General features: G+C 34.0%; 3 protein-coding genes across 3 annotated transcripts; all 3 read right to left on the reverse strand.

Annotated features, from left to right (window-relative positions):
- Positions 1–27,225: 27,225 nt before the first annotated feature.
- On the reverse strand, positions 27,226–29,806 carry LOC141717334 (WUSCHEL-related homeobox 4). The gene is made up of 3 exons (XM_074519417.1): positions 29,441–29,806; positions 28,607–28,885; positions 27,226–27,519 (listed from the first exon to the last, which is right to left on the reverse strand). Exons 1-3 carry the CDS (start codon positions 29,699–29,701, stop codon positions 27,343–27,345), a joined length of 717 nt encoding a protein of 238 aa, XP_074375518.1. The 5' UTR covers positions 29,702–29,806; the 3' UTR covers positions 27,226–27,342.
- An 8,794-nt stretch (positions 29,807–38,600) lies between these two features.
- Positions 38,601–47,404, reverse strand: LOC141721758 (DNA topoisomerase 1-like). The gene is made up of 16 exons (XM_074524836.1): positions 47,202–47,404; positions 44,882–46,053; positions 44,533–44,727; positions 44,008–44,088; positions 43,729–43,788; positions 43,034–43,128; positions 42,774–42,930; positions 42,520–42,645; positions 42,141–42,221; positions 41,777–41,867; positions 41,560–41,693; positions 39,916–39,984; positions 39,747–39,836; positions 39,308–39,411; positions 39,062–39,230; positions 38,601–38,954 (listed from the first exon to the last, which is right to left on the reverse strand). Exons 2-16 carry the CDS (start codon positions 46,049–46,051, stop codon positions 38,886–38,888), a joined length of 2,691 nt encoding a protein of 896 aa, XP_074380937.1. The 5' UTR covers positions 46,052–46,053; positions 47,202–47,404; the 3' UTR covers positions 38,601–38,885.
- An 18,529-nt stretch (positions 47,405–65,933) lies between these two features.
- LOC141720143 (ethylene-responsive transcription factor RAP2-1) lies at positions 65,934–66,347 on the reverse strand. Its single transcript, XM_074522498.1, has one exon. The coding sequence runs from the start codon at positions 66,345–66,347 to the stop codon at positions 65,934–65,936; it is 414 nt and encodes a 137-aa protein (XP_074378599.1).
- Positions 66,348–72,089: the final 5,742 nt, after the last annotated feature.

Raw genomic sequence — 72,089 nt, forward strand, 5'->3', positions numbered from 1 at the left:
TGTAGATTTCACAAGAATGTTGGTCATGACACTGATGAGTGCCGACAACTGAAGGATGAAATTGAATTCCTCATACGGAAAGGAAGACTGAGCAAGTATATTGGAGATGGAGGAGATTGGAATAATATTGGAAGAAGGAACTTTGATGATCGTAGGAAGGATCAGATGAGCAGGGGCGAAACCCTCAAACCCAAGGGCCGGTGATAAACACCATCTTTGGGGGACCTCAGCCCCGAAGGCTAGTAATAAACACAATCTTTGGAGGACCAACTGCAACTGGATTATCTAAGAACTCAAGAAAAGCTTATACCGGAGAAGTCATGTACATAGTGGGGGAAGCACCAAAAAGAGCCAGGACCGGAGTAGCGATGGTGTTTGATGATTTTGACTTGGAAGGGGTCAAGTTTCCTCATGAAGATCCCCTAGTCATAACACCCATAATAGGGAACAGTCCTGTGAAAAGAGTCATCATAGACAATGGAGCATCGGTAGACATCTTACTCTATGATACCTTCATAAGGATGGTTTACAATGATTCTCAATTAACCCCAACAGATATGCTAATATATGGTTTCACTGGAGTCGAATGCCCCGTAGAAGGGATAATTAAGTTGCCTTTGACTATGGTCAAGAACCAAGGCAAGCAACACAGATGTTGAACTTTGTGGTAGTAAAAGTTGGATCAACTTATAATGCAGTCATGGGAAGAACGAGAATATAAGCTTTCAAAGTAGTACCCTCTTATTACCATTCAGAGATGAAGTTTCCCACCGAAAATGGGATTAGAGAAGAGAGATGGCAAGGAGTTGTTATGTAGCCTCCCTTAGGGCTGATGGAGTTGGGGGCAAGTTTTGCTTATTGAAGACCTAGATATTCGCGAGAATGACAAGAAAAGTGGGAAGTCAGCAGAAGACTTGATCCCGATCCCTTTGGCTCCCGAGGATCCTGAGAAAGTGACTTACATTGGAGCATCACTGGAGGAGCCCCTTAGAGGGAAGTTGGTGAGGTTTTTACAAGAAAATAGTGATGTATTTGCATGGTCAACAGCTGATATGCCTGGCATAGACCCGGAACTGATCACTCACAAATTGATCATAGATCCAAATCAAAAGACCGTGAAGCAAAAGAAAAGGAGTTTTGCCCTTGAGAGACAGGAGGCAATCAAGCAAGAAGTAGAAAAGCTCTTAGAGGCTGGTTTCATTGAAGAGATATAATTTCCAGAATGGTTAGCAAACCCTATAATGGTAAAGAAGGCTAATGGAAAATGGAGAATGTGCGTGGATTTCACTGATATGAATTACGCATGCCCAAAGGATTGTTTCCCACTGCCAAGGATATATACATTGATAGATGCGACCGCTGGGCACGAGATGCTGAGTTTTACGGATGGATTCAATGGATACAATCAGATCAGGATGCACAAGGATGACATACCAAAGGTATCATTCATTACTGACATTAGTGTTTTTTGTTATCTTGAATGCCGTTTGGTCTTAAGAATGCAGGAGCTACCTATCAAAGGTTGGTGAATAAAATTTTTAAAGATCTTATTGGGAAAACAATGGAAGTATATGTTGATGACATGTTAGTCAAGAGTCTTGTGAAGACTGACCACATAACCCATTTGAGGGAAGCCTTTGAGGTCCCGAGATATCACAAAATGATGTTAAATCCTGCAAAATGTGTTTTCGGAGTGGGATCAGGAAAGTTCTTGGGATTGATGGTCTCAAAAAGGGGAATCGAGGCAAATTCTGATAAGATATAGGCCATTTTGGACATGGAACCTCCAAAGACTATCAAAGATGTTTAAAAGCTCACCGGAAGGGTTGCTGCCTTAGGGCGATTTATCTCCAAATCTGGAGACAAGTGCCTACCATTCTTCAAATCCTTGAAGAAAATAAAAGATTTCATATGGACTGAGGAAAGTTAAGAAGCGTTCGAAGGGTTGAAGAAATACATTGTTCAAGCCCCATTGCTAGCCAAACCAGACCTGAACGAAAGTTTATACTTATATTTGGTCATTTCAATAAAAATGCCTTGAGCACTGTATTGATAAAGGAGGATCTTAAAGTCCAGAAACCTGTATACTATATCAGTAAGATTTTGCATGGGGCTGAGTTGAATTATTCGATTATTGAAAAATTTTCCTTGGCCTTAGTGATGGCCTCCAGGAAGTTACGTCCTTACTTCCAAGCTCATAAGATTGAGGTACTAACGAATCAGCCTTTGAGAAACATCATCCACAGTCCTAAAGCCAATGGAAGGTTGATTAAATGGGTTATTGAGCTGAAAGAATTTGACATAAAGTATAAGCCACGAATGGCGATAAAAGCCCAGGCCTTGGCTGACTTCGTGGTTGAATGTACCATACCCAACCAAGAAGTCGGGGGGCAGGGAGATACTGAACCTCAGGGCATGGAGGAAAAAGAAGATAATGAAGGTAGACAGAATAAGGACAAGAAATTCTGGGTTCTCTATTTTGATGGAGCATCGAAAACAAATCTGAGTGGAACAGGTTTAGTTTTGTAAAGCCCCGATGGGTTCTTGATTGAATATGCTATGAAGTTAGATTTTCCAACCACCAATAATGAAGACGAGTATGAAGCTTTGATTGCTGGCCTTGGCCTAGCAGAAACATTGAGGGTCAAGAACTTGAAAGTCTGTGAAGATTCTAAGCTGGTGGTATCCCAGGTCAAAGGGGAGTTTGAGGCAGAGGATGTAACCATGGCAAAGTTAGTACGCCTAGTGAGGGTCGTAATGACCCAGTTCGATGAATACCATGTTGAACACATTCCAAGGGAAGAAAATGCTAAGTTCGATGCGTTATCCAAGTTTGCATCATTAGAAATAGAAGAAAGCTCTGGGTGCATCTACTTTCGTGTTTTGAAAATATGGAGCATAGACGTCAAGTTAATTGCCCCCATAGGACATGCAGGGTCATGGATAGATCCAATTAAGGCTCATTTACAAACTGGATGGCTTCCTAGTAATATTGTGAAGCAAGAAAGCTTACTATACGAGCCCTAAGATATTCTTTGATTGATGGGATTCTTTATAAAAGGTCTTTTATAGTTCCTTATTTAAGATGTATCAGGCCGGATGAGTCTCGACTTGCTTTAAAGGAAGTGTATGAGTGTATATGTGGCCAACACTTGGGGGGCAGGGCCTTAGCCCACAAAATCACTCGCTTAGGCTTCTATGGGCCAGAAATGATGGCTGACGCTAAAGAATATGTTAAGAAATGTGATCGTTTTTGGAAACATGCCCGTGTAGTAAGGCAACCTCCCGAAATGCTGACTTCCATAAACTCTCCAATCCCATTTGTTATATGGGGAATGGATATTCTCGGGCCTTTCCCAATGGCTACTGCTCAAAGGAAATTCTTTATTGTGGCGATTGACTACTTTACCAAATGGATTGAAGCTAATGGCGAACCGCGATCTTGCTAGGTTGGCAAAGATGAACACTTTTAAAAAAGGTACCGCTATTCAAATACGCTTTCCTTATACTTCTCTCATTTACATGATTAATGCTAGAGGGGATGAATATCCATCTCTTTCTGATTTAGATTCTTACAACCATGGTAATACTTTTCATGAGCTAGATGGTAGGATGGAATCTTACGACACCTTGTACAAACTCCATCCTAACCTTAGGATTACTCCGGCCGCCCCTATGGATAGGACCTGTAACTGGGAGAGGGATACTATTTTTTATTTATCGAGGAGCCTTAACCACAGGCCTTAGGTTTCCCTTCCATGAATTCATTTCGTGTCTCCTTGCAGATGTGCAAATAAACCCTTGTCAATTCCCCTTAATGCATGGAGAAACATTATTTGTTTTATGGTTTTATGTCTTAGGAATGAATTTCCCCTTTCTGTTGCTGTTTTTAGGAAGATATTCCAATTCTATAGTAGTGCTTTAACTCAACCGGGCTGGGTTTTAATACGTCAAAGGCCCAAAATTCCCCACATTTTTTATGGTAACTCCATTGTTGAGAATAACCCAAAATGGAGAGATGAATTTGTTAGGCTGACTTGGGTCGGAGGCAATTGGGCCACTCTTTTTCGTAGGCCATTTTGCAAAGCAGTCGATGGTAGCCCTTCTAGTATTAGATTAACTGATGCAGAGGAGATCGCTTATCAAACCCTCATCAGGGATAACACTCAAACAGACACTTGGACCCTTTTAGAGGAGTTTTCCCTTAAGAAAGTTGGTCTCTCTCAGGCCACTGATAAGGGTAACTTTATCTGTTTTTTTTTATTTCTTTTTCTTTATTGCAATTTAATCATTTGCAAACTTTAATATTTCTCTCTTTTTTTATTTCATCTTGCGAGGCTATTAACAACATCAACAGGCCAAAAGAAGTAGAATCAGGCCGCCAAAAAGGGCCAAACTTAACAGGGACCCAAGGAGTAAGCCCGATGGCCCTTCCTTCCTAAAGCCTCAAATCCCAAAGGTTTCAATGGGGAAGATGTGGATCCTCCACTCAAGGCGCACTCTTTTAGGCCCAACTGGGACATTACAAGAAGTGACATGGTGGTAGGGTCAACCAAACATGCTAAGGATTTGTCCTATCACTCCATAACTCCTCAAGATTTTATTGACATTGTGACAGGGAGTGACATAGAGACCATTGAGCTTCTGGGTTCTCAAGCTCAAGCTTCAATAATATTTCTCTCTCTTCCTTTAATTACAATCTCTTTTTCACTTTAAATTCTTATTAAATCCTCCTTCCTTTGTGCAGAGTAATATCTACTTCCAGGCGGCACTTCACTAAGCTAGGTCTTGGAAGGGGAACTCAGATGAGTTTGAAAGGGAGATGAAAAAATGGAAATAGAGAGTCAGGGTTCTCGAGAAGAAGCTAAGAATAAAGATGAGGAGATGTCTAAGGCCCATGCCGAGCTGGTTAAACTCCGGAGTGATATGGAAACACTCATCGATGAGTACATAGACTCCCAGAAGTTCAGGGATTTGATGAACATTCATGATGAGGGCCTCTTTCCCATCCAGTTTACGCAAGGTTGGGATGCTGTAGTGAAGGTCGTGACTAAGAAGCACCCTGGTTTGATAGAAGCCAAGCACTTTTTTATTCCTGAGCAGCCTAAGACTGAGGACAGCTTCGATGCTCTCTTTAACTCCCCTATGCAAGAAGATCGCATCCTCGATCCTAGCACCACTTCTCCTCCTTCCTCCCCGGCAAAGAATGCAGAGACTTCTGCTAACGCAGAGGAGGGGCACACTGAAGTTGAGAAGGATAAGGATGATCCTGCTATGGATGAGTAGATTTTTATCTATTTTTAGACTTATGTATTACCTTGTTGTATTTCGAACTTATCACCCCTTGGGGTTTATTTATGTCATTTTCCTTGCCTTCTTTAGCTGCTTCCCTTTAATTTTCTAAGTACTTTTGGAGTTTGTACTTTCAAGGAAATAGATTAACAACCCGAACTACACAGTTCTAAGAGTCATGCATTGAATAATGGGAATAAGACTTGGTCTTCAAAAGTCTACAATAACTTTAACTCAAGAATATACTCTGGTTTTTCAAAGTCTAGAATATCTTTTATTCAGAACCATAACTTGGCTTTCAAACCCTTACATAAGATGGGTTTGCCCCTGATAATCACCAACTGAAACGTAAATCCTACTAAAACTGAGATATAAAATCTTATGCAATAAAAGCTTCAAGGTGCTTTTGAACCTTGTTATCACCATAGTAAGTACGAGCTATATGTAGTAAACCTTCAGGATTTGAGCATGCCAAGTCTGAGGTACTTCTTCTCCATCCATGGTCTTCAATTTGTAGGTTCCTCTTCCTTGAATGCTCTTAACCCTGTATGGCCATTCCCAATTTGGGGCGAGCTTTCCTTTTTACCCTACTGCAGAAGCTTCCACCTTCCTTAGGACCAAATCTCACTGCTTGAAGAACCTCTCCTTCACCCTCAGGTTGTAATAAAAAAAAAGTTTTTCCTGATATTCCACAATCTTTGCACGCGCTGCATCTCGTACTTCATCTATCAAGTGCAAGGCTAACCATTTCCCCTCTTCATCCATTCTTCACTTTCGTCCCCGGATAAAATTCACCTTCACTTGTTAGTTTTATAATTTATTTTCTCATTTGATGATAATTGATTCATAAAATTATTATTTATTAATTATTTTAAACATAATGTACCTTAAATCTTAAAATATAAACATATTATGCATTTAAAAATATTAGGCAGTGATAAAAAAAGGAACTAATTCTGCTTTTAAACTAATTTTTATTATTAGGAATCTATTTTTGTATTAACAATTTATAAAATAAAAAAGAGAAATAAAAAATGATTCGTATAAGAATTCATTAATATAAATAAATGAATTTATTAGAAAACTAAATATCAACTTTCTCCATCAAAAAGAAGTCATGTGAATATATATATATATAACCGAAGAAAAAGGCATGATTGCTTGTTCATACATTCATGACATAAATATATAAACATCTTGTTGTAGCTGTATCTCATTCGCTTCCTTTACAGAATATGTTCCATAAGTTTATTCAATAATATATTTAAACTCTAATTTTATTATTCTTTCCAATACATACACTAATTTCTTGGAAAAAAATATTACAAAACAAGAACATTAGAAATGACACGTTAAACAAAATCTATAAACATTCCTAATATTCACCATTAATTTAAAATCGTCTGATTTTCTTTATAGAGCATAATAGTAAAGAAGGATTTTTCATTACTCGTACCATTAAATTCACTGCGATATAGCGGGATATTATTATAGGGTTAGACAATAATTATTTTGTATGGGGTGGATAAGACTTATATAGGCAGTGAGTTTCAAACATTGTTGCGTAATCAAAATTTATAGTTGGATAACTAATACTTAAAAAAATACTTTCCCCGGCTAAGCCTAGGGCAGTCTTCACTAATATCTCTATATATAATTAACCATCACTTATTAGTTTTATCACTCCATGTTGCTTATTTGGTGAAAATTGATTCTTAAAAAATAATATTTTTCATTTATTTGAACTTAATGTAACTAATATCTTAACATTTAATATTGTTGTACAACTATAATATTAGGAAGTGATAAAAAAAGTAACAACATCTTCTTTCTAAGTTACTTTTTTATTATAAAAGATACTTTTTTGTTATTACAATTATAGATAAAAGTAGAGAAAAAAAACTTGATTCTTATGAAAATTCATTCATCCAAAAAGATGAATACTTATTAGAAAACTTAAAATTAATTTTCTTTTTCGAAAAAAAGCCAAATGAATATTATACTTAACCGAACAAAGGATATGATTTACTTGTTTATACATCCATAAATGTATGTACATCATGATTTATAGTTTTATCCAATAGTATACCTGAGCTCCTATTTATAATTTCTTGTAGTGCACACTCTCATTCGTTGAAAGAAAAATAATATTACGCAACTAGAACATTACAAATAAAAATAAAAACAGGTAAAATAGACCTACACACAACCCCAATATTCACCATTAATTTAAAATTGAAAAATCTTCTTAATGGGGCATAATAATAAAGATTTTTATTTTTTTCTAAATTTCATCTAGTATGTGTACAATTTGGCCTCGCAAATCTTGTATTTTGTTACGCCTATGTAAACTTTGTTAATGTCATGTAGTCTCTGCAAATTTTTCCTGAAATAAAGAAAGTTGTGTAAGAGTTCGTGATAAAAAATTATTGAATCATTATAGATATGCAAGTTGTAAGATTCTATAATTTACAACATGAAGGTTGAATAGAGTAATGGAATGTGAAATCACTAGTTTTAAGAAACTTATAAAATAGGTACAGTCCTTAAGACACACTAATTCATATAATAATTAGATAAAAATATGACAAACTACCGAAAACATATTTTCGACAGATGTAATATATCATATAATTCTATTTTGTATGTAATTCCGTGTTCAGTAATGGACAACCACAAGAACTGAACATATAATTCGAATTCTTCCATCATCAATTCATTTAAGTATAAGTATTCATAATCAGAGGAATGTTTATGATACATCATCATATTGAAAAATGTAATATGTATATGATGATGTACCCTAAACATCCTTAAATTATAAAAACTTGAGATATGAACTAATTTTTCATCTATGTTTACAGACCAAAGAAGAGATGTAAAGAAATATATACAAATATGTGTTGTACACACCTGATATATATAGGTAAATCATAAGGGGTTCAATTTCGTAACGTACATCATCTGTGAAAAGATAAGAATATTACTTATCTGAATATCCACAAAAAATAAAACGCCGGATAACATTATCTCTATTTAATCCCAAAAGCATGATATGAATGTAACGTTTGTTAATAAATATTCAGAAAATTTAATCTTACTTCAAAAATAAGAGTAAAAGTTATTTAAGAATAAATTATTAATTAAATTTATAAGAATCTATTAATATATAATAAAGTTTGACAAAGAGAGTGAAATCTGATATCATCTGACGTGAGTATTCAGATTTTGCAAGAAATTGATATGCATCTACGATACAAAATATTGAGAGATCAATGATATTATGGAATTACTAATAAATTTTCAATATTTAGAGTTATGTCTACTTTTGGCATGGATCCTAAACCGGCCTAATGGACTTACATACCAGGCACATACTCTTTAATGGGTCCAAATATCACAACTGGGCTATGAAGACTAATAGGTCTATATTTTTAATGCTTTTAGAATTGAGAGATGGCACACGTAATATAAACTAGCATAATAATTCGTACGAGGCACGGGTCATTTTCTAGAATTATATATTTCGTATTGCAGAGTGTATTATTTTTTAATTTCATTTTGTGCGCGTTTTGTTAGAAAATAAAATATATAATCCTTCATAATTTATTTGAAGTGCACGAAGCAGCTTATACTCAATGATTTTAGACCGTTGAGTGATGAAAAATTATGCAGTATTTACAATTTTTTCTTTTCAGAGTTTGATGATTCTAGTCTTAATAGATATTAAGGGTATATGTGATCTTTGAGTTAAATATATGTCGATACTAATTGTAATTTGTGTAGGTCCACTGTTTATGGGTTAAGGCTAGTTGAAATTTTTTGTACTTGGAATCGACAATGTCTCCGTCCAATATAAGTGGTCTCATATTAAAGCGTCGATACAAGGTTGTTATATTCACGGTAAAGACGTGTAGTTAAAAACATATATATGTCCAATGAGATATATGTATTTTACAATACAAAACAATGAAGGATCTATGATATTATTGAATTATAGATGAATTTCTAATATTTGGTGTTATGCCCACTTTTGGCATGGGTCCTAAACAGGCAAACAGACTTACATAACAGGCCCATATTCTCTAAAAGGGTCCAATGATCACTAATGGACTACGAAGATTAAAGACTGTTTGGTACATATTTATAATACTTTTTGAATTAAGATGACAGGCACAAACATTTAAATTGACAAATCTTGTTTTGTGGCATTTACTCGAGCTGGCACCATTAAATGTTATTTTTTATAAAGTTTAAGCACTTTATGGGTATATTTTATGTAAATCCTTTGAACAACACCCCTCTTATAGAGATCCTCTATGACTTTATCGGGTTAGAATACCTAAAAGCATATGTGATTCTGATGCGTACGATAGTGAGATTGGGATTTTTATTTTATTCTTTTTATTTTTGATTTTTCTCGAGGATGTGTGAAAGATAGGTATATGGGCATTTGATATGTCCATAGTTTTTTAATATTTTTAATAATTTATTTGATGTATATTTTCATAATCTTATTATTAAATTATTTATTTTATTTTGTAGAAAAATAAATAAAATCATATTTCAAGCAGAAAAAAAGTTGAAATAGGCAAGGAGATGGAGAATACTTGAAGCAAAAGAAGATGGAGGAAAAGTTGAATACTTTTTAAGAAAGAAAAAAAAAGAAATATATCTTGGACAAGCTTCGTAATCCAAGACCCAAATCCATCTTATTTTTCCTATATATATGGGCTACTCTCTTGTATCTATGACACCTTGAAAAACACCTGAAACATATAAGTTTTTATTATTTGTTTTGTTTTTCTTACAATAGTTTTGGTTAAATCTCTTTTTCAAGAATGAAGATGAAGTTAATTTGATTACTCTTGATATCGTCTCGTTCCTATTAATTGATTCTTAAGATTTTTATTGGTGCTTAATTGTTCGATTGAAAAAGTGATTTTGATATATTAATGTTCCGAATTTATTTTTCAGAACTTATATTTGCTCCATGAATTTTTGATAGGTTATTGTAAGGTAACAAGTGGCATAGTATATGTTTCTCTCATTAACCAATATATGTTATTTGTGAAGAAAGGGAATTGATTTTAGAGAGAGTTGATATTAATTGTGACTGAATGATGATTTCAGATTCCTAAGTTTGTCATATTATTTATTATTTTCTAATTAGGTTAAACAAATCTAATCTCAATTTTTTTTGTCTAGTTCGCCTTATTTAAATTTTTAATATTTTGAAAATTTATAGTCTCTGTGGATCGCCATGTGATTGCTAAAACTAAAAATTTTGCACTTGCGATTATTTTACACATTAAATACATGAGATAGTTAAATGGTCGGAGGGTGAAGATAAGACAAGCGACCTTACTAAAGCTTGGGATTGCATTACTTCAATGAATGTAGACTAGCGACTGTACTCCACATAGGGGTCGCTTATCACTACCAAGCGAGCCTACCTCACTTCGGGATCGCGTCGTATTTATCTATGCTATTTGAAAATTATAAAATAATTATTGAAGACATGCTAGCATAGTCCTAGAAGGGATCGTCTCGCCATCAACTTATATCATATCTTCTATTAACGTGAAGACCCATGGTCTGGCCTCAAGGGGTGGCATTGGAGGATCTCTATGAGTGTCTAAATTTTCAACAAATCGCACGTGCACTTTACAAGGCCACATCGCATGGCCAGACACCAAGGTTCACAAGTGATGCCCGTAGACGATCTCATTTTTTTTACATGAGATATCTTTTCCTCCTTTTATAACAACCTAGTACAACCTTATTGGGCTTGGAACGTGGTCAACTATGAGATTTCTGACGAAGAGCCTCCACGATCATTGAACATTGGCCTTGATGAACCGGACGAAACCCTAAACTATATAGGTAACTTGTCCTCAAAGAACTACGTGTGACTTTAACCCCAATAAAAGATTACGTACGCCTCTTATTTTTGGTTGAGAAATAGTTTGCAGTAAGAGAGAATTCCTTAAATTTCTCTAGAAATCATATATTTAACAAACAAGATCAACTTAAATTTCGATCACTTTCCATCTCGTGGTCTTCGTGTTTTTAGCGAAATCATTTTATTTTTCTCCATGATTCCAGCAACCTTCCAACAAAATTTTATACCAAATTCTACTCATAACATTTGGTAAATACTCAATCAAGCAGTATCAAATGTTAGACTCGAATCTTTCTACCTAATTTTCTTAAATCGGTATAAATAGTTAAAAAATTATGGTACATCAAATTTTAAAATTAATTTTTGAAAACAGGAGGTGTAATACCATAATTACACATCGACAATTGTGGGCAATTTGTTCAGTATATAAGATGAAGTATTACTACTAATTACACCAACAAATCATAATATTTTTGTTAATTGTGTCAGATTTATAAACGAACCAAGTGTCAAGTTATTACATTTGGACTATTAAATTTTGACTTTTTGGGATTCAAAATCAGGACGTGAACTGAATTTATAGAAAAAAACTTGGAATATAATGAAGATTATCACACATTGTATCGGGGTTAGGCTCTCGAAAGTTTCATTTGTCAAGTTGCCGGAGGTGAGAATGTGAATCCAAAAGTTCGAAGACAAGAACTGAAATCGACGAAATGATATCGACCTATATTATATCACAATGGTTAAAGAGGAACGATTAGGTGTAATGGGGTAACTCATTTATTCATAACAAGAAAATTAAACTGGACTAATTGTAACACATAAATTCCAAACCTGAGTAAAGTGCGAATATTTGTTTGGTATATAAAGTGAAGAAATACTACTTGATAGGGAGAAAAATAAACCCTGATTGCGCAATTAATATCGCACTAATCATGCCCGGATAGGGCTGACAATAAAGCCCATTATAAAGGACCCAAAATCCTGAATATTAATTAATTTCGTAATTAATTAATATGGGATAAATTAGCTGATAATTAAAGTCTAAATGAGGACACAATTCCTTGGAGATTGTCCTCCAAGAAATCTCATGGGATAAGGAATCAATTTCCCGCATTGTAGGACTCCAAAGTCCACTCTAAATCTGAGACCTATCCACAAAGATTCCTAATCCTAACCTATTTCTAAGTCATTCTATGCCTATATAAGGGGTCTCACCCCACAAATCAGAACTACATTTTGACTTGATCCTTAGCATACAGCAAGGTATGTACGCATCTTGTTAAGGCAAATTGAGTCACGAAACACAAGAGCATTCAAATCGAGCCTCGAAGCTCACGAGCCCCAGAAATTAATACGACCTAGTTTTTATCCATAACATTTGGTGACGTCTGTGGGAAAGCATAACAACAACCATGGTGAACATGCGGTGCAGAAACAACGCTCCTGAAGGAACATCGGCTGGAACAACTCAACCAATCTCGTCAATAGTGGAGATACCCCCGCATTTAACCTACGCCTCCACCCAAGGAGGGACTCTGGTAAGAGCAACCGGGCACATCCTCAAGGGAATAATACCCCGAATCTTCAAGAGACGAATCCCCAATTTCAGCAGGTACAAGCACCTTTGAATCCTCGACCCGTTGGGTATTAATATTCAACAATTGTCACCACTAATCCCCCTTATGGTATGCCCCTATATCCTGAGGCTGGAGGGAGTGGGCACTCCAACCAGAGTGAAGCACATGGGCAGACGCCCCAATATATACGCGGTTTGGCTCCCATTCCACAGGATCAAGAATTCTCTAGATCTTATACTGAGAAAGACTCTGAATCAGCATCCCAGGAGCACCTGAGGGACGAATCCCCAAGAAGTACATGAGAGGATCAGGGCTCATGAAGCTGAGATCCAAAAATGATGCGCGACCTGAAGGAGCACCTAACCCCAAGACCCCCACTTCCTCCGAGGCGGAGAGATCCTCCTCAAAATATAGACCTGGACGGTCCAATACCAAGAAGGGTTGTTGCTCCAAGGGCCGATCCAAATGATCTAATGCCCCTAGGAGATCCCGACGATCTAACTCCACCGTTCACTGAAGAGATAATAAACGCCCACATCTCAAGGAAGTTTAAGATGCCCACCATCAAATCTTATGATGGAACTGGTGACCCGGTAAATCATGTCAGAACATTCTCTAATGTACTATTATTGCAGCCCGTGAACGATGCTATTAAGTGTCGGGCTTTCCCCCAAACTCTGTCGGGAATGGCTTAAAGATGGTATAGCCGTTTACCACCAAATTTTATTAGGTCCTTCAGAGATCTGAGTCAAGCTTTCATCAAGCAATTCATCAGTGGAAGAGTGTATGAAAAGAGTTCAGCATCCCTTATGAGCATTGTGCAAGGAGGAAAGGAGGCATTGAGAGATTATCTGAATTATTTCACAAAAGAAGCTTTGAAGGTCCCGGACCTCAATGATAAGGTAGCTATGATAGCACTGCAGCAGGGAACTAGGGATAAATTCTTTAAGATGTCATTAGCCAAAGGCCCCCCTAAAAGCATGTTACAGCTCCAAGATAGGGCCAAAAATTATAAAGGTGGAGGAAAGTATGAGGAAGACGGTGGTGTACAACGAGCCCGCTGGTGGTAAGAAGCGAAAAACTGATCTGGAATATAATGCTAAGGACAAGTATCCTAGAACTTTGATGATCGTAGGAAGGATCAGATGAGCAGGGGCAAAATCCCCAACCCCGAGGGCCGGTGATAAACACGATCTTTGGGGGAACTCAGCCCCGAGGGCTGGTAATAAACACAATCTTTGGAGGACCAACTGCAACTGGATTATCTAATAACTCAAGAAAAGCTTACATCGGAGAAGTCATGTACATAGTGGGGGAAGCTCCAAAAAGAGCCAAGTCTCCTGATGATGATCCCCTAGTCATAACACCCATAATAGGGAACAGTCTTGTGAAAAGAGTCCTCGTAGAAAATGGAGCATCGATAGATATCTTACTCTATAATACCTTCATAAGGATGTGTTACAATGATTCGAAATTAACCCCAACAGATATGCTAATATATGGTTTCACTGGAGTCGAATGCCTCGTAAAAGGGATAATTAAGCTGCCTTTGACTATGGGTCAAGAACCAAGGCAAGCAACACAGATGTTGAACTTTGTGGTAGTAAAGCCTGGATCAACTTATAATGCAGTCATGGGAAGAACGAGAATATATGCTTTCAAAGCAATACCCTCTTATTACCATTCAGTGATGAAGTTTCCCACCGAAAACGGGATTAGAGAAGAGAGATGGCAAGGAGTTGTTATGTAGCCTCCCTTAAGGCTGATGGAGTTGGGGGCAAGTTTTGCCTATTGAAGACCTAGATATTCGCGAGAATGACGAGAAAAGAGGGAAGTTAGCAGAAGACTTGATCCCGATCCCTTTGGCTCCCGAGGATCCTGAGAAAGTGACTTACATTGGAGCATCACTAGAGGAGCCCCTTAGAGGGAAGTTGTTGAGGTTTTTACAAGAAAATAGTGATATATTTGCATGGTCAACAACTGATATGCCTGGCATAGACCTGGAACTGATCACTCACAAATTGAACGTAGATCCGAATCAAAAGACCGTGAAGCAAAAGAAAAGGAGTTTTGCCCCTGAGAGACAGGAGGCAATCAAGCAAGAAGTAGAAAAGCTCTTAGAGGCTGGTTTCATTGAAGAGATATAATTTCCAGAATGTTTGGCAAACCCTATAATGGTAAAGAAGGCTAATGGAAAATAGAGAATGTGCGTGGATTTCACTGATATGAATGACGCATGCCCAAAGGATTGTTTAACACTGCCAAGGATAGATACATTGATAGATGCGACCGCTGGCCACGAGATGCTGAATTTTATGGATGGATTCAGTGGATACAATCATATCAGGATGCATAAGGATGATATTCCAAAGGTATCATTCATCACTGACTTTGGTGTTTTTTGTTATCTTGTTATGGCGTTTGGTCTTAAGAATGCAGGAGTTACCTATCAAAGGTTGGTGAATAAAAATTTTAAAGATCTTATTGGGAAAACAATGGAAGTATAGGTTGATGACATGTTAGTCAAGAGTCTTATGAAGACTGACCACATAACCCATTTGAGGGAAGTCTTTGAGGTCCCGAGATATCACAAAATGATGTTAAATCCCACAAAGTGTGCTTTCGGAGTGGGATCAGAAAAGTTCTTGGGATTGATGGTCTCAAAAAGGGGAATCGAGGAAAATCCTGATAAGATAAAGGCCATTTTGTACATGGAACCTCGAAAGACTATCAAAGATGTTCAAAAGCTCACCGGAAGGGTTGCTGCCTTAGGGCGATTTATCTCCAAATCTGGAGTCAAGTGCCTACCATTCTTCAAATCCTTGAAGAAAATAAAAGATTTCATATGGACTGAGAAAAGTCAAGAAGCGTTCGAAGGGTTGAAGAAATACATTGTTCAAGACCCATTCCTGGCCAAACCAGACCTGAACGAAAGTTTGTACCTATATTTCGTCATTTCAGAAAATGCCTTGAGCACTGTATTGATAAAGGAGGATCTTAAAGTCCAGAAACCCATATACTATGTCAATAAGATTATGCATGGGACTGAGTTGAATTATTTGATTATTGAAAATTTTGCCTTGGCCTTAGTGATGGCCTCAAGGAAATTACGTCCTTACTTCCAAACTCATAAGATTGAGGTACTAACGAATCAGCCTTTGAGAAACATCATCCACAGTCCTAAAGCCAGTGGAAGGTTGATTAAATGGGCTATTGAGCTGGAAGAATTCGAAATAAAGTATAAGCCATGAATGGCGATAAAAGCCTAGGCCTTGGATGACTTCGTGGTTGAATGTACCATACCCAACCAAGAAGTCGGGGGCAGGGAGATACAGAACCTCAGGGCATGGAGGAAAAAGAAGATAATGAAGGTAGACAGAATAAGGACAAGGAATTCTGGGTTCTCTATTTTGATGGAGCATCGAAAACAAATCCGAGTGGAGTAGGTTTAGTTTTGCAAAGCCCCGATGGGTTCTTGATTGAATATGCTATAAAGTTAAATTTTCCAACCACCAATAATGAAGCCGAGTATGAAGCTCTGATAGATGGCCTTGGCCTAGCAGAAACATTGAGGGTCAAGAACTTGAAAGTCTGTGGAGATTCTAAGCTGGTGGCATCCCAGGTCAAGGGGGAGTTTGAGGAAGGGGATGAAACCATGGCAAAGTATGTACGCCTAGTGAAGGTCGTAATGACCCAGTTCGATGAATACCATGTTGAACACATTCCAAGGGAAGAAAATGCTAAGTTCGATGCGTTATCCAAGTTTGCATCATCAGAAATAGAAGAAAGCTCTGGGAGCGTGTACTTTCGTGTTTTGAAAATACGGAGCATAGACGTCAAGTTAATTGCCCCCATAGGACTTGAAGGGTCATGGATAGATCCTATTAAGGCTCATTTGCAAACTGGATGGCTTCCTAGTAATGTTGTGAAGCAAGAAAGTTTACTGTACGAGCCCTAAGATATTCTTTGATTAATGGGATTCTTTATAAAAGGTCTTTTATAGTTCCTTATTTAAGATGTATCAGGCCGGATGAGGCTCGACTTGCTTTAGAGGAAGTGCATGAGGGTATATGTGGCCAACACTTGGGGGACAGGGCCTTAGCCCACAAAATCACTCGCTTAGGCTTCTATGGGCCAGAAATGATGGCTGACGCTAAAGAATATGTTAATAAATGTGATCGTTGTTAGAAACATGTCCCTGTAGTAAGGCAACCTCCCGAAATGCTGACTTCTATAAACTCCCCAATCCCATTTGCTATGTGGGGAATGGATATTCTCGTGCCTTTCCCAATGGCTAATGCTCAAAGGAAATTCTTGATTGTGGCGATTGACTACTTTACCAAATGGATTGAAGCTAATGGCGGACCGCGACCTTGCTAGGTTGGCAAAGATGAACACTTCTAAAAAAGGTACCGCTATTCAAATACGCTTTCCTTATACTTCTCTCATAGACATGATTAATGCTAGAGGGGATGAATATCCATCTCTTTCTGATTTAGATTCTTACAACCATGGTAATACTTTCCATGAGCTAGATGGTAGGATAGAATCTTACGACACCTTGTACAAACTTCATCCTAACCTTAGGATTACTCCCGCCGCCCCTAGGGATAGGACCTATAACTGGGAGAGGGATACTATTTTTTATTTATCGAGGAGCCTTAACCACAGGCCTTAGGTTTCCCTTCCATGAATTCATTTCGTGTCTCCTTGCAGATGTGCAAATAAACCCTTGTCAATTCCCCATAATGCATGAAGAAACATTATTTGTTTTATGGTTTTATGTCTTAGGAATGAATTTCCCCTTTCTGTTGTTGTTTTTAGGAAGATATTCCAATTCTATAATAGTGCTTTAACTCAATCGGGCTGGGTTTTATTACATCAAAGGCCCAAAATTCCCCATATTTTTTATGGTAACTCCATTGTTGAGAATAACCCAAAATGGAGAGATGAATTTGTTAGGCTGACTTGGGCCGGAGGCGATTGGGCCACTCTTTTTCGTATGCCCTTTTGTAAAGTAGTTGATGGTAGCCCTTCTAGTATTAGATTAACTGATGCAGAGGAGATCGCTTATCAAACCCTCATCAGGAATAACGGTCAAACAGACACTTGGACCATTTTAGAGGAGTTTTCCCTTAAGAAAGTTGGTCTTTCTCAGGCCACTGATAAGTGTAACTCTATCTGTTTTTTCTTTATGTCTTTTTCTTTATTGCAATTTAATCATTTGCAAACTTTAATATTTCTCTCTTTTTTTATTTCAGCTTGTGAGGCCATTAACAACATCAACAGGCCTAAAGAAGGAGAATCAGGCCACTAAAAAGGGCCAAACTTAACAGGGACCCAAGGAGTAAGCCCGATGGCCCTTCCTTACTAAAGCCTCATGTCCCAGAGGTTTCCATGGAGGACGATGTGGATCCTCCACTCAAGGGCACTCTTTTAGGCCCAACTGGGGCTTTAGAAGAAGTAACACGGTGGTAGGGTCCACCAAACATGCTAAGGATTGGTCCAATCACCCCATAACTCCTCAAGATTTTATTGACATTGTGACAGTGAGTGACATAGAGACCATTGAGCTTCTGGGTTCTCAAGCTCAAGCTTCGGTAATATTTCTCTCTCTTCCTTTAATTGCAATCTCCTTTTCACTTTAAATCCTTATTAAATCCTCTTTCCTTTGTGCAGAGTAATATCTACTTCCAGGCCGCACTTCACCAAGCTAGGTCTTGGAAGGGGAACTCAGATGAGTTTGAAAGGGAGATGAAAAAATGGAAAGAGAGAGTCGGGGTCCTCGAGAAGAAGTTGAAGAATAAAGATAAGGAGATGTCTAAGGCCCATGCCGAGCTGGTTAAACTCCGGAATGATAAGGAAGCACTCATCAATGAGTATATAGACTCCCAGAAGTTCAGGGATTTGATGAACATTCATGATGAGGGTCTCTTTCCCATCCAGTTTACGTAAGGTTGGGATACTGCAGTGAAGGTCGTGGCTGAGAAGCACCCTGGCTTGATAGAAGCCAAGGACTTTTTTATTCCTGAGCAGCCTAAGACTGAGGACAGCTTGGACGCTCTCTTTAACTCCCCTATGCAAGAAGATCGCATCCTCGATCCTAGCACCACTTCTCCTCATTCCTCCCCGGCAAAGAATGCAGAGACTTCTGCTAACGCAGAGGATGGGAACACTGAAGTTGAGAAGGATAAGGATGATCCTGCTAGGGATGAGTAGATTTTTATCTATTTTAAGACTTATGTATTACCTTGTTGGATTTCGAACTTATCACCCCTCGGGGTTTATTTATGTCATTTTCCTTGCCTTTTTTAGCTGCTTCCCTTTAATTTTATAAGTACTTTTGGAGTTTGTACTTTCAAGGAAATAGATTAACAACCTGAACTACACAGTTCTAAGAGTCATGCATTGAATAATGGTAATAAGACTTGGTCTTCCAAAGTCTACAATAACTTTAACACAAGAATAAACTCTGGTTTTTCAAAGTCTAGAATATCTTTTATTCTGAAACATAACTTGGCTTTCAAACCCTTACATAAGATGGGTTTGCCCCTGATAATCACCAACTGAAACGTAAATCCTACTAAAACTGAGATATAAAATCCTATTCAATAAAAGCTTTAAGGTGCTTTTGAACCTTGTTATCACCATAGTAAGTACGAGCTATATGTTGTAAACCTTCAGGTTTTGAGCATGCCAAGTCCGAGGTACTTCTTCTCCATCCATGGTCTTCAAGTTGTAGGATCCTCTTCCTTGAACGCTCTTAACCCTGTATGGCCCTTCCCAATTTGGGGCGAGCTTTCCTTTCTGCCCTACTCCAGAAGCTTCCACCTTCCTTAGGACCAAATCTCCCTGCTTGAAGAACCTCTCCTTCACCCTCAGGTTGTAATAAAAAGAAGTTTTTTTTCTGATATTCCACAATCTTTGCATGCACCGCATCTCGTACTTCATCTATCAAGTCCAAGGCTAACCATTTCCCCTCTTCGTTTTCTTCAGCATTATATGGTTGGATCCTTAGAGATGAATGAGATATCTCCACTGGAATGACTGCTTCTGCCCCATATGCTAGCATGAATGGTGTTGCTCCTGTAGTAACTCTACATATAGTTCTGTAATCCCAAAGTATTGGCAGTACTTCATCTACCCAATTATTTCTGGATTTTTCAATCCTCTTCTTTAACCCATCTAGAATGATATGATTTACAACCTCTGCTTGCCCATTGGCTTGAGGGTGAGCAGCAGAAGTGAATCTCAAGTCAATTTTGTTCTCTTCACAATACTTTCTGAACTCTTCATTATTGAACTGTGTTCCATTGTCGGTCACCAAGATTCGGGGAATTCCGTATCTACACATAATATTCTCCCACAGGAACTGAGAGACTTGCTTAGTCGTAATCTTTGCCAAGGGAGGCTTGAAACTCAGAAAACGGTTGAAGGTGGTGGAGCTACGATGGCAAATAACGCCGGAAATCTCTTTCCTAAGAGAGGAACTATAGAGAAATTTGAGAGAAATTTGTGAGTGAGAGGTGAAATGAGAAACTCTGCCTCTCACACACTTCTATAGCAGAATTAAGGGAAAGTAAATCGAAAAAAGCCCATTGAAGTATGGCCCAATAAAGGAAAGCCCACTAAAAAGGACATTTCTGGGACAATCTAGAAGGTTGGAAGGAATTTGAAAAGTCTATAATCGACCATAACTCTGGTCAATTAAAAAGTGGCCTTAATCGAAGTTTTATTCGACTAGAGTGGTAAAAAATCACTTAGTTCAACCAGAGTCCTAATCGATTAAAAAATGGACTTGGTCGAAGTTTTATTCAATTAGAGTGGTAAAAATCACTTAGTTCGATCAGAGCTCTGATCGATGAAAAAGGTGACTTTGATCGAATGTTTACTCAACTAGAGTGGTAAAAATAGAGATAAGTCGATCAGGAATCCTGATCGAATCGATCAGGAATCCTGATCGAAATTCAATTAGACCTCAGTGTCAAAAATAGAGATAAGTCGATCAGCATCCTGATTGAATCGATCAGAAATCCTGATCGAAATTCTATTAGACCTCAGTGTCAAAAATAGAGATAAGTCCATCAACATCCTGATCAGATCGATCAGGAATCCTGATCGGAATTCAATTAGACCACAGTGACAAAACTAGAGTTAATTCGACTAGGATCCTGGTCGATTTCGATCAGGAATCCTGATCGAAATCTTATTCGACCAGGATGGCAAATTAGAAGATAATTCGACCAGACTCTTGGTCGATTTCGATCAGGAATCCTGGTCGATCTAGCATGAGTCCTGGTCGAAAATAAGAAAATAAGGGAAAATTCCAGAAAATAAGGAAAAATTCTAGAAAATAAGGAAAATTTCCAAAAAATAAGGAAAAATTCCAGAAATTATGGAAAAATTCCATAATTAAGGGAAAATTCCTAGAAAATACCCGAAAACTCCTAAAAATAGGAATAAGGTAAGAAAAATGATAGGGAGCTTTAAAAAAAATATACCCTGAAGCCACGAACAAGACGAATCGTTGTAAATGTGTAGGTCGCTCTACACTTTAAGTAGAAAACGATACCCTGTAAGGGAATAAATGAACTTAAAAACTGTGAAATCTTGTACGATTTTCCAGAAGTTGGGGGGCAAATGATAGGGAGAAAAATTAACCCTGCTTGCGCAATTAAAATCGCATTAATCATGCCCGAATAGGGCTGACAATAAAGTCCATTATAAAGGACCCAAAACCCTGAATATTAATTAATTTCGTAATTAATTAATATGGGATAAATCAACTGATAATTAAAGTCCAAATAAGGACACAATTCCTTGGAGATTGGCCTCCAAGAAATCTCATGGGATAAGGAATCAATTTCCTGCATTGTAGGACTCTAAAGTCCACTCTAAATCTGAGACTTATCCACCAAGTCTCCTAACCCTAACCTAATTCTAAGGCATTCTATGCCTATATAAGGGGTTTCACCCCACAAATCAGAACTATATTTTGACTTGATCATTAGCATACAGCAAGGTACGTAGACATCTTGTTAAGGCAAATTGAGTCACGAAACACAAGAGCATTCAAATTGAGCCTCGAAGCTCACGAACCCTAGCAATTAATACGACCTAGTTTTTAATCCATAACACTACTAATGCAAAAATAAATAATAATTTTTAAAATATGCGACAGACTTACGAAATATCGAATTTTCATGAATTAATGAATTTTTAGAATATATATTTATATTTATTATTATATTATATATATTATATATATTAGGATATTTCTGGTATTTAGCTTATACTGATTTTCTTTATAAGTTCAGACATGTATTATAAATTCTAAGTTGATTGTAATAAAGTTTTACGTTCGTATTATATCTCTAAAGCTATCATGGTATCAAGAGCTAGGTTTCGAGTGATTTGAGTATCAAATTTAGGGATGATCGTGAAAGTTTAGTTGAATCATTAAATAGATATGTGTTACAACAAAAGTTTCTTGAAAATTCGCAAGAAATTTTCTGCCCAGATCGGCCAACTTGTTTTTACGATTCTCGGAGTTTCAACTGTTGGATTATCCTAAAATTTTAACCACGCCTTATTTGTATCAGTATCTAAATTTTGAATGGTGGAGATCGTATTTGGAGCTCTAGAAATTTATTTTTTGATGATTCCAATAGATTACTGTTTACTTTTAGTTCATTTTTTTCATCATTGTTGATCTTGTAATTTGGGTTATTTGATTGATAGGATTTTGTAGTGCTCGATTATTGGGATGTTACAATTGTAGTAATTGGCTTATCTGCTTGAGATTTGATAATAGTTTTGGATTTGTAATTGAACTTAAAGTTGGTTTTCGATCTACTTTCAGATTTGATTTTGGATTGGAATTGGTTATTTTTAGTTTGGATTTGATTTTGGGTTTAATTTCTTGATTGAATTTGGATACATTTTAAATTTGGTGTTGAATTTGGATTCGACTTTTTTCTGATTTGGTTTGAGTTTAGTTTCAGCAATATCTCGACATATATGTCACATCATCAACAGGTCTTTTGTCAACTGGTACTTCAAGTTTATTTTCATCTCTATGTATTCTGGATTCGGGTGCATCGCATCACATGTCTCCTCATTAGTCGTCTTTCGTTTTGTTTTCTGATGATTCATCTTTATCCATCATGACTGCTGATGGCACTTGTATGCCGTTATGAGGTGTTGGTTCTGTAGTTACTCCAACGGTGTCTCTATTTGATGTTTATTATATTTTGGATCTCAATTTAAATCTTGTTTCGATTAGTCAATTATGTGAATCTGGTTACTTGGTTTCTTTTTCTTCTACTACTTGTTGTGTTATGCATCTGAGATCTCAAAAGGTAATTGGGAAAGGTCGTAACCAGGGAGAACTTTATGTTTTGGATGAACTCGATGTATTTGTTGTGGGAACTCCTAGTGTTGATTTATCATCTTTTCGTTTGAGTGATTTATCTTCTAACTTCTACATATGGTATGCTCGTTTAGGTCATATTTCTCAATCTCATTTACAATTTTTAGTTTCAACTGAAGCCTTGGGACAAATAAAAGCTCATGATATTTATGACTGTAGCGGTTATAAATTAGCAAAATTTGTTGCTTTACCTTTTCATAAGAGTGTTACGTATCTCTTGCTCAATTTAATATTGTGCATTCTAATGTGTGGGGACCTGCTCCAATGGCCACAAAAGGAGGATCTAGATATTATGTTTCATTTATTGATGATTTCATTTGTTATGCATGGATTTATATTATGAAGCGTAGGTCTTATTTTTTGAATATTTTTAAAGATTTTATTTGTTATGCATGGATTTATATTATAAAACTAGCATTAAATGTTTTCGTTGTAATTTGGGAGCTGAATACAGCTCTAATGCTTTTTGTCACTTGCTTGCTTCTGATGGGACTTCACGTCAAATCTCATGTACTGACACTCCTCAACAGATTGGTGTTGCTGGAAGAAAACATCGTCATCTTTTTAAAACAACTCGCTCATTTTTGTTTTCGGCTGATATTCCAAGTGTATTTTGGGATGAAACACTTCTTACTGTTGTTTATGTGATTAACCGAATTCTAACTGCTCAAAATTTTGGTTTGTCACCTTTTGAGAAATTATATGATGAAGTGCATGATTATGCTTCATTGCGTATCTTTATTTATACCTGTTTTGTTCTTAAACTTAGGTTGAGCGTAGTAAATTGTCTGCTAAGTCTGCTTTATGTGTGTCTTTGGGCTACGGTGTTGCCCAGAAAGAATATCGTTGTTTTGACCCGGACAGTGGAAAATTGTATATGTCTCGGCATGTTTACTTTTTGAAGCATATTCCGTCTTTCTCTATTCCTGCTAGTTCGCATTATATGACACAAAAGAGCTTATTCGTATTGATCCTTTTGACACAGACATTGAGGATGCTTCAATACAAATTCTAATACTTCAGTTTCGGAAGCATCTACATCTCAAACTCCCACATCTCCACCGACTTCTACATCTACATCTCAGAATCCGACGTCTCCACCTCCTTCTATAACCAGTCAATCGTCACCAGTGATTTTAGATTCTCCTCCCACTCAATCGTCTACCGAAAGTTTGACTCATCTGCCAGTTCGCCAATCTACTCACATACGTAAGTCCACACAACTGCTTGAGTTTGCTTATTCATCTTATTCCTTTCATTCATTACTTCTGTTTACCATTTGTCTGAGCCTGCATCATATAAAGAGGTTGTTCATGATCCTCTATGGCAGAATGCTACGACCGAGTAACTTACTGCTTTACATCAAACTTATACATGGGATTTAGTCCCATTGCCGCCAGGAAAATATGTAATTGGTTGTCGTTGGTTATATAAAATTAAGACAAAATATGATGGATCCATTGAGCGTTATAAGGATCGACTTGTTGCTAAAGATTACTCTCAAGAGTATGGCTTGGACTATAAAGAGACTTTTGCGCCTGTTACAAAGATGACGACCGTTCGTACTTTGATTGCAGTGGTTTCTGTTCGAAAGTGGAAAATATTTCAGATGGATGTTAAGAATGCATTCTTGAATAATATTTTTTTAAAAATTAAAAAATCAATCTTTGTATATTAAAAAAATTGTGCAAAACATAGTTCTAAGATAGTTTATATAACAAAAGATCTTAATTTTATAACTATAAATATTAGATCGTAATATGTACTTTGCGTTATGGAGTAAATACATAGTTATAAGCGCGGTGTTCAGACTAAAGTATGAGTAAAAAAAATTACGATTTTTTTATTAGATCATATCTGGTAACCTTTCATCACTAAACTCTCAACGGATTGGTGTAAACTGAAGAAACACCATAATGAAGATAAGAAAAATTAATGCAAATAAAATCATGAGTTAAGATACTATTCCGTCCAATTTATAAATTATGGGATCATTTGATGTTTATTTTATGTTTGATGTATTAATATTTATCTTTTTACGTATCATATATTTACTAGTAAATCAGAATTTATATTTATATTTATTTTTTTTACAAATGCAAAAACCTTTCATTAATTTGAATATAGTATAGTCAAGACAAACCCCCAACTGTCGATACAACCAGGTAGCAAAACAAATAATATACTAAAAAACAATTAGATGATTTATTTTCTGATCGTGTAACACCTAGAATTAAAAAATTCTCGAAGCTAAAAACGAAATTAAAGACCTCCCAAGCGATCCAAATTGCACCAAAATCTCTGAAAATAGCAACATCGCAATTGACCATATCTCATAAAAATCATTGTTAGCCTAATGTTCCGACCATATCACATAAAACCCAATGATATTCAATATCTTTGTGTTTTTCAACCATATTTTGAAGAAGATCAGTAATAACCTTCAAATTTTGAAAATTAGTTTGATTCTCATGTCATGTCAACTATACAGTTAGTTGATTTCAAGTGATTAGGAGACGGATTTGATCAAATTCTGAAGGATAAAATTTTACAAGTTGAACTAATTTTAGCTTATTAAAATCAGAAAGAAATATGTGGATTATGAAATGATAGGCATGAAATCAACTTGAGATTAACTCTATCAAAATCAAAACTAATGATGTTAAAGTGGTTCAACTAGAAATGTTATTTCAATATTTATCCCTATCTTTTTTTGTCATCTATTCCTAACTTTTATTTTATTTGTAACTCATAATTTTTTAAATCAAAAAAAGTATAACTTTCATTAATAAAAATTTTGCCCCAATGAAATTTTTTAAATAGGGGCAATCTTTCTTAAAAAAATTAAGGAGATTCATTTCTAATTTTTATATAATTTAAATATATATTTAATTAAATTAAAATTTTAAGAAAATCGGATGACCCCGGTCCCTTTGCCTCTGCTCCCGTCCAGATCAACTATCATATAACATATTTTTAACACCACACGATACATCACATACTCTAGAAAAAATTCCATATGTGGCATCTCAGTGTTTTGTACTCCCTCTGTTCATTTATTTACTGTTTCTTTTTTGGATGTCACATTCAATTTTTTATATTTTAAAACTTACCAAAAATAGTCAATGGATCTCACCGCTTTTTCCATTTTTCCTTCCCCACTATCTTCTTTTTATACATTAAAAATTATTGGGTCCCACCACTTCACCCAATTTTCTTTCTCCTTTTCACTACTTTATACATATTTTTTAATCTCCATGCCTAAACTAAATTTAAATAATTGGCCGAGACGGAAGGAGTATTAGCTAAGGCGTTAGGTAAGTTGTTAACAGTTTGTGCTTTGTTGTGCAGGGTGACCTTTACTTGCACAGAAAATTGTTGAGAACATGTATTTTTTTATAAGATTATAAGTTATATTCTTAAAATGATTAAACATAATACATGTTAGAATAATATTATAACAAAAATTATTAATTAGCTTTAAATTAAATGAAAATTTTGGTTTGGCTCAGGATTTAAAAATCTTCTCAGGGTAGCTCTAGATGTGTATTTTATCGATTATTTGTATTTGTTTGTTTTATTGCAGTAGCTAGTCTCTCTGTTTTTAAATAATTATTATTTGACTTTTTTGTAGTATATTTGACTTTTTGACACGTTTTGATCACCTAATTAAAATTTTTATATTTTAAATTTTATTTTTGTAAATTAAAGTATTGATTTTATATTTTTATTCTAAAAAAGAAAATTTCAAAAACGATAATTTTAACTAGGTACTCAAAACTCCTAAACATGTGTGCGAAAAAGTCAAATAATAACTATTTAAAAAGAGAGAGTATATTCTAATTTTTTAAGATGATATTTCTTTCATGCTTTCACAAATTAACATACTAATTTTTTTTTCAAAAATAAGTTATGTTCTAGTGTGGAAGTAATTTCTCTATTTTTTATTAAATTATATGGACAAATTACTAATAAAAATGTAATAAATAAAAGGCAATAAGGAGAGAGAGATATATATTTTAATTCGCTGCAGCCAATAAGATGGATAAATACTTCTTAGTTAATAGTTATTAAAATTCAATAGAGTCACGAGAGACCAAAAGAATGATATCTCTAAAATTTAACACTTATTAATTTATTCTTCTGCCTTCTGGATGTAGTGGGAACAGCTCAAGGGTCTTGTTAGTTTTATCACTCTCCTCATCTTCTCTACTATTGTAGCTCTTGTCTTCTTCCAATTTTTCAAATGACCATGCCGTGCACTTCCTCTTCAATATTGGACTACTTTCTTGTACTTGTTTCTCACCCTGCAAAGTAATATAAAATGTCAATTCATTTTTGTAATTTTCATGGTCATTTTATTATTAGCCCATATTTTTGTTAGAAGGTCTAGTAGAAACCAGTTTATATACCCTAACACACACATATATGTATAGGAAGATGATCAAATAGAAACTAAAATTAAAATAAAAACTATAAACTAATTTTAAGCCGGTAAATCAACCTAATCTAATGGTCCCCCTACATCACCTCACCCAACTATTCTGCACCCTTCCACACCCAATTTCAGTTTTTTCCCTCTGTTTTTAATTTGATTTTTCCCGTCAAACCGTAAGTTTTTTTTTTAAATCCGTTTTCACTGTATTTTTCTACATCTCTCAACGATCGATTTGCATACTATATGTGTTATATTTCGAAGTAATTTTAAAAAAAATATTTGGTTTCTAGTTTTTATTCTAAATTGGTTTCTGTTGGAGTAGCCCATATATATATATATATATATGGCTACTCAAATGGAAACCAATTTTAGAATAGAAACTAGAAATTAAATAATTTTAAAAAAAAAATTACTTCAAAATATAACACATATGGTATGCAAATCGATCGTTGAGAGATGATAAAAATTACAGTGAAGTCAGATTTTTAAAAAAAATATTGTTTGACGGGAAAAATCAAATTAAAATGGAAGGGAAAAGTTAAAATTGTGTGTGGGAGGGTGCAGATTAATTGGATCTAGTGATTTAGATTAGTTTCTAGTTTCTATTTTAATTTTTGTTTTTATTTGAACATTCTCCTATATATATCGTGCAAATTCATATATATTTACTTAAAAAGTTGAATATTTTGATGCCTTTGGATGTCTAGGACCTACACGCGAGTCTTACTTGCCTGTCAGAGTCACCCTGTATATTCAAATACTATGTTGTTTTGAATATCAGCGTTTCTAATATTAAGTTAAGTAATCATTTGTATGATATCATGTTAAGTAACCATTTGTCTGTGCCTAGTGTTTAATTATATAAACGTCTTCAACATGAGCAAAGTACAAAGAACGTAGAGCACTGATAAAGAGCTTATAAAAAGAGTAACTAACAACTAAATTAATGACCATACCTTAGTGCACAAGGTTATGGTGCTGAAGGAAGTGGAAGAGCTTCTGGGGCTGTGGCTGAGGCCGAGGTTCTTGCGCTTCTGCTTCTGCCTCTCTCGAGCTTTGTGATTTTGGAACCAGTAGAACACATTCTTGCCTTCTATCTTTCCATATTTTCCGAGCTGTGTTGTGATCTGCTCTATTTGTTGGGCATTAGGGGTGCGCATGCCTCCTCTATACAGCATCTCCAGTATCCCTATTTGTTCTTGCGTTGGGTTCCACCTTGTCCCTCCGGGATGTGTCTACACATGCAAACAATTTTTTGCATTTATTCAAAATAAAATTTCACCATTTTCAAACTCTACTTCTTGCTACCCGTTTTTAGAGTCAACGTTGTTAAATAACCAGCTCATCGTAAATTTTAAGATAACAGAGTAAGACCTTACCAGGATCTTATAGGTGTCGTCATCACAAATTTTATGGTAATAGAGTAAGACCTTACCACGATCTTATACGTTTCTCCATCACAAATTTTTGGCCTTACCTTTCTTCATCTACTCTATTCTATGGTATTGACTTTAATTTTTGGGAGAGCTGGTTATTTAATCTTTAGGGACATTACTTTGAAGAAAGTGTAGTCACTATCACAACCTTCATTCTAATTAACTAGTATACATTAGTTTAGTATATATTCATAGACTAGATTGCATGTAATATACACCTAATATTTCTGTATTTTTACACGGGTGCATTAGTGTTGGTATGATCGTACCCAGAAAAGAAAAACGAGAATTATATATACATATTCCTCATGCATGCAATATTAAGGAGCTAGATAAATAGGACTTAAAAAGTACCTGGTTAAGTGGTTCTCTCTTCTCATCAGAGGAAGACACATCAGATTTTCGAGAGCCACAATCAGGTTTAATAAAACTCTTAAGATCAAAAGGGATCATATCTTCGGCACCACTGCTAATCGGTTGCTTAGGAATAAGAGGGCGCAAACGCTTGCAAAACCCAAGCGTAAGCGAAGAAGAAGGCTCATGTTGTTGATGATGATCCCAGCCATTGATAATTCCTCCTGCAAACTGCTGATGCACCTTCATACTTACACCCATCAAATGGTAGCTAGTACAAGTTTAGTTTCTTGATCTAACAAATGCCAAGTATATATAGACTAGGAGAACTAGAGAAGTATCATAAGCTAGTACTAATAGTTGTATGAAGATATGAAAGTTTAAGTGGGAAATGAGGTGGTGTTGTGAACAACAAAGACCAAATGATGAGGTGAGGTTGACTTGAACATTCCCAATTTGCTAAAAAGAAGATTGGTACCAAAAAAGTTTGATTTAAAGATAGATTCACATGCTATACATTCTCTTTTCTGGATATGACAAGCCATTGATTTTACATGGTATGACATTCTCTTGGAGCTTTGTATATAATAACCTTGTTCTAGGATTCATGTGATATATTTTTAACAAAAATTACTTGACCTAAAGTTTAGCACAACAAGTTTGGTTTTTTAAATGCTTTTCTTGCAGATGTTGGATCTGTTTAATTATTTACAATTTTTGCACGTATCTTAGAAACATCACATTTAAACACTCGCGGAGGGAAACACCTTCACCATCAACATATTATCAAGATAGCAAAAAACGTTTATTGTAAGTACTTCTATATATGTTCATGATACAAGAAGTTTTAGTTAACCTGATAATATGTATGTTAAGTAACCCGTTACTTTTAAATGGTTTCAGAGTGAAAAAACTCAACAAAATTTCATACTTGAACATGAGAGTTTTCTAAACTGATTTCTAATATCATGTTAACTAATAAGTCCAAAACTTTAAGGTGCGGTGAAGATAAGATGGGATTTTATGATAGTTGACTTCAAATCTTGTCAAAGACAAAGATAATAAACAATACTCCCTTAGTCCCTCCCAATTGTTATCGATTCCAAGAGATTGTTCGATAAGCATTTTAAGATAAATAGAAGTTATAGTTCTATAATTTTTTTTAAAAAAAATTCTTTTTTCTGAATAAAAGTTTAAACATTATATTTTTATTCAGAAAAATAGAATTTTGTTAAAAAAAGTTATAGAACTATATATTTTATTAATCTTAAAATAAGTGTCAGACACTTTCTCAAAAACGATAATAATTGGGTGATACCGAGGGAGGAGTAACGTTCCAATATTATGGTAAAAGTGGTAAAATAGAATGGAGAGGGGTATGAAGAGGCACAAGCGTGTGGGTGAATAAGCAGGGAGGTGATGTGCATGTGTGTGGTTGGGTAGTCTAATCAGATTGGTTTTCATTACCACCCTATTTTCTTTGCTTTAATCATAAGGTTTCTAATTGCTTTTCGGTGGCCCTTTTAATCTTCTCCCCAACTTTATTTTCTATAAAGCTACTTAAACAATGAATGGAATGAATAAAGATTTCCCCCAATCATTTAACTTGAACTAACCAATTAAACTTCTTAAAATGAAGAAAAAAACATTTTGCCAATCCCTATAGATCATGCATTTGAAAGATGGCCACCTTTTATATATTCTTTCAAAATTGTATTTAGATTTTATGTGTTGAATTGACAAAAAGTCTGTGGTTTTCTATATCTCCCAGGGACACAAGTGAATGCCGACATTGTAGACAAGAATTTACAATTAATTTACCAGTTTCTTTTTTTATTGGTTCCAATAAATTGTTAATATATTATTGTTTTATTTTGAAAAAATGTTCAAAATACACCGTTTTTGAACTTTAATCTTTCAAAATATTCACATACGCGAGTATCGTCCAAAATATCTACGGAATACGCATTTAAGGAATGTGTATTCGAATTTTTAAAAATTAATAAATAATACGCATGTTGGACATGCATATTCAGTTTTATTTTTTAAGTAGAATATGTATTTTTAGCATATGTATTCACAAAAAAATAAATTGTGAATGCACATGTTCAAATACGTACTCTTTAATAAATTTTAAAAACTCGAATACGCATCCTTCATATTCATATACGTGTTCCGCGGGTAATTTTACCGCGTCAATTAATATTTTGGACATTAACTCCCACATAGTGGGTATTTTAATTTTTCATCTATTGTATATTTTAGTCAATTATTAATATTTTTAAAATAAGTCCTTTATTTAATAATTTTATTAATCTTCAGTTAGGTTTCTTCTTCTTTTCTGTTTTTAATTTCGTACGATCCAACTTATCTAAATGTTAACAATTAGGTGAGACAAAAATAATAATATATCATATTAGTATTGTATACTTGTAGAGTGGGAGAGGTTCAAAGAAAGATTTATTATTTTTATTTTTGAACTCACAAGAAAGTTAGTGCATGATTTATATATATTATTATTTTCATGGCCACCATTCTCGAATAAAATATGTATGCAAGAACTTGAAGATATATTATAGTATTTCAAAATTATATAAACACTCATAGTACAGAAGAAGACTATTTTATACAACGTATGTATGGTAAAATATACTAATGATTGTACAATGATCAGTCAAAGTATTTGGATATATCAAATGCATCTTACACTCTTCTTTCCCGTGAGAAGTAGTTGCCCAAATGCATCAATAAAACGTGGAATGCAAGGAGTTTGAAGTATTGATGTCAAACTTAAAGATATGCTACATGTAATCTTAACAATCTTGCAATTGTTTCTGATAAATCACTTAAATCTTAGATCACTTAGATAGTTGCGGTTAATAGTACAAAATTTTAGATAGTTTGAAGTATTACTGTATAATGTATAATACTGCAGTACATATGATAGTATAAAATAAATGGTATAAAGATTTAAAATTGAAGTGTTTAACCTCAACACAACTCTAACAATATTATTGATTTATAGCATATCTTTTCCAGTGTGGATCATTAATCATTCAACCAAAGGAATGTGACACATTTCAGTATCAATTAGAAACTCATTAATTAAGTAATAGGAGTATTTGATTAAACATAATTTATGATTAAATATCAGATGCAGGGTTTGAGTTCTGGTGGCATGAGAATGGGGTTTTTGTTCAGTTTATAAGATTAAGTACTATCATTATGTACAATAACAAATTATGATTTTTTGAGGACATGTGATGGGCTAGCTAGCTGTTATTCAAATTGGTTGAATTTAGTACATTATTTCGGACTTGGAATTGGGACGTGACTCGATATTTAAAAAAAAGACGAAATTTGAAAATTGCAACATGTATGTGTGCAGAAATAGGGTCAATCCAATAAAGAACATGCTCATATATAGTCATACTGTTTCAGAAATAGGTATAAATGTATCTATGTAAATCAGTAGACATATATAGGCTTTCCCATTATATAAAGTCATTAGGCAAAAAGAGAATTAGTCCAGTATAAGTAATGATTAGCCAAGATAATAATTAAAGTTGGGAATTTTAGATGGAAGAAGCTGTTAATCACTTCTTAACAGTTAAAAATGAGTTTGAGAGCGTGTAACTTATTAAGGAATTATATTAGTTGGCCGGTCAAATGTTAAAAGTAACGAATAATGTGAGTGTAGTGACACTGTGACGGTAACCATTTGGTTCAGATTTTAAAATTGAAGTAAATTATTAATAAATATAGCTATTTAAAATTCTACGCAAATTTATAGTTCACGTAAAGTTAGTAGAATTAACGAGGAGTTGTAATTAATCTTATGTTTAAAATATCATGAATTTGTTGTGATTCGAAAATTTGAAACTCTTTATTAATATATGTAGATTTCAATAAATAGTTTAAAAATAAAAATTGAATACAATTCTAAAATTAAAATAAAATCTTGATTATCTCGAAATTATACAATCATAGAAAGGAGAAACATTTCAAATCCATATTCTAATCCAAAATGAGGAATGAAAAATTCAAAAACTTTTACATTTGTCCCGGTAGAGAACGGTTTTTTTTAATCGTAGAGAATTCGCAGCCGCTACCCTTCGAGTGCGCACTAGAAAAACCTCACGGGCTCATGCAATAGCCTGCAAATTACGTGAATCAGGATAAACCGCACTTAAATGATAAACTCTGGTTAACTCTGATTCAAAAGACATAATCAAAAATTCACCTCCCGTGAAATTCGAATCTGTGACCAAGAGAATAATTATCCACTTTTTAACTAACTGTGTCAACCTTTACAGGTAAAATCAAAAGAGAACAGTTTTTTGTGCTTCACTATCCCATATATGCAAGTAGTGAAGGAACAATCCTCACTTAACAAAGATATGGGATGCAAATAGATCCTCCAAAAGATTTTAACAATTTTTTTTATCGTAGGTAACTCGCAGCCGCTACCATTCGGGTGCGTATTGAATAAGCCCTACGGGCTCACGTAATAGCCTGCAAACCACGTGAAAAAATCTCGATCTACCTTATGTGAAAGATGGGAGAGGAATGTATTGAAAAGAAATAAGATGGAACCCACAAAGAGTGGAACAATCGGTGGGAGGGAAGTCATAATTAAAACAAAGAAATTTTTCATCATTTGTACGTGTCTAATGGACCATCCCTAACATCTGATTTTTATAATTGTTGTGATATAACACCACTATATATTTGTCATGCAAGTTTCTTTTTAACAAACAGACACATATAATTTAGTAAGTAAATTTATTTACTCTCCGTACCGTTCAATTCTATACAGTTATTTTAAGATAAGTATAAACTATACTATTTTAATATTTTATTTTTCTATATCAAATTTTAAACATTAAAATTTTATTAAAAAGAAAATAAATAAAAATAATTTATAAAATTATATTTTAAAGAAGCGTTAAAATACGTGTTGAATCTCGTTCTTCAATATATACGATCTTCTGGGAAAGTGGGAGTATATGTATTCTTTTATTTATTTCTTTTGCCCCGAAAGCTGATATACAACTCCGTACATTTCAGACTTTTTTCAGGTATTTACATTCTTTACATAAAGATGTGCTAACTTTTATATTGCGCAGATGAGTGAAACTCAGCAAATTTCATGTATGTTTGTGTGTTGTTCTGCCTGTAGTGTAGTCGGTGGTCACTGGTCAGTGTGATTAAAATTAATTTTTCCATATTCTAAAATCTTGGTTAAAACAAATTTTTTTATAAAATCACGATTTTTGGTCAAGAAGAAATTTTTAATATAAATCTGAGTTAAGTAGTTAATCTCTAAAAATTATTTAATGAAAGTTTACTATTTTTGTATTCCGAATTGTTTGTGATCCTGATTCCGATAAAAATGTTAAAAAGAAATAGTAGCCTATAAATTCTTTTGTCATAAATGGTATATATAGGGTATGTTTGGCTATAACTTATAAGGGGTTTATCCGTTATAAGTACGCATCAGCTTATTGATCACTGTTTCTCGGCTCAACTTATAAGTTGAATTTATAACTTATAAGCTGATAAGTTGAATGTTAGTCACGACGTACTTTTTCTCAACTTATTTTGATATTTCGCTTTTTTATTAAATTCAGTTTAAAAATATATGTTTTTAAATGTTAATCTAATTTAAAATTCATGAATGAAGATAATTATTTTAAAAAATGATTCATTTTATTTCATTTAAGTAAAATAAATTCTTACTTTTATTCAAACACTTATATAATTTCTAAGCATTAATCTACTTATTACTTATAAGTCACTTATTCATTTTAAATAATAAGTTAATTATTTTAAGATTTTCCAAACGGAAACGTAATAATATAATCAGAATTTCTCTGGCTGCAGTGGATGTATCAATCGCCGAACGTACGGACAGCCACAATGTGCGGACTCCTTGTTTCCCAGGTAACATGCACAACTGATCCGTCGATTCTTGATCTATTCACTTTTTCTTCCATTTGTTAAATAACAAAGACAGAGGTGAGCGTAGTAAGGTCCAAAAAACCCTAATTCTCTCTGTCGATAAGAGTCGGCCGCCCCATCTTCCTTTAACCCTAATTATCACACCTCCTTCTTCACCCTTTCTACTCATCTTCATCTCTATCTCCATCCTCTCTCTTCATCCATACAATATTTTTATCATTTGTTTTTAACTTTCTTTCAATAAATATCGGATTTTGTTCAAAAATTCGGTCTTTTTCGTTTTGTTTAATTGAGTTGTTATTTATATGTTTGATTGTCTCGCTTTGTGCGATGTGTCTCGTTTTATGCGATGTGTTGAAAATGGATTTTACGGTATATTGGGAGATCTGGATATCTCGCATCAATAACACTTTCGGCAGGTTTATAGCTGGTGTCCGGCAGGTAGATAGCTGGGGTGCTTTTGGAATGGGGTGCTTTTGGAATGGTAATGAAAATCGCATGTGCTCACCTCTCACAAAATATTTTTGTTCATAACACGAGGGTCCTCTCAGTTTTTGCAACTGAGTCCTCTAAACATTGTACTATCCATGTAATTAATGTGAGGGTCAATTGTGAAACTACTGTTTTCGGTGGAGTGCAGACTGGATCGCTCGAGAAACCATTATCTTCATTTTTAATTTTCAGAATATTTTTATTTAGTCAGTTTAGCAACCCGGAAACAAAGAAGCTAATTATTTAGTTCTTCTATTTGTTTTTCAACCTGGTTGCATGATCAACTGGGGGTTTGTCCCGATTGAGTTTTTTTCATGTTATTAATGAAATCTGCTATAAATTTGACAAAAAAAGACAGAGGTGAGCGCGATAAGATACCCTCTTAGATTAAGAGTTTATCTCTTATTATGGTTTGATTCCTGTTTACATCTGAAATTTGTTAAAATAAATACTCAATTGTAAGGCATATAAGTCAAGTTAGTCAAAAAATAAAGGTTTCAATGGAAATATTTGAATTAATTTAATTATAGGAAAATTGAATTATTTTAAGTATATCCTATACATGTCTTATTTTTACATCATATATATATATATATATATATATATATTATGTTAGGGAAATGAAGCCGTTATTTTTTTTATTGTTTTTTGCGTGCGATTAGATAACTCAAATTATAAGGTTTCAGCGAAAATATTTGAATTAATTTAATCACAGAAAAATTGAATTACTTTTAATATATTCTACATAGCGTCGTCATTACATAGTTAGAAATGGCAATCCCCCATGATCTTTGCCAAACATGTCGTAGTTATACGAAAAAATTGTCAAACGTTACCTGAAATAGACATACAAATACATTCTCTCTTTAAAATATTTTGCAAAATTACAATTTTCTGAAAATATTTGCAAAAATATTGTGCTATCATATTTGCGGTTACAATAAACCAAATCGTTAAAAAAATTGAAAAAGACTCAAGTATGGGAATATTTTTGTAAAATATTCTCTCTTTAAAATATTTTGCAAAACTACATATTCTGAAATAAATCAAAACTGCAACTTTTTTTTGTCACGCCAAAACTGTAAGTCTTGTAACTTTAAAAATTAGTAATTAAAATAATCTTTGGCTACATAATGCGTCACTTATGACTTAACAAGTTTCAAATCAAATGCAATCTGAAGTGCAATAAAAAATATGGAGTACTATAATTATTTTCTAAAAAGTCGGGAAAAAATTACATTTAGTTGATTTTGATAACAAAATGTAATTTTGTAATTATTTTCAGAACATGATAAAAACACAAAAAATATCACAAATGTGGCTTTTTGATCATTTTCTATAAATTATTATAAATATATAAAACATCCCCATAAAAAATAAAAACATGAAGTATCTTCCTACAATTTACTTGGTATCTTCGGACAGAAAATATTTTTTACTCGTTTCAGTGATAAATGAGCTGTGAAAAGTGATAGCAATGATAAGTGAAGCGATAGCGAAATAACAGTATCTTGATTAAATTACATTCCATCTTTTATCTTTCATTTTCTACAAGAAACAAGAACATAAAGTGTAGTGATAAATTTGTCAAATTCTTTGTTGTGTCAAGTGAGTGCAAATTTGGAGGGAAAGTGATTTGTTTTATCTCGGGAGAAGTGAAAATGGATGACAGTAACAAAAAAATATGGTGAATGAATGTGATTTATGATGATGATGATACTAACAAACTTTTTACTCAAATATGTTCTGTCTTTTTCTTTGCTTTTTTCTTGCATGCTTTAATATTCTTCTTAACTTTTGGTAGTGTTTTGCACAAACTCAACTAAAATCTTCAATCTTGACCCTTCTCAAAGTCTAACTATCACTTTCTCTTTACTTTTCTTTTGTCCTTTTCTCCACTATCCATATTAATCTGAGTAATTTTGTGTGAATCTTGAAGAGGTTGAGCAAGTGTGCATGTGAAAAAGTAATAATTCTAATCTGGTAAATCTGAGAAAAATGAAGGTAAATGTCTGCTTATCATCATTATATTTGGCATCCTGACCAAAACTACTCCCTCCGACACTCAAAATTGTTATCATTTATGAAAGGATGTGTGATATAGTTTCATATTTTTTTAAAAAAATTTTCTTTTTTCTGAATAAAAATTTAAACATTCTGTTTTTGAAAAAAATATTAAAAAAGCTATAAAACTACAATTATCACACACTCTTTCAAAGATGATAACAATTGACAAGTACAGAGAACGTAAAAAATAATATAAATAGTAAATCACTTGTTTTAATAAATCAGAGTTTCTATCAGTGAAACAAGTGTTATAAATAGTACTCAGTGTTAACAACTGGGTAAAACATTGATAGTAGGATAAAACAGGAGGGAAAAACCAAAAGTTTTGTAGATTATTCTGGTTTCATATTTGTTCTTTCATTATAGTGTTTTGCTTCTTCCCACAATCCAATTTACACTGGCATTCTGGCAATCTACTAAGAGTCAACATTCATTCCTCTCAGATTTTTTACCAGCAAAAATAACACAATACAAGGGTTAATCATCACCAAAAAAACACCACGCAGTTTGGGTTGTGGCAATACCCAATAGCACATCCGGATTACCTGATTTTTATTGTATCTGATCTTTTATCGAATCACACAGTCTCCCATTGTATAAGTTGCAGCGCCATTATTGATTAGTACAACAAAAATAATGGAATAAAAAAGGAAACTACATTAGTCCAAATTAAGTAATAGCCCTGTATGTCATTACAGTTTAGTAGTACTTTGTTATTAGACAATTCTTGAGAGCTGCTTTTACACATTTGAGCAATCTAAACAAAGAAACAGATACAGGGAGGCAGCTCCCCATATTGAATTCAGATACTCAATACAACATGAAGTTTCCGCAGGAAATATATGTATTAAAAAAATGTATAACTAAATTGGAAAATAAGAGGGAAAGGGGCTCCAGAGTTGGTACTGGCACTAACAGAGAGTTAGAATCTGAAGGTCGGTTCAACATCCATTGCCCAAGCAAACTTTGCGATAAGGGACTTGTTGAACATCTGCATTGTGATTGAGCATGAAACATACAAACAGCAAAGTCCCAAGCAATTCTTTATATATGCATGAAATATTAAAGATTTTTTAATTAAAGTTATTTCAACTTTACCTTCTCAATTGGAACTTCAGACCGCTTGCACCAAGCCACTGTAATTCTAGGATCAAGATAATTTATTTTTGATGTGCCCAATGCCACAGTCTTCAGATCCTCCTTAATTTCCTTATCTCGCTCCATTTTTTCAATTCTTGCATTGGTCTGAGCAATCTTCTTTTCTAACCTGCAGTTTTTGTTGTAATTAGGAACTACGTAATACCAAAAAGTTTCTTTGCGTAATATAATCACTATTGCTCTTACGCTTCTGGATTCATGTTCCTCTTTGTCTTCCCGTCAGAACCTTTTAGTGGTGGCTTCCCTTTCTTTGCCCTACTTAAATCAGTTTTCAGTTCTTCAACAAGATCCTGATGAAAATAAAAAGTAAGTTGACCACTTGTCACTGTGTAGGACAATAATCAGCCTGTAACTACAAGTTTTTACTATTCTTTTACATTGTCCGTTTGTAATATGCTAAGAACCATGAATAAAAAAAACATGCACAAACAGAATGACAGAAGTGTTCTCATATATCGCGAAGAGGAAACTAGATGGGAACTCAAACTACCACCAACCTCTTCACGTAACACAGTACGATAAAATCGACCAAGGTCGAGAACACATATGCATGAGTGGCTAGATTGCTTTCATGATATTTTTAGAGAAGTCACACAGATGTAATGTAAAATAGAAAGATTCTGACCTTTAGCTCGTTTATCTTCTCATCCAACCTCAACATCTGTGTACTATGCGACTTTGAGACAGTACGTTGATGATTGCAAATTATTGCTACCTGCAACCAAGAGTGACCAACATAAAGCCTAACAAAGCATTCAGATATTTTAAATGAAACAATCTCAATAACCCTTTACCTCTTTATTGGCATGTTGGTAGACAGCAACCTTCTGAGAAACATCTCCACCCTTTGTTTCCTGGTTCAACTGTTACCAGAGGAGGAAAGAGATAATGAGATGACAAAATTCTTGCAATTTCATCTAAGAAGATAACGACAAGAATATAATATGCACTATAGAGAATATATACATATATCTACATACATATATATACACTTACAATATATATCCTAGGAAGCATGGGTGCGGGTGCGGGTGCGGGGATACGGGAATTTGGAAAATTTCAGAAAATGGGGATTCAGGTGCGGGGAATACGAAAATTTTTAAAATATTACAAATATATTCTATATAGTTATTTAACATTTTTTATAAACACAATTACAAAAAAATTCACCAAACTAAATATTAAAAATATAAGGTACGTGTGTGCGCTACAGACTGTAAGTTAGTGGGCTGAACCAGTCAAATAGTTGACATACCCAGGCCCAACTAACATATCAACACATATATAAACAGTCATGCATATATACACACACATCAGCACATCAACACATCTGACGCATCGATTGAACACAACACATTGACTGAAGAAGAATAGATCTCTCTCTCTCTCCCTCCCGATGTACGTTGTATGTCTCTTTAAGTTGTTCATTTGATTTAGGGCTGGTTTTCGTTGTTTTACAGTAACTGAAAATAACCATAGATACCCCTCCCACACTCCCCCGAACTCCAGTCAGGCAGATTAATCTTCTGGCAAAATTATATTATTTACAATCAACTGCATGCATCCATATATGCCTTCGTTGTTTGCATAAGTCACAAGATGAATACGAGACTTTGTCAGTCATCTTTGTATCTCTTATTTACACCTCATATACGTCTGAACACTAGAAGTTTGCAGATCTTATCAGAAGTTAGATGTTAATTTAGCTTCTTCTAAATTAACCAAAGAACTCATCAGTTGATAAGTATGTAGATAACTTTCATAAGTTAGAAATGATTCATATAGCAGACTTGTAGATAATTTAAAATCAATTAAGTCTTACTGACAACTTCAAATTTTAAGGTACTCAGCAACAAGTAAAGACCTCTAGCCATATACTGAACCAAGCCCTCTGCATTAAACTTTCATGAATTTAACCCCTACTTATTTAGTAATTAGTATACTACAAACTTCATTTTATGGAACATTAATAACATCAGATATCGTTTAAATTTCTGAAACTTCTCCACCTTTAACACTGAATATATCCTCAAAAACGCACAACCTTCAATCTGATATACTTTAGTTTTTTATGCCGGGGATAATGATATGAATTACAATGTCAGTTTGTTAATATTTCAAGCATTTGTATTCCAAAGCTCATTCTGTTCCACAGTCCTGTCATGACTTATTCCTTCATTCTCAAATGTGCTTACTCAATCGTTTCCTCTAGCAATTCATATCCTCCAACGACATCCATATTAACTCTCTAATCCTTCCCTTATAAAAATATAAGATTTTTCCCTCGACAATTCTCCGCAGATTGACACAATCATGGTACTTCAGGAAAATGTGCAGAAAACATAGACACTTTAAAATTTTACACAACTGCAGAATAATCCATACACGAGGTAAAACCTACCAAATTTTAGGCTATGTAATTTCTAAATGCAACTCACCATCTCATCCAAAGTTATGGATGCATTATATGTACGGAAAACTTTTGCCGAAAGGCCAGGCATCAATTCCTTCAGATGGGCATTCAACTTACTAGTATCGAGCTTGTCAAAAAGATTATCACCGCCATCTTTCCCTGGTACAATATAACGAGATAATCAGTAATCATGAGCAAGAAACATTTAAGAACTTAATTACCAAAGAAGGCAGTGCACTGACCAGTCCTGAACTGTTGAATCGCCTTAAACACGGGAATTTCAACCTCTACCTCATTCTGGTATCTGATAGAATCTTTACCAAGAAAGTCAAGCTGAAATATCACGGGAATATTTAACTGTTACAACTTGCAAAATGTTCTATGTAAAAACTTATAAACAATCAACAAAGTATTGTACACCCCACATAATTGAATCTACTCGCATACAATACAAAGCTGACTCTTTTGGGACTACAAAACCTCAATTACGTAATTATATATAGAACTATCGTCTTTTTTATTGCGTTTCAGAGCTGTATCAATTCACTAAAATTAGTAACATAGTGAGCGCTCTAAAATCTAAAAAAGTTGATAGAAATCATTTACCTTCAAAATGTTCGGAGGGCTTGGTTCAACATTTTCTACCTTTAATGTACAACAACCAACAGTATCAGCCTCATCATCATCCTGCACAACACCATACACTGGTATAATCATTTCATCGTTTCTAAGTTATATTTCTTTTCATGCTCAGTTGACTTGTAATAATTACATTTTGGTGATTTAGTTATCAAGTAAATTGCAATATAGATAACATTTTCTCAATGTTATTCGGGACAAAGATTTGTTGTCAAAGTTAGTCCTCTAAAAACAACCTTGCCAGTTAGTCAGCATAACTTTCAGGCTTCCCAATTCATTCTAAAGTAGTTAAAAAGAAGAAGAAAGTGGGAAGAAATTCACGGATGTACAACTATTTTCATTATACCTTCTCATTGCCTGCCCTCAGAGCTAGTTTGTCAATCAGATAAGTCGCCACTGCTATTTGTCGCTTTCCGACATCTTTATTAGTAAAATCTTTAATGTAAGCTTTTCTAATGCCTCCAATATACCCCTGTAGAAGTCAAATATAAAATTAGTTTTGCCAACCTTCAAAACGTTCTTCTTGCAATTAGCGCATTAAAATTCTAACCCGAGCCGCTAATTTCTGTAAGAAACTTGCAAGCAAAAAGTAATCAATACCTTCAACTTCCTAGCTTTCTCATATTTTTCCTTGTCACTTTGTCCTTTTAAGGAACTACTAGGTGCCAGAAACACGTATTTAAACTCTTTTCCATTGATTGGATCATTCCAATAGGCTAACCAAGTAACAGTATTATCATGCCTAACTTCTTTCCAGCTGTTGAACGACAAAGTAGGAACATTACACAGAAAAACATATTAGTAAAAGATAGCTTCTTATACAATGGAAGGGGGGAATACAATAAGAAAAGAGATGGAACCTTTCTCCAGGAATCGGACATTCTGGTATTGGAGCATCTTCTCCGATATTTATAGTGATGTCACTTGGAGCTATACGTTTTTTCAATTTTCCCATCTGAAAAGAAATAAATCAGTATTTCAATACAAATTTGATGAAACTAAAGCTGAACACCACAGAAAGAAAATATATAGGAAAAAAGGCCCGCAATCTCACATTTTTGTGAGCAATGGCCGAAAACATCACATGTTAGTTATATGGCCCAAACTATCACAGACAAACGAAATTAAAAACAGCATTTCTATCCTAACGCATATTAGAAATGCGTTTGTGCTGCCACGCATACTTAAAATGCGTTTACCCCTCTAAATTAATTTTTAATTAAAATAATAAAATTAATTGGCATCATAGATTTTCGGTATAACGCTTTCTTTAAATGCGTTTTCAGTCTACCAAATATTTTAAATGTGTTTCCAATCTTAAATTTCAGAGAAAAACGCAAAGAAAATATGCGTTGTCTGTTAAAAAAGGGAACGCAATTTTTACTTGCGTTTCTGTGTGATAGAAATTAGAAAGGGCCATTTTCAGCGGGTGTGAGATTTTGGGCATTTTCCTCCCAAATTGTGATATTAAGGGCCAAACCCCAATATATAACATGTATATATATATATGCTGATCTACTTATTTTCTTAGTTGGAAAATTGTAATGCCAGAAACCTTTGGATGCTCTCCACGGCCTCTAAACAACCCTGGTGGTTCAACTCTAAAATTCCCAACCTGCACACGAGTAGTTGTATCAGACAACGCATTTGGCTCTTATTTAATATTATGATGCGATGCTACTCCTTTCTTAATGCAAGAATATACTGAGGGGAGAAATCTGTTGACAGTACGAAATCTGTTAATAAAATTTTCAAATCAGAACATATTTTGGATCAACTCGAGGTAATATATGACATTGTACAACAACACAAGAAAACACCCAAGCTAGGTAACCTTTTCCTTGACACCATCAACAATTGCCCACATGTACTTATCCTCTTGCTTGGCCTTCTCTTCTTTCACTGCTTTTTTCTCCTGCATAAACAAACCTCTATATCAATAGATAAATACAATGTATTACCAAACTCTGTTACTTGTTGTACAAGAACACATGATAACCAGCAGCTATTGTTTGAGATTCTCCGCAAAAATAATCTCTGCTATAATCATGTAATAGTACAAAAATGAAATATTTAACTGGAAACAGGACTGCATTTTGTGCGCTGTGAACATTGCAGCATCTCACAACAGATGATATTACTGTAGTCTATAGATAATAGTTAAATACTTATATATGTAGTCCAAATGGAAAAAATAGCTTGTCCAAGAAGAGATATCGACGATAATAAATAGATAAATCAAATATATATACTACTTGTTCAGATGAAATTGAGGCTTTTGACTAAAGAATGGCATTTTGCCCGATAATTGAGTGTTATGTCATTTTAAAGCTAAACCCGTGCAGAATATTGCACTTACTTCTGCACTCATTTGTTTCTTCTTCTCCTTTTCGCTCTGATGCCACTCGTATATTGGGGTAAAATCGCAGTCATCCAAATTCTTAATTATGTGGTTTCTTCCGAGTATTTTCTTCCAGTCATTCATAACATTCTCTCTGAACACAGGTTTTGTCATATATTCAGTATCTTGCATTACTGCAATCATTGTTGCAACCTGCAAAAAAAAGAATGCAGCTTTAAAGCAACATGCTATAACAGTTCTACAAAGGATGCAATAACTAGAACACTTTAAACAAAGGTGAGTAATATTCACATGAATGGACCAATATTGTCTAACTAGATCAAGAAAGAACACAATAGAAGTTCACCTCCTCTTGTTCAGGAGTCAAGTCAACTGGCTTTCCTTTGTAAAGCATCTTAACCCCATGAGGCTTGTAAGGAGGAGGGAAAATGACACCACTATGAACTAACGTTGTCCATTTCTGACCTTCACCAGAGCCAGGCGGGACCTTTAAAGACTTCGAAAACTCAGTACTTTTGGTTATTTTTTTAGAATTCTTATTTACTTTATTAAGCGAAGAAGAAGCAGATACTGCAGCTTTCTTTTTATCAGATGTTTTACTAATTGGTGTAGCTGGCTTCGTGACTCTCTGGCTAATAGTAGCATTATCATCGTCACTGTCATCGTCTTCTTTTTTAGGTTCTGCTTTGACCGATACTTTCTTACCATTAACTGGTGTAGGTGCAGCTGTATGCTTTGCCTTTTTTACTGGAGACTGGCCTGAACATTTGATTTCAGTTGAGGGTCTTTTATTTAATGCAGGAGAGGGGTTCTTAACATTATCCCTGGAACTAGTACCATTTTGCTGATGTTTCGATGCAAGAGGTTTAACATCAGAATCACGAGCGTTGCTAGATTCCCCAGCATTTGACTTCTGTTTAAATTTATGTGACAATGGTATATCATCTTCCGAATCTTCCTCCTTCACTCCTATGTCCGGCTTTGCTGACGAAGCAGGACCAGAACTACTAGGCCTTTTGTTGAGCTCAGAAATGCTTCCCTTAGATCCCCCAACTGGGAGTCTAGCGTTCAATGGTTTATCATCATCAGAATCCTCAGAACCACTATCAGGTTTGTCCTTAGGCTTTTCAGATGGCTTATCAGCTTTAACAGTAGCACTTTTATTCTGCTGAATATATTGTCTGGATTTGTCAGCCCCTGAACTCGACGCTTTTGTACTTACCACAGGCGGCTTCACTTGTGATCCCTTAGATGACGAAGACGATGCTTTTGGGCTGGCCAAAGGCGATAAAACCGGTGACCCCTTGGTGGAGGGAACTGTTTTACCTTTCTGAATGTTAGAGTCATGACCGTTACCGTTTGGAGAACGTACATCAGACGTTTGTCTCCCCGACTTACCATCCGGCTTCTGCATTGATGTTTTTCTGACATCTGGCTTGACCTGATTGTGCTTTATTGATGGGGTACTCCTCTTAAATATCAAGGGTCTATCATCCTCGCTATCAGATCCATCCATTTCTGTTTGTCACCAACCAAAACAGACATCATTCATTTTCGTCCATCAGTTTCCCAAAAAAAAACAAATTGTTCCTTACAGATCGGGTTTAAAATAGGATGCCTAACATCGTGAATATTTGTAGCTACGTAACAAACTTTCATCAACATTTTGAATATAAAAAATATACTGGCTTAACTAGGATATAAAAGTAAAATTGCTGCAAATGCAATAGAAATAAAGGAGAGAAAAATCAGGCACAAAACGTACAAAGTAGTACTGAACATATAAAAAGAGCACACATTAGTTCAACTAGATACTCCCCAGTCCCCACAACTACTATAATATATCTCCGCGCACAAGAATCATTAATTTTAAATAAGCAAATGTAAGATAATAGCGTTTACTAAAATGCACAATGCAAACAGACTGAAAAAGCATACCACAATATCATTATTCAACAAAAACGTTTCACAATAAAAAAAACATACGTATATCCAAAATAATAAAAGAAGAATACAAGTTCAATCTTTACAGCTTAACAAATCGATATAAATTACAATGTATTTCACGTAATCGTATTCGTACGACCTATTCACACCTTCACAAACGAAAGAAACACGAATCGTAAAATAACCTAACAAAAGCCTTGTCATTTCACGGTACCTAAACCTAAAAAAACGTAACAGAACCGAATTTCACATCACACAATTCTAATCCAATATCACAATCTCCTCATTACTACCACTACCACAGCTCTAAATTTCTCCATAACATCTTATAAAATTGATCTGAAACCACACATACACAAACAACACCAAATCACCGCATTTCAAAACCACAAAACAATATTACGAGACAATTTCAATAACAAACAATCTAAATCAACGCAGATTAATCAATTAAACACTACATACATCATCAATTAAGCTGATTATCAACAAATTTAATACTTCCGTACATGAATTGTGTGTGCGTTGAGAGAGAGAGAGCGAGGGAGAGGGAGAGGGAGAGGGAGAGAGAGAGAGGGAGAGGGAGAGAGAGAGAGAGAGAGAGAGAGAGAGACAGAGAGAGAGCGAGAGGGAGAGAGGGAGAGGGAGAGCGAGGGAGGGAGAGAGAGAGAGAGAGAGAGAGAGAGAGAGAGAGAGAGAGAGAGAGAGAGAGATTATACCAGGGAGAGAGAGCTGAAATTGAGATGGCGGAGGAGAGAGATGTGTGTATAGATTACGCCGGCGGGGGAGATTAGGGCTAGGAGGGTGGGGGACGTTACAGTGTGTTTGGATTCACCGGGTTGAAATCGAGAAATTTGTTTGGATAAAATTGGTACCTTGTTTTTCCCCCTTTCTCTAACCTAATTTCCAGACTATTTTTTGCTGTTTTTTAACGACTATCCGACTTTATTTTTAATTTTTTTATGTATTTTTGTGGGTTGATTTTTTTATGTATTAATGCTCAAGCTGGAAGTTGAGATTATAGTTTGTGGGTCTGTTCTAAAAATGATCGATTTTATCGATTAATTGTTGTAAAGTGCTCTGTCGATTTAATTTTATAATTAGATTAATCACTGCACTTTTGTCTTAAATTAATATATTTAGCTTAATAATTAAGTATTTTTTTATTCTGTTAAACACATTCAATTAGTTTTGATTAATCATTTCGATTAATTATCGATTATCCGATTAGTGATAACAAGATGTATTTATCGATTAATTCTAATTCACCACTAATGTGCAGTAGTGTACTAAATCCACGGGAGTTTGTTTAGAGTGTTAAAAACATCTCATTCGAGCTCTGATTAAATTTGGGTTAATAGTGTACTAAATACACGATAGTTTGTTTAGAGTGTTAAAAACACCTCATTAGAGCCCTGATTAAATACAAAATGAACATCAATATAAAGTAAGGCTTTATTTCTCATTCACTCTGTAACTGTAACCGAAGAATTGATATTGATTTAAAGGAAGTTCAGGTAAATTTTGTAAAGGAAGTTCAGGTAATTTTTTTCTCTCCAGGTATGTGAGAGGTTTTTTCTTTTCTCTTTGTTCAAACTTTTAGGCTCTGAGTTTGAATTCGTGTGAGCCTGAGTTACAATGTTACGTTACCAAGATCTGAGTGTTCAATTGTTGAGTTTGGATATTGATGAGGAAGAAAATGCAGCTTTTGTCTTTAAGGGAGGAGGCGGGGAGGAGAGTAACAAATATGATTTGTGCTTAGTAGAGAGATTTTTCACGGAGAAGAATGTCAATGTTAGTGCAATGAAATCAAAGTTAGCGGATCTGTGGAAGCCAGCTATGGGTATAAACATCAAAGAGCTCGAACCAGGAATCTTTTTGTTTTAGTTTTATCACAAGGAGGACATGAATTGGGTCCTTAATGCAGGGCCATGGTCATTCGATAACGCAACGCTCATATTGGCATCAATACCACAAGGGGAGGAACCATTGGAAGTTCCCTTATGGCACCTAAATATTTGGATACAGATTCATGATTTGCCAACAGGCTATATGTCCGAGTCAGTGGGGAAGCAGTTAGGGGATTTTTTTTTGGCGAGTTTTTGGATTATGACCACAAAAACAATACAAGTATTTGGAGGGAGAGTATGAGGATTTAGATAAAACTTGATGTTAAGAAGCCTCTCAAACAAAAGAAAAAGATTACGAGGAAGAATGGTGCAGAGGTGATTGTTAGCTGTAAGTATGAAAAACTTGGAGATTTTTTTTTCATGTGGGCTGGTGTCTCATACTGAAAAATTTTGTAGAAAGTTTTTGGACAGTCAAGGTGAGGTGACAAATAAGGAATGGGGGCCTGGTTGAGAGCAACACCTAAAAGGTTGGGAGTTTCGGCGAAGAGTAAGTGGTTGCGGGAGGATGGCGCTGCAGATTGGGAGGAGAGAGTAAGCAGAGTCAATCATTCCGTGAAATCAGGGGATGGCAGTTACGAATGTGAAAGGAGTAAAGGTTATCATGGGAGTAATTTTAGGCAAAAAGATTTTGTTTTTAAACATTTAACTGTCTCAACTAATTCGAAGTTGTAGTTAGCTAAATTAGGGGGTTCAATTACAATTTCAAATCGTGAAAATGGGCCTGAGGAGAAACTTGATGGGCTTAATTTAATTGAGAGGAAGCGACAGAGAGAAGGCCCGGAGGTATATGACATTATGGATACTACGGGTGGGCTCAGACCTGGGTTAAATAATGTTGAAAATAATAAAAATTTGGAAGTTGTTCTTTCCGGAATGGATTGTGCAACATCCCCGAGCACTGTTTTGGCTATGTTTGCGAGGCAAGCTAGCTAGTCAAAATGAATTCGTTATGCTGGACTTTTCGAGGTTTAGGGAACTCTCGAACAGTTCGAATTTTGGGGGACTTAATTAAGTCTTGAAAACCCAATTTTCTTTTTTTATCTGAAAGATTGATGAGCAAAGACAGAATAATGAGGCTTAGTTCGAAGTTTGGTTTTCATAACTCCTACTCGGAGGACTGTAATGGCAGGAGTGGAGGGTTAACAATCTTCTGGAGAAGAAATGTTAGTTGTAGTGTTTTGGATTCATCTCTTAATCACATTGATATGGTATTTTTGAAAAATAACAATCTCTTTGAGGATGACGTGTTTTTATGGCTTTCTAGAGAGTATGAGAAGACAGGAGTCGTGGAGTTTTATAAAGCATTTAGCTAGTAAGTCCACCTTGCCGTGGTGCATTGTAGGTGATTTCAATGATATGTTGTGTCTTACGGATAAGAAAAGGTCCGCACAGTCACCCCACGACTTGGTTTTCGTCAAACTATAGAGGATTGTGAGTTGCCGGAGCTTGATCTAACAGTGGGCAAATACAAGTGGGAGAAGAGTAAAGGTACGAAGCACTGGGTGCGTGAAAGATTAGACGGAGCCTTTGCCACAAACTCATGGTGGCAAATGTTCCTGTTATGTAAACTTAGTCTTCACCATACCATTTGTTTTGATCACAAGCCTATACAACTCGAAACGTGCAGTTTGGGCCACAATCCTAAACAGTTCCGTTTTTATTTTGAAAATACTTGGTTGAAAGAGGAGGCATTTCATCGAGAAGTTACAGGGTTCTGGAAAAGTTTGCCTCCAATTCATTTTCTGCCAAAATTAATTGAGGTCTCCATGTTTATGCAAAAATGGGGCAGAAATTTATTTAATAAGTTTCGAGAGAAAGTAAGGAAGCAAAAGTAGGAGATTGCATTGTATATAGACTATGAGGATGAAGAGGGTATAAAGAGGTATTTTGAAGAGAAGCAGAAACTCAACGAGCTTTTAATTCATGGGGAATTATATTGGCAACAACGAGCTAAAGCTTTTTGGTTAGCGGAAAGTGACTCTAATTCAAAAAAATTCCATGCCTATGCAACTAAACGAAAGAAGATGAATCAAGTTAGTAAGCTGAGAAATGAGGAAGGGGAGTTAATGGAGGATCATGAGGAGATCAGTCAGGTTGTTAAAGAATATTTTGTAAAGGTTTTTGGTTCTGAGAAAAGGGATGAGGAAGGAACGGCTCATAGTGGGGTGTCTATAATCTCAGAAGCTCAGAATAATGATCTTGTGGCTGACTTCACGCTCGACGAGTTCACTACTGCGATAAAACAAATGCACCTGGGCAAAGCCTCAGGTCCGGATGGATTGAACCCCACTTTTTTCCAACACTTTTGGAAGATGTTTGGTCAAGAAGTATTTAAATTTTGTATAAGTTGGCTACGTGACTTGTAATTTCCAGCGAATCTTAACGACACAAACATTATTTTGATACCGAAGAAAGAAGGAGCTGATAGTATGAAAGATCTTCGACCTATTGCTCTATGCAATGTCTTGTATAAGATATTAGCAAAGGTGCTTGTAAATCGAGTTAGAAAGATCATACCAGATATTATTACGGAGAATCAGTCTACTTTTGTGCCCGGGAGAAGCATTGCTGACAATGTTTTAGTAGCATTTGAAATGTTGCACTATATGAAAAGAAAGAACGGTGGTTCTGAATGAGAAGTGGCATTAATACTGGATGCTAGCAAAGCATACGATAAAGTGGACTGACTTCTCTTAAAAGATCGAACAAGACAGATGGGTTTCACTCAAAAGTGGCAGGACTGCATGATGCTATGTGTCACAATAGTGTCTTATTCTGTTTGTTTCAATGGATCTCAAGTAGAGCCTATTTTACCTAGGCGTGGGCTTCGATAAGGTGATCTTCTGTCACCTTATTTGTTCTTGTTTTGTGTGGAGGGATTGCCATATTCGATTGGGGAAGCTGCGGTGAATGGCAAGATTCATGGGTGCCAATTGTCAAGTAAGTGGTACTGTTCCTTCTGTTACCCATTTTTTATTTGCTGACGATAGCTTTTTATTTTTCAAAGCTACTAGAGATGAGATAATAGAGATAAAAAAATCTTGAAGAAGTATGAAAGTCTCTCGGAGCAGTCAATAAATTTCCAAAAGTTTGACATTTTTTACAGTTCTAATGTCAGAAGGGATAAACAACAAGAAATTACGAATTTATTGGAAGTTCACAATGATCTCATCACTGGGCAGTACTTGGGTTTACCTTCACTTATTGATAGATCTAAAAAATTGGTTTTTAATTTTGTCAAGGATAGGATTTGGAAACGTATTAAGGGGTGGAGTGAGAGGAGTTTATCTCGAGGAGGAGGGCAGTGCTTCTTCGAAGAGTTGCTCAGGCAATATCATCATATTGTATGTCATGCTTTTTAATCCCCAAATCCCTCCGTCAAGAGTCGGAACGTATGATGAATAGCTATTGGTGTGGTTCGAGCAGTGTAAGCAGAAGGTGCATAAAATGGCTTTCGTGGGAAAATATGAGTATGACTAAGAAAAAAGGTGGATTGGGGTTTCGTGATCTTCGTGGTTTTAATCTAGCTTTATTGAGAAAGAATTGCTGGAATATTTTACATAATCCTTCATCACTGGTGTCAAGGGTTTTTAAAGCAAGATATTTCCCTAACTGTACGTTGTATGAAGTTAATAGAGGGGGAGGGGCAAGTTATATCTGGCCAGGCCTCTAGAAAGCAAAAGAGGCGTTGAAGAACAGGTTTAGGTGGATTGTAGGTTTTGGGGATAATATTAGAGTCTTTCAAGATGTTTGGTTAAGAGGGAAGTCTAATTTCAGGGTTAATAACACAAATGTTTCTCGAACTGTTGTGACTAAAGTATGCGAATTGTTCATTCCCGGAGAAAGAAAATGGGATACTCAGAAGGTGGTAAGCTTATTTCCAAGTTATGATGCTAAGGCCATCTTAGCAACACCTATCCCTACTAATCTGGTCTGCGATCGTGTAGCTTGGACTTATGCAGTTGATGAGAAATATAGTGTAAAATCGGGCTACAGATTCTGGACTCACAGTACAGTACTTATCGTAGGGTGGATCAGGAGCATGGGTGGAATGATTTGTGGAATACTGAAGTCCCTTACAAGGTAAAAAATTTCTTATTGCATTTATGTAGGAATAATATTCCAGTTAGAAACTTGTTGAGAGGTAGGGGAGTTCAGACTACAATTCTATGTGTATGGTTGATGTGGAACACTTGATGCATGTGTTTCTAGAATGCAGTTTTACACAACAATGTTGGAGTAATTTGGGTCTGTCATTTGATGTATCAAAAGTTGATTCGCTCCCTGTGTGGTTATTAGAACGTCTTCAAACAAAATCGAAAGAATGTAGAGTATAGATAGCCACGGTGCTTTGGGGTATCTCGTATGCTAGGAACTTAAAGGTGTGTGATACAAAACAAATAGCGCCAACAATAGTAATTGAAGGCAGTGTGAAACAAATTACTCAATGGCGTGAAGCTCACAAAAAGCATTTAGTTTCTAGGAATGTCTCTACAGGTCAAGTGCAGGAGGTCAAGTGGTGTGCACCAATAGAATGAAGGCTTAAAGTAAATGTGGACGCGTTTGTTATTCCTGGGGCGGTGTCATTTGTTGTGGGCATGATTATTAGAGATCCTTCTGGTCAGTTCTTTCAAGCAAAAACTCTTCGACGGTCAAGAAATGTATCAGCTTTTGAGGCTGAGGTGTGGGGAGTCTATGAAGCTCTTGAGTGGCTAAAGGATCTGCAAATAAACAATGCTGATATTGACACTGATTCGCAGCTCACTGTCAACGCTTTGAGGAAGAATCTGAAGTATAATCTGGAAGCTGGTGATGTACTTGAGGATTGTCGTTCAATTCTTAGAAGTAATCCTAATGTTTTGATCTTTTTTGTTAAAAGGCAGGCCAACACGATAGCCCATATGTTAGCTAGGTATCATGCAGGGGGGATTGCCAAAATGTTTTTATGTCTTCTCCTGGTGTTGTGTTGGAGATTATTATGTTTGAAGCTTCGTTGTTTTAAAATAAGCCATTTACTTCAAAAAAAAAAAAGAACATCAATATATACATAAATTGAATATATATTTATTTTATTTTTTTTGAATGAAAATTAAATATATATTTATAAATATAATTATATATTTGTTCATTAAATTTAATTACAAAGTTTGATTAAATGTATGCAAAGTCACATGTATTTTTGAGGTTGTAAATTTGTACAAGCATCATAATTCCGTAGAGGGCATAATTCCGTAGGTTGTAAATTTTTTTAATCTTTAAAACTTTATTTTCTAAATATTTATAATATATATATATATTGGTTAAATAATCAACTTTTTTAAAAGAAAAAAAAACTATTACTCAAATACACGGATATTATGGGCATGTTTGGTAGAAGAAAATAAGGAACTTATTTGCTTATAAGCCCGTTAGTACTTATCGATGAGTGTTTGTCGACCCAACTGTTAGGTCCCAATATGTTTGTAGAAGGGTGGGTTGAATACAAACTATACGTTTAATCGAATTTAGTGCGGAATAAAAATTGAAACAAAATTCAAGTTAAATAAAAATATTATTAAACTTGAAATGTGTTACAACAACGGTATCGATTACAAGGGATTAATCTCAAATTAATTATCACAAATCTAGAATAAATTCGACATGAACTTTTTCTATTTTTGCAATAAAAAGAATCAAATGCTAAACACAATTTGAGATTAAGTTCTAGGGATTTTGATCCGCTAGATAGTTACACAAGAACGAGAGAATGATTTCTAGTGGTTTGGATTTAACTTTAATAACTAGAAATTGATAATCTTGAATTCAGCAGTGAGAGATGTAATATTTGTGCGGCTGCTTTTCTTTCTGTGTTCTTGGTTAGTTGAAGATGAATGACTTCTGCTGCTTCTGTCTTTTTAATTAAATCAATCAACAGAATCCACTTGAACTGGCAAGACAATCGGCAAGACAATTGAATGAACTGGCAAGACTATCAGCAAGATAATTGATTGAACTGGCAAGACTATCGGCAAGACAATTGATTGAACTAGCATGACAATATGTTGAACTAGTAGAACTTTCGGTATGACAATCTATTTGAGCTGGTATGACTTTCGGTATGACAATCTGATTGTCATACCAGTTCAAATGATTGTCTTGCTGAATTAATATTGAATATTAATTCAAAATCAATTCTGAAAATTCCTAATATTAATTCAGAATTAATTAATCAATTAATTCAATTAATAAATAAATTAATCTTTGCAGATATAATTTATTTTCTTAATTAAACTATATGATTTAATTAATTAATAGATAATTAATACTACTCTTTAACAGCAACCATTCTTCTGAAAATCTTCTGAAAATCACTGTCAATTATGAATCAATTCCACCACTTCAATGTTAACACTCGATGTACTGTCTGGTTCATGAGTGACTAACTTTCGTGACGTTTCTTCATGTCTTGACTTTGATACTTGATTTTCTTCAGATTAAATCCCTGTAATTATCTGATACCCTGACGAGATCTCTGTCACTTGATTAAATCCTCAATCTTGATTTATATCACTGAGGCTTGATCAATTTCTTGAACTTCTTCCAGTGAAGTAATTCCTCAAGTCTGTAGATGAACATTGTTTCTGAATCCTTTGACAGATGTTACTTTGTGAGATCTCTTTGACGGTAGATCCACTATTTACTTGTTACATTCTTATTTGAGTTGAGTTAAATCCTCGAATAAACAAATAGGATATGACATATACCTTTCAATCTCCCCCTATTTATTTGTTAGACAATAACAACAAATACCTAGAGGATAACTCAACTAACAAATAAGAAAAAGATGTAACTAGAAATGCAAAGTAAATAGCATAAAAGTTCTGGATAACATTTAACATTTTCCAGATTCCAAATAGATGTTCCTCTAGACTGAACATATCTTCAAGTAGTTTCATCTTCTTTTATGCAACCACATTTCCTGTTGAGAAGCGCATATCTCTCTTGCTTCTCCCCCTATGAGAATCAACTGCTTAAAAGAGATCACATTCGTTTACCACATCTCCCGTACAATAAGATCCGCAGATAAAAACCAATGGTACTCCCCTTTTAGAAAACAGCTTCTTCCCTTACTAGGAAATCTCCTTGTGTTTACCACATCTCCCGTACAATAGGATCTGTAGTTACAAACAACAATGGTGTGGTGTAGTGTACATATGTAGGATCTTTTTCTTCCTCCCTGCTATTTCTCCCCCTTAGTTGAGGAATCCTCCAAACTATTACTTAAGCTTTTATCTCCCCCTTAGAGAAGGAATGTATGTCGTTGTCTGAAGGAGTTATCATGCTTCACTTGGTTGGAAAATAAATAACAAGTAGTTTCTCTTTCTTCCTCACTGTGAGTGTGTGATTCTGTTTAGTGTACCTCGCATGTGTTTCACTCTTCTCTCCACTCGTGTTTACACTCATTCTCACAAGTGTATCACTCCTCTTATAGCTCCAAAATTCAGCTGTATCTGCAAGGAAAATCACCTTAGCCGTCCTTAAGGAGGTCACGGGTGGTGCAATGGGAGTTCGCAAATCCCCATCCTTGTTAAACTCGTTAGATGAATCTGAGTCATAATCTACAAGTTGCTAGTTTCCCTTTTAGGGTTCCAGATTTGAATTCCGGGAAGGTAAACAATGATCCAACGAATTTAGCATAAAAATCAAAGTTCCCTTCTAATGTCTGTGAAGACATTTCCTTGTGACTCATCAGGTAATATCTGAATCATTGTCAACAAGTTGCCGATCTGCACCTATGTCAGATCCACTATCCGTAGATGCATCCAGGGGATTTAAGCCTGGGGAGGTAGACACTGACCACTGACATATGGCTTTTGGATCAGTATCCTCTCCTAACACCTGTAAAGGCAATTGTCCATTAAAGAACCTTGAACAATCGAATCTAACCTTAAAATGGTCGACACTCTTGTTTCCGTCAACGTTTCCTTTGTGTGTGTAACCTTTCCTTGTGCATCAAGAATTGTTTATGTTTGAGGTGGTGACACTACATCGGATACCCTGGCCGACAGGCAAATTTCAATAGACGTACCCTGTTGAGAGGATGAATCTAGTAACTGATTTTGTGCCTTTCAGCCATTACATCTTTTTGAGAAGATGTATGGGGGCTAGCAGTTGTCTCGGTTTAAATACTACTTATCTTTGTAGGAGACAGAGCTGTTGGGTTGACTTCAGAACCTTCCTTATGTGGTGCACTAAGGCACTATCTCCCTCACGCTCATTCATACTTCATTTTAGTGGTAAGAGAGTGTTGGTTGGTTCTGTTTTTGTGTTTGTCTTTACAGTCTGGGATAGAAGTTGTGGGTTTTCAACCTCATGACTGTCAATGAAAGAAAGCTATTGGAGACTGAACATGTATCACAGAACATATGGCACTATAGAGATAAAATGTACTTAAGATCTATAATGAATGAAAATTATACATTTAATCTTTTGAGAGAGATGATGTACAATAGTGAATTCAAAAGATTTTAAATGAAATAAGAAATCACTAATGTTGAAAGAAGTTTGAGTTCAATGATAACATTACCAGGTTGCAACCAGCCATATCCCTCAGTTAAACCTTTGTTGTTATCTCCAAAGGTAACCATTGGGCCAGCTTTCTCAACCACATTTGATAGCAGGGCTCTATCTCCGGTCATATGTCTTGACGATCCACTGTTAAGAATCCACACTACCGGTTCCACCTGTTTACTGCCCTACACTACAAATGGATTAAACCTTCTTCGGAACCCAAACTTGGTTGGGCCCGGCATACTTGTAGAATTGACCTTTGTTAGGCAAAACAACATTCTTAACTTTAATGTTCTCAACTTTCTCAATGACGGGACATCTGACCTTGTAAACAGCCTTAACAAATTTCTGTTTAGGCTTAGGCACAAATGTCTCCTTTCTAGCCTTAAAAGGACTAGCAGTCTTAGACCTATCATGTTTCCTATTATTCACATGCTGACGAGGAGTAGTCTTATCACTAGAAACATGCTTACCATTAAAATAAGCATACATCAAATTAAAAGCACAAGACATACAATTAGGAACTCCACATGCTTTATAAGAGGGATTAACAACAGGCAAATTATGCATGGTAGACATGACATTTTTGTTATCCAACTCATGTGTGTCTGAGTTAGTCTCAGTTGCTTTCACAACTTTGACTGGAACTTTCGACACACTTGGCTTGGAAACAACCTTCTTATTAGCATGATCTTCAGCACGTATTTCTTCTTGAATAATAAAGGAGGTCTCATCAAATGGTTCAGCAATTGATCCTTTATAGAGGGGTTTATCAACACCCTTAAGCACATGTGGTACTTCCCTACCTTTTAGCACAGACATGAGGAGGGGAGTTTATGCCTAATTCTCCAATAGCAGCATTGTAATCAAAACCTATTCCAGATGTTTGATTAACAGCTTGCTTACTGTAAAACTCTTTAGCCTTCGAACAAGAATTAAAGTAAGCTTTAACCTTAGTCTCAAGATCGGTGATCTTGTCTTTGAGAATAGTTTCGAGTGGTCTATAACAGTTAACTCTATTCTCTAGAAAAGATACTTGTTCTTTTAATTTGTCTTGATTAATGTGCACAAGTCTTAATTCATTGACCTCTTTCTCAAGGTCTTTGATCTGCTGACTTAACAGTTCATTATCACGACGAGCACAATCTAAGGAACCTCCTAGATGACAAACTAATTCAGCATCTATAAATTTTACCTCTTTTCTTGACGATGAAGTGTTTCCATCAATAGCCATAAGAGCAAGATTCCCTTCTTCTTCATCTTCACTATCAGTATCATCCCAGCTTCTTCCCTTTGCCAGATAAGCCCTTTCAGAGTTACTCTTCTGATTTGAATCATAAGAGTTCTTCCTTACTTGCTTTGGCTTCCTGCATTCTGTGGCAAAGTGTCCCAACTCATTGCAGTTATAGCATCTAATGGTGCTCCGATCAACCATCCATGTTTTGTATCCACCACTACTGGTGTTAGAGGATGAAGATCCACCTGTCTGGAATATGTTGTAGTTGGACTTGTACTTGAACTTGGGATTTCTCTTGAATCTGACATTGGAGAATCTCTTGATAATTTGGGCCATTGACTCATCTTCCAATTGCTCTAGCTCTTCCAAGGAGTAAAAATCATCACTGGATTGATTTGTAGTAGGAGGATCAAATTCTGCTACTAATACATTTTCCTCAGCCTTGGAATACTGTACCATTCTCTCTGACTGTTGAGATTGTTGTTGTTGTTGTTGACCTTCAGCTACTAGAGCAGTAGATGTGCTGACCAATCTATCTTTCCCGTAGAACTTCTGTTGAATCTGCTCCAACTCATAGGTTTTTAACACACCATAGAGTTTATCCAAAGAAATCTCACTCAGATCACTAGCTTCTCTTATGGCAGTGATTCTATGTTCAAGATGAGTTGACAGTGTTAAAAGGAACTTTTTGTTGACCTCCCTGATTGAATAATATTTTCCGTTTATGTTCAGGTTGTTGATCAATGCATTGTACCTCTCAAACACTTTAGTAATTCCTTCTCCTGGATTGGATTTAAAATGTTCATACTCAGAGGTTAGGATCTCTAACTTGTTCTCCCTAACTTCCTCTGTGCCTTCATTAATCACCTCAATAGTTTCCCACATGTGTTTGAATTTTTACAGTTCATCACACGTCTGTTCATCAAGGGATCAAGGGAATCAATTAAAATTAATTGAAGGCTGGCATCCAAGGAGGCTTCTTCCTTTTCATCAGGAGTAAAATCTTCAGGCTCTTTAACATAGGTTCTAGCTTTGGTAATCACAACATCATCTACTATAACCTCTGGTTCAATAACCATCGGAATTTTTGGACCTTTCTTTAACAAGTTCAGATATTTGGGATTTGCCACTTGTAAAAACAAGAGCATCTTCTTCTTCCACACAATATAATTTTCTTTATCAAATAGTGGAATTTTAACGGTTCCAACTTTTTGTGAAGTCATTATGAATTTTTGAATAAATACAAATTCAAGGAGTTGAAAAAAAATCACAAAAGTCTAGGATCTTGATTTGTTCGTTAATCAGAAGGCTCTGATACCAATTGTTAGGTCCCAATATGTTTGTAGAAGGGGGGTTGAATACAAACTATACCGTTTAATCGAATTTAGTGTGGAATAAAAATTGAAACAAAATTCAAGTTAAATAAAAATATTATTAAACTTGAAAGGTGTTACAACAACGGTATCGATTACAAGGGATTAATCTCAAATTAATTATCACAAATCTAGAATAAATTCGACATGAACTTTTTCTATTTTTGCAATAAAAAAAATCAAATGCTAAACACAATTTGAGATTAAGTTCTAGGGATTTTGATCCGCTAGATAGTTACACAAGAACAAGAGAATGATTTCTAGTGGTTTGGATTTAACTTTAATAACTATAAATTGATAATCTTGAATTCAGCAGTGAGAGATGTAATATTTGTGCGGCTGCTTTTCTTTCGTGTTCTTGGTTGGTTGAAGATGAATGACTTCTGTTGCTTCTGTCTTTTTAATTAAATCAATCAACAGAATCCACTTGAACTGGCAAGACAATTGAATGAACTGGCAAGACTATCGGCAAGATAATTGATTGAACTGGCAAGACTATCGGCAAGACAATTGATTGAACTAGCATGACAATCTGTTGAACTAATAGAACTTTCGGTATGACAATCTATTTGAGCTGGTATGACTTTCGGTTTGACAATCTGATTGTCATACCAGTTCAAATGATTGTCTTGCTGAATTAATATTGAATAATAATTCAAAATCAATTCTGAAAATTTCTAATATTAATTCAGAATTACTTAATCAATCAATTCAATTAATAAATAAATTAATCTTTGCAGATATAATTTATTTTCTTAATTAAACTATATGACTTAATTAATTAATAGAGAATTAATACTACTCTTTAACAACAACCATTCTTCTGAAAATCACTGTCAATTATGAATCAATTCCACCACTTCAATGTTGACACTCGATGTACTGTCTGGTTCATGAGTGACTAACTTCCGTGACGTTTCTTCATGTCTTGATTTTGATACTTACTTAATTACCCTTACTTAATCATTCTCATTCTAATTATTGGGTCGATCAATTCTAATTCTAATTGATATTAAAGTCAACTTACTCTATTGTTGTACCAATTTCAATTCTATTTTATAACGAACTCTATATCATTATAATTTATATTAAATTCAATTTCTTCTACCAATTTATATTTTAATTCATATCGAGTTCTATATTATTTTGTTACTTCGGGCTAAATTAAATTTAAGCAAACTAAATATAATTATTAAGATTTAGTTGATATATCATATGACTCGGGTTAAAATAAATTAAATAACAATAATATCAATCCTCCTAAAAAAACTATACTAATGAACTTGGATAAACAAAATAATATATGTTTTTTATCGAGGATAAAAAAAATACATTATACAATTGATTCAGACTAACACAAAACTAAAATAAAAACAATTCGACCAACAAAAATAAAATAATATATACTAATTATTCAGTCTAAAACAAAATTATCGTATTGATCCAGACTTTAAAAAAATTAAAATTAAACTAAAAATAATTAGTTTGATTTGATCGGTGTATTGGACATCGTGCTAAAATAAAATAATGTAAACACTGATCTGAGATAAATCAAATTTATATTAGACTAAGTAAAATTCGTATCCTATTGATATGAACTAAAAAGTCAAATTTTAATTAAAATATAAATATTACTCTTTAAAAAATACACATAAAAATATCAATAAAACTATATTGTTCGATTAGTAATATTGTTCTTTTCAAATAATTTTTATAGAGTTATAGTTAATCGGTTAAGTAATCACCATGTTAAAATAATATTTTTTAAGGTATCAACATAATGGTGACATTATATTTTTCCCCTCAATAAAATAATAATTTCGTTATAACAATATTCCACCTACCAATGCTATCACTTTAAATAAGTTTAAATGTCCTAAATTTTTTTGAACATATACGCCTAATAATATAATTATCATGAAATCATATCATTTAAAATTTTAAATGAAAAAAATTAAGAATTGAATTCAAAATATTTTTTTAAAAAATTATATAATATTAAAAAAAATCTGTGCGATCCGTGCACGAGGTTTTAAGCTAGTTCATTTTAAGTCATAAGTTACTTATTTTAAAATTCCCCAAACGGGCTCTATATCACCATAAATTTAATCTACGGATATATAGACCGGAAATTAAAAAAAACGGGGGATGAATGCTAAATGCTAATGTTTCTGCTCTTTTATCTAGTACATTTCATGGCCCAGAATCATGAAAATCATTATAAAAGCCCAATAAAGAATAAAGCCAATAACCATTCAATGATCCGATGTGTAGAATTTCTTCGTTAAATAATATTTTCGAATTAAAAATTGTTTTGGGAATATAAATGGAATTTTTTTTTAAATAGTTAACTATAGTTGAGGGTCTTAACTAATTTAAATTCTAGGTTTTTTGAAAATACCCAAGATCAAAAATATTTTTGCAAAAATATTATCATTTTTAAAAAAATTGCTAAAATACATTCTTTTTTTTTGCTAAATACAAAAATACCTTTTTATTTGCATATATACTAGTTTTTTACTTTTTTGGCAAAAATACGATTTTCTGCAACTCAATTCAACTAAATGCAATATTCGACGAGTTTTTGCAACTTCATGCAATTTCGGACAACCTCAAATGCAACAAAAAAAATCAATTCAAGTAGTTGCATGTCTGTTTGATTTTGGTTGATTCCGTATTTTTGTAAATATATATATATATATATATATAATAGTAAAATTGCAAAAAAACTTAGAAAAGTTATTTTTTTATAATTTTTCTTTAAATTTTTTATTTTATAACTTATTTTAATTTAAAAATTTCCTAATAAAAATTATTATTTCCTTCAAATATACAACTTTCAAGTTTTTTTATTTTTTTATTTATAAATAACATGTAAATTACACCAATACAATAAACTATCTAAACATATGAGAACTTACACTTGAAGATTATCTAAGAAAATGTTTGATTTTAAGTAACTTAAAACTAAAACATGGAATGAACACCTTTGAGATATAATAATTGACTTGTAAATAAAATAAGATAGATACTTCTTGTTTATAAGTAAATTATAAGTGTCCAACAAGCATACTTATATCATTTTAAACTACGGTGCCACGCACCTCGCCCTCTCTGCAATCAAATATTGAGCTGCACATATTTTAAATAATGATTTGTGTATATACAATTTTTCGCTTAGCCGAGCTCTTATTAAAAATTGACGATATCGAAACGAAAATACCAAAAATTAAGTCACATTTCTTTGGAAATGTTGTCTTCGGGATGAATGTTTGAGAGATTTTTTTAAGAGAAAAGAGAATAGAAGAGATGGGACACTATACTAAAAATGACCTTTTACGTCATTCCACAAACGTTGTAAGAGGCCAAATAAATGTTGCAACAGACAAAAATTTTCTACGGCAATACTTTTATGATGTTAGTATTTTTGGCGTTGTCTTAAGGTTTAAAGGCAACATTTTTTTATCAAGGGTAACACCAAAAATTATGTTGCAAAAAGCAATTACATGGCAAAAAAAGGGGTCAAACTGACACGTGGACTGTCACATGGCACTTTGACACGTGGCTTTTGACACGTGGCAAATGTGGGGCCCACTGACAGGTGGGATACTGACAGGTGGGGCCCACTGGCATGTGGGGGCCCACTGACATGTGGGTCCAGCTTGACACATGGCCCTTTTGCAACACTTTTTAGTACCTACTTGCAACATTTTTAATAGCTATTGCAACACAATAATAATGGACAAAATTTAATACCTGCCACGTCAGCAGGGACCACCTGCCATGTCAGCAGTGTTGGGACCCAGCTCTGCCACATCATCATTTATTTATTTTTTAATAAAAAATTGAATATTTTTATTAATATATGTATTGGCAACACTTTACGAGACCTATGCTAACATAATTAAAACATGTTGTAGTATGGTACATTATCATATAGCTACAGTAATATTGTCTACGGCAACATCACGTTATTACGTGGTAGAAGGCCGTTTATGACGTAGTGGGAGGAGAAGAAGAGAGAAGAGAAATAATACAAGAAAATAAATCAGTCGTGTGCACCTGAAATTTTGTAAAAAAAGAAGAGAAAATGACTAATAAAAAGAAGATAACGTGAGAAAATTATATAAAATTTTCTAGGAAATTTTCTAGAAAATTATATCCCATTTTTGATAAGAAAGTTTTGGGAGAAAATTATAGGAAATTTTCTCTCCCGATTATTTATCTTTCACTCGCCAAAAAACTTGATAGCACGTGTAGGAAGGAAAATTTTAAAATATCTTTTCTCTTCATTTTCAAACTCTGGAGCATACCGTAAAATCGAACTGGACAGTACTAAGTGTTCGTTTGAGAAATTTTAAAATAACTAACTTATAACTTAAAATGCATAAGTAACTTTGGTTAGTAAATGAATACTGATAAGTTATATAAATGTTTGGATACTTTACTTATAAGTCAGATTTTTTTAAACTTAAATGAGCGAAAATAATTAATTTTTAAATATAATTATCTCAATTTATAAATTATAAATTAGACTAATATTTGAAACATATATTTTAAAATTAAAGTTAATGAAAAGGCGAAAAATCAAAATAAGTTCAAAGAAAGTACGTTGTTAATAACATTTCACTTATTAGTTTATAAGTTATAAATTCAATTTATAAATTGTGTCGACAAAATACTCATCAATAAGTTGTTAGAAACTTATAAACCAAAAATAACTTATAAGTAAACAAACATGCCCTAAATAGAGAAGGAAGAAGCCATCAAAAGAATGAGCTGGGAGAGAACCGTCCGTAGGCACACAATTTAACTAAATACGTGTGCAGGTAATGCGTACCCAGGGTGTCACAATTATGCGTCAAGCCAAAGTCTGCCCCCATCATCTTATCCACTCCTCCACCCTTGGTTTAGGAACCTCTTCTTCCAGCACGTTATATAATTACATAAAAATATATTATAAATCACGAATTCATGATTACACAATAATTTATTTATTACAAAACAATTATGAAAATCAGAATTTCAGGATAAACATCAACCAAAAACTAAAATAGCAGTACATGGATAACTGATTGTCTATGTCATGTATGTTAGTGTAGGCCACATGCCATATGTTTGTGTTTTCTGTTACTATCTTTTTTTCATACCTCTGTTATAAAAATCGGTTGATTTTTTAAAAATAGTCGATAAATTACTTAAAAAACGGTTAAAAAAATTTGTTCGATTTGACCGATTTCTGATAAATGACCGATAAATTATCCGATTTTTTAAAAATCGTCCGATAAATCACAAATCAATACATCAACCGAATAATTCCGATTTTCGAAATCTGTAACACTACACGAAACAAGAAAATACTTAATGATTCGAGCCTATGCAGGGGTCGTAATGGCGAGTTGTTATGCTAATTCTGTATAGTACTATTAGTTAGATGCTTAAATTAGCTTGGACATCTTGTACATTTTTTAATAACCAAAATTTTGACCACTTTAAACAATTTCCGATTAATTTTATAAAGTGCTAACACATTATCCCATTATGATTAACCCTGCTTCAAGACGAGTTTCTAGTGTCTGAACACTTGGTTAACATCAAAAAATCAAAATTTTTTATTGGTAATCTTTAACATATTCTCAATTCGGTTGATTGGTGTTAACGGATAATTATTTGTTTAAAATTTCATCAAAAATATCGAAATTTTTTATAGCGTCATATTCCACTTTTTCAGTTGCCAAACAGTGCTGTAAAAGTTGGGAATCAGGAAGATCTGTCGAGCTACCGATTTAGGATTAATTGAAAATCGGGGATTAATCGGAGTAAAAATTAAATGTATTATAATATTAAATTATATTTAATATATTATCATCATTATGTTAGTTATTTATTAACAAATATATATTTATTATATCATAATTTCTATACTTATTCATATTAATTTTATATAGTATTTTATTTTTAATAAATAATTATATATACTCCAATAAAGAAAAATTAATCGGATTTAAAAGATTAAAAAATCGAATCAGTCGGATACTTTGTAGGGGATTAATCGATTAAAACGGGAATTTATCGGGAATTTTTAGAACACCGTTGCCAAATCATAAAAAAACAATCCAATAATGCATTACATGCCAAAAAGAATAGTTGCATGAACTGTATAATCTTATAAAATAATATCTAAATTATAGAAAGAACGATTATACAAACATCTAATATTAATTATCTCTTAAACTTTATGTTCGAATCTTATATACCAGAAGCCTGCATGATCAATCATTTTGCAGCTATGAAAACAAGAACAACATACATATGTGTGGAAGTATCAGCTCAGAGTTCTTGATCACCTTAATGAATTTATCAGACATTTTTCGTGATTTCTTACATATCATCAGAAGATTCAGGGCTCGGAAACTCATTCAAATCAGGATATAAGAAGGTCCTAGAAGAATGATCAGATGAAGCATGAGATGACTGAAGAGCATCAACCCTAGCACCAACTTCAGCAGCTTTCTGTCTGATAAAATCTGCAGACAAGTCATGACCATGACTGTAACCTTCTTGTTGATGATCATCGGGGAAATTAAGACGAGCCGAGGGGCCGCGGAGGTAGAACACCGCGGTGTCGTAGGCACGAGCAGCAGCCACCGGAGAAGAGTAAGAGCCAAGCCAGATTCTTGACCTTTTGTTTGGCTCTCGAATTTCAGCCACCCATTTTCCCCATTTTCTCATCCTTATGCCTCTGTATGGGTTTGGCTTGTCTTGCTTCTGCACCCTTTGCTTTCTTTTTTCCATCATACACTTGTGTATTCGAAAAAAATATCAAACAGTTTGGGTCAAGAACAAAGAAAAATGAGAGACAAAGGAGTAGTAATGTGGCTAAGAGTTTGAATAAACGCTTCTCTCAAAGCCAAGTGCTCTGTTTAAATAGGCATATGTGACAAAAAAAAACTATTACTCCTTCCGTTACACAAAATTCGAAATATTAAATGAATAATTTAGTGAAATCTGCAAAAATTATTAAAGAAATTTTTTTATTTAATTAAAAAGTGATAATTAAATGTGAAATTAAAAAATGATATCAGTGTGACGGAGAGAATAACATGCGTGAATAATTAAATGTGAAATTAAAAAATATTCGATACTCGCTCACCCCCGAGAATTTATGAGAACAGATACTTATTTATAAGGTTATAAGCCATATATGTCAAAAAAAAGTACTCCCTTCCCTCTGTCTCAATAGATCCTTTACATTAATTTTTGGCACGCTTTTCAATACTCGTTTAAAATATAATTTCATAATATTTTTTAATTTTTTATTCTGAATAAAAAATTTATTCTTAAAAAAATTTTAAAAAAATTATGAAACTATATTTCATAAAAATCTCAAAATACGTGTAAATAGTGAACGTAAACATCCACGGAGGGAGTAATTCTTAATGATTACTTAAAATATAATATTAAGCTTGCAAATAATGAAGACGGTGACATATGTATGCAAGAGTTAACTCAGTTGGCTAAAGAGTGGATAACCTCTTGATCACAAATTCGAATCCCACGGGAGGAGAATTTATGATTATGCCTCCTGAGTAAGAGTCTGTCGTCGGCTGCGGATTACTTACGATAAAAATAGACGATGAAATATAATGATGCAACAATCATCGACCCATAACACGAGTATGCAGTCGACATGGAGTCGTGTGAGTAAAAGGGGTTTATGTGAGAACATAAAAATAGGAAACAACGAGATAGGGTGTGAGAACAAGTGCAGAAACTTAATAGTAAGAAGTTATTGACAGCACGCACTTGGAGGTTTCTTACTTGGCTGCTACTCTGTCTCTGTGTTAAACAGCCGCCACGTTGAGTTTCTCTTCAAGATAACTCCCACTTTTATTTGGCCGACGACCGACATATATGTTATCCTAGATTCTCATTTTTCAAATGGTGTTAGCTTTAAAATATGGTTACCGAAAAAAATATTTTTTTTTATAAACGTCGAAGTCGAACATATGATTTTATAGAAGTTAAAACTTCAATCACCGTATCAACTCTTGGTTGACAAAAAAAACTCGTTTTACCGAAAAATAAAATAGAAATAGGGCAAAAATGTCAGAAAATTATTTATGTATGTTAAATCTAGTGGAATGAACTTAGGTGGGAATTATAGAAATTTGGTGGATTTAGGCATATATATAAGGTTGTTTTCAAGAAAAATTAGTCCCTAAGTAGGTACGTAATTAGATGATCATAAACATATAATATATTTTAATAATATATCCAGGCCCGTAGAATAAATTGTACGAGAAATTTAACCGTTTTCAATTTAAAAGTGTCTCCGAAAATACTAAATTCATTACGGAGGTATATGATGTATATCCGAAAACCAAATTAAAACTCTATATCCGAAAACCAAATTAAAATTATAAGATTTTAAATTTCATTGTCTACTGTCGTTAAACTTGTTTCATGTTTAGTTTTGAATAAATTTAATCAAATATAAATTTATTTATATTTACATTTTTCAGCAAATAAAGGGTCCCAAAATTATATTTGACACAGGACCTTCGATATAAGGAGATCCATTTAAGGTCCGCGGGCCGGACCAGACTTTTTTCCGGATCGGGCTTTTCAGATTTTTTCCGGATTGGATCGGATTTCGGGCTTCTGATTTTTTGAACATCTCTAGAGACGGTCTGCACTTTATTATAATTATAATTATTTGATCAAGCAATTATAAAAAAATGCCATTACATATTCGTAATTTGTATTTCACATGCATTTGGTCATTAAGGGGGTGTAATCAGTTCAGATTTTAGAGGATTTATAACAATATATTGGTTTTGAATGATTGTTGTTGATTTTAACTGATTTTAAATATACGCGAATTTTAGCGGAATTGTTGAATAAATTTCGTAGAGTCTTGCTGATTTAAGTATTAATTTCTACAAATTCATCAAAATCTCTCGGATTTTGTTAAGATTTTTGAAAATATAAAATACACTAACAAGTTCATCAAAATTTATAATTTTATAAAATACAAAAAAAAATCATGGAATTTTGAATACCACCAAATTTTAATTGAACTTTTTAAAATCTAAATTGAATATTCCCGAATTTTAAAAGATTTTTTTCAATCTCTCTTGAATATCATCATATTTTAAAAAAAATTATAATCTAATTAAATATCCTAGAATTTTTAAAATCTATTTTTTTTAAAATCACAATTAAATACACCACATTTTAAGTACTTGGAAAATTGGAATTATAACATTTATTTTATTTTTTTAAAAAAAAACTCTAAAGCAGATTTTTCATTGAGTATTGACTTTATAGAGATCAAAGTGCGGCTCAATTCAGTAAAAAGAAAAAAGAAATAAAATGCGGCTCTAAATTTGTTTGTAGTGCACGTGTTAATAGGAGGTAGGGTATGTTATGTCAAGTCGGGGGCCGTCGATGAATTTACATATCCTACGCAAAGTCGACTGAATTATTGCTGATGTTTAATTTTATATATGTTGTTTAAATAATTTTAAATATGTTTGTCCATATTTTGCAAGGTCAATAATTGCTATATTCAGTGTACAACAGTTTCTTTTTCAATAAGAAATTTGTGAAAAATATAGTGTTTGTTTGAGAAATCTTAAAATAAGTAATTTATAACTTAAAATCCGTAAGTAACTTATAAGTGATAAGTGGATGAAACACTTATAAGTTGTATACACATGATTTGGGTACGGTGGACAAGACATAATAGTTAAATAATGTTACTTTTGGTAGGATAGTAGAGAGAGACAACGAAAAAGTATAATTTAGTGATAAAAAAGTATAAAGTCGGATAAAGCGATGAGACCAATGAATATTTAATTTTTCACTTTTTTATTAGTTTTAGTTTTGAAATTTATGTTTTTAAATGTTAAGTTAATTTAAAAGTCATGAATTAAGATAATCATATTTAAAAATTATTTATTTTAGTTCATTAAAGTTAAAAAAATTCTGACTTATAAGTAAAATTAACCAAATACTTAACTAACTTATAGATATTATCTATTTATCACTTTTAAGCCATTTATTAATTTTAAATTATAATTTACTTATTTTAAGATTTGCCAAACGAACACGTAATAAGTTTCGTCGGCTTAATCTATAAACTTTGGTATCATCCATGTTCCATGCTATGATCGTTGACACGTAGCATGACCTTAAAATGAATGATATCTTATCGGCCATCATGCGCCGACCTATTCAGCTACTTCCACGTCTCACACATATTCGTCCCCAAACTCCGGTTTCTAGCTTTGTACATGTTAATACATTTTTTTTCTTTAAACAAAAATGCAAATTTTCATTAAGAGGATACATATACAAAAATATTGGAAAGAAAGCCGTAAAAACGTTTTGACAATCCAGCGAATAAGGTATAAAAGCCATATTATACTGGCACTCGCTAAAGTGCAACACCCGACTAAGCTCGTGAATAGATGGGAAGTTTGATCCGATCCGATTCGACCCAAATTTTGATACAATAATAATATGATCTTATCAGATAAAAATATCCGATCTATTAAGAGGGGATATAAATTTTCATTTTTTCGATTCGATAAAAACCCGATCCGAACTACACAAATTATATTTTTATAAATTGTATATATATAGAGAGTAAAAATAGTGAGAGAGAGATAAAATTTAACTATAATTAGTTAATATAATTGATTTTAGATGTATCAATATTCTATTTTTTAAGTTATCTTATTGTATTTTCACACAAACTATTATTTCATCGTATTAAGATGTATCGTACACGACATATGTCATCATATTCTAGTAAGTGAATTATGTTTATGAAATAATATTTTATTCGTAATTCACATTTCTTTATTTAATTATTGAAATTGACATTTATAATTATTTTCATATACTTCTCAAATTACATTATTCTATTTTTATTTATTTATTTCAAAATTATTTTTAACTGAACTATTTTCACATATCTTCAATTTTTTTATTTTCACAACATCTCCCCGACTGAAAATAGCTTTTTGTGCTTACTTTTTTTTTTTAATTATTGAACCGTGTTAAATTAAATTATCCATCTCAAAATACTTAAATGGAGTCGGAGATCCGATTCGATAATCCGAGATCCTAATGAATTTGAAAATGGATTATGTTAGTAAAAATCCGAAAGCGATCTGATTTAAATCCGATTCAATAAATTTAAACATATATAAATATAAATTTAGTCAAATACGATCCAAATCCCACCCGTTGATAAGCTTACACCCCGATGTGATCATTTTTCTTTTGATTCGGGAATTCAATTAAAATTATTAAATCTTAATTGAATTGGGTTGGGTGTCAAGATTCTTAATATTTTCTCTATATCTCATGTTCTGCAAAAACAAGATCGAAATCGAATAGATAAATTAATTTTAAATCGATGTTAGTACTATTTTGTTTCCTAAAAATTGCTTGTGTGAGGAGAGATTTACAGAACCCAGACAACACCTTGGTCTCGGGAAAGAACAAACGGAAACCAAGGTGTAGTTTCAAGACTAAACTTAAGGTTGTGTCGGTAAGTTGACTCGGTTTTTTGATGTCCAAACAAAATTTTTTGACTCGGATTTTAGCAGGCACAAGAAACGCAACAAGGAATCAAATGACGCAAGCTGCAATGTTAATTTTATATACATCCGACCTTTCTAGACATAAACAACAAGTATATATGGACAAACATAAGTTGAGTCCGTGGTTTCAGTCGCCGAGACCCGGGCCCTGTTTCCGAGTTTTTAAAAGAGAATGGAATACTCCGTCCGTCCCAATTTATCTGTCATGTTTGACTTTTTGTGGTCAAATTGACTCAACTTTGATCATAAATTGAACATCAACCTTTCATTATTTTCAAAAACTAAAATATACATATTAAAGTAGATTACATTTACTCTCTAATGAAATAATTTTTATATTTTTTTTTGATTATATACCATATGAAATATTTGGTCAAAATTGGGTCAATTTGACCATAAAAAGTCAAACAAGACAGTTAAATTGGGACGGAGGGAGTATGTGATTTGAAGATAAAATTATTTTTATTTTCAAAATTGGAGTGAAAATTTTGAAATGAAAATTTATCTAATTTGCAATAATTTCCACTTAATTTGTATCTATACTATACTATAATAACCGGAATGAAATATAATTTGGTATGCCCTTTTTTAGTTGGTTTGGTTATCCCTATTTTTAGCCGTCGGATCTTTTTAATCAAGTGATTATGATTGTTAGATTTAAATACTAAAATAATACACACTATTCAAACTCCTTAATTCGAACCCCACCAACAACAAATATTTATATTATTATTTATACACTACTAAAACTTCCAGATTCAAAACCCGCAAATAGCAAATATTTATATTATTATTTATACGCTACCCAAGATTCATGTTCGAATTCCACCAGCAACATATATTTATATTATTATTCAAAAAATATACTAAAAAAATAATGATTTAAAAAGAAATTTATTATAATTTTAAATAATAT

This window comes from Apium graveolens, chromosome 4 (assembly GCF_009905375.1).
Source record: "Apium graveolens cultivar Ventura chromosome 4, ASM990537v1, whole genome shotgun sequence".
In the NCBI taxonomy this organism is placed as follows: domain Eukaryota; kingdom Viridiplantae; phylum Streptophyta; class Magnoliopsida; order Apiales; family Apiaceae; genus Apium; species Apium graveolens.

Coding starts and splice junctions, on each gene's coding strand:
- LOC141717334 (XM_074519417.1), bottom strand. CDS start 29,701: ATGGGTGTAAGTATGAAGGTGCATCAGCAGTTTGCAGGAGGAATTATC. Junction 28,886..29,440: donor AGAGAGAACCACTTAACCAG/GTACTTTTTAAG, acceptor TTGCATGTGTAG/ACACATCCCGGAGGGACAAG. Junction 27,520..28,606: donor CCATAACCTTGTGCACTAAG/GTATGGTCATTA, acceptor ATTACTTTGCAG/GGTGAGAAACAAGTACAAGA.
- LOC141721758 (XM_074524836.1), bottom strand. CDS start 46,051: ATGGATGGATCTGATAGCGAGGATGATAGACCCTTGATATTTAAGAGG. Junction 42,931..43,033: donor TGTCCGATTCCTGGAGAAAG/GTTCCATCTCTT, acceptor GTCGTTCAACAG/CTGGAAAGAAGTTAGGCATG. Junction 39,837..39,915: donor ACCAACATGCCAATAAAGAG/GTAAAGGGTTAT, acceptor TCTTGGTTGCAG/GTAGCAATAATTTGCAATCA.
- LOC141720143 (XM_074522498.1), bottom strand. CDS start 66,347: ATGGAAAAAAGAAAGCAAAGGGTGCAGAAGCAAGACAAGCCAAACCCA.